The sequence below is a fragment of the Dendrobates tinctorius genome, unplaced genomic scaffold (genome assembly GCF_039654945.1).
Source record: "Dendrobates tinctorius isolate UK_male_01 unplaced genomic scaffold, ASM3965494v1 ptg000107l, whole genome shotgun sequence".
NCBI lineage: Eukaryota > Metazoa > Chordata > Amphibia > Anura > Dendrobatidae > Dendrobates > Dendrobates tinctorius.
In genome coordinates, this window is record NW_027361775.1 from 19263492 (window position 1) to 19335580 (window position 72089).

The 72089-nt window shown below is 43.7% G+C and overlaps 1 protein-coding gene across 1 annotated transcript; it reads left to right on the forward strand.

Moving 5' to 3' along the window:
* The first annotated feature begins 1375 nt into the window (after positions 1-1375).
* On the forward strand, positions 1376-57544 carry EPHB3 (EPH receptor B3). Its single transcript, XM_073589214.1, has 16 exons — positions 1376-1868; positions 32537-32601; positions 32776-33448; positions 33670-33825; positions 34839-35168; positions 35329-35453; positions 35612-35774; positions 36714-36819; positions 37905-37957; positions 50472-50594; positions 50782-51029; positions 52802-53017; positions 55187-55336; positions 55416-55609; positions 55764-55919; positions 56403-57544. Exons 1-16 carry the CDS (start codon positions 1805-1807, stop codon positions 56509-56511), a joined length of 2931 nt encoding a protein of 976 aa, XP_073445315.1. The 5' UTR covers positions 1376-1804; the 3' UTR covers positions 56512-57544.
* The last annotated feature ends 14545 nt before the right edge of the window (positions 57545-72089 follow it).

Consider the following 72089-nt stretch of genomic DNA (forward strand, 5'->3'; position numbering starts at 1 on the left):
ATTAGGCGGCCCGACTGCGCCCCCCTGCTGGCTGCGCCCGGGGCAACTGCCCCGGCTGCCCCCCCCTAGATACGGCCCTGAGTACCATCATTATCATCTGTATATGTCACCAGAACCACCATCAGTACATGAGTGCATCACCAAGCTTAGTACCGCAATCAATTGTAATGTGAAGTGTGGCCCATATACATTTGTATCTCATGAATTGACACCGCCCAGTATGTTCTAAACAATAGTATGGAGATGCCGGGACTTGTCTTCATCACACTGCGGACCATACGGGAACCACAGTAATGGTGAAACATTGTCAGTATCACCAAGTAAACATGGACAGCCAGGTGCCTTATAGGTGACATCTTCTCTGATTAAGTATTTTTGTGGAATCATTGGTCTCCAATACTAATCGGAATCATGGATGAAACTCGCCAACACAAGTGTATGGTTCTCGGGTGATGTTCATGATCTTTGTGCTTCTCACTGTTTCATAGTGGAATCTGGCGAAACCTCCATCATTTTTGACCAAACATTGATCAAAATCTATTTGAAAAATCACTATTCCCTGAATGAGGCCTAAGTGGTAGGAAGGGGATACTGTGTGGTAGTCTCTCCTCCAGGCTCGGACTGGCCCATAGAGGAACAGGGCAATCCCCCGGTGGGCCCCATCCCCAATGTATGGGCAGTATTTGGCATAATTCACTTGATTCATGAGGTACAGAAAGAAGCAGCATCTCATTCATTTACCAAATTACCTAGTCTATTATTTTAAAGAGGTTTGGGTAAATTTGTGAATAAGGATATTATAATATTTGTATGCAGGTGAACAGTGGCCCCCAAAGGCAGTGTTCCCGGGGGGCTCTAGGCACCCCGTCCTCCATTGTCTTTCTGCACCCATAACTGCCATATGCCAGCAGCGTGTATACCACATCACACATGGAGATAGATAGATATTTGTATATGGCTGAGAATGTTTCTCTTCTCATTCGTGCAGTAGAATGTGAACCAGCTCTAATGGTGAGACACTGGGATAACTACACCATGGATTACATCCTGACACAAAGGGCTACAGCTGGAGGCACAAGGAAGCCTGCTGCAGAGGTTGGGCCCGATGCGAGTGATGAGAGATCGCCTTTAATGATCCCACACTTTTCATTATCCGTTTTCCCATTTCCTGCTCTCGTTCTTTATTTCTTCCCTGAAATGACGCTCGTGGCCACAAGAGGTCGCTGTCTCCAACTGGTACTCTGCACTGATTGACATCCTCCAATGTATTACTATGGCAACAGAAAGAACGACCAATAAAAATGAGGGGCGGGGAGATAGAGCATCACGCCCCGCCCAATTCAATTCATCTTTTTTACTAAAGCACACCCACCGAGAGCTGTCCCCCACGTGTGCCGCGAGGAGCTGAGTGAAGCCTGCGCTGGTGGCAGACTAGCAATAGGAGGGGTGACTGCTGACAGGCATGTGGGCGGGGCCAGCGCCGTGATTGACGCGCCCCCTCCCCCAGACTGTGCTGTGGCTGCAGTGCGGGATTCGCCAGTGTGAGGTCGGGAGTTACCCGAGTATACCCGCGGGGGGGCCCACGAGACTGTAAACACCCGCGGGGGGCCAGAGAGGCACGAGTGGACCCCAGGGAAGCTGTAGTTTCCAGCGTACGCCCGCGGAGAGGAGGAACAAAGAGATCCGCGGCTACAACCGGGCGGGGACTGAGGAGCCACTGCACACGCCTGGATCTGCGCGCCGGAGGAGAGTGGGCTCGCGGTCCCCAGTGACTCGGACTGCTGCTGTGAGCGGGTCAGCAGACATGCCGCTGCTGTGCTCCGTGCTGCTGCTGCTGCTGCTGGTGGCGGGCGTCACAGGACTGGAAGGTGAGAAGCGGGGAGGGTGCGTGTCCACTACGTGCTGTGCCTGCCTAATGCGGGCCACGGCTCCCTCACTGTGACCTCACCTGTGGCTCTCTGGTGACCAGGGCGCTGGTGTGTGTGTACTACAAATCCCAGCATGGTAGTGAGTCCTGCCTGGGATTTGGCTGCCACAGGTTGTCCCTCCCCAGCCTGCAGGTCTGACTGAGTCTGTGCTGAGTGATGGGGCGCAGCGGTCCAGAAGTTCCTCACCTCTCCTGCTGCCCCAGGATGGAGGATGGCCGCAGCTGCTGCTGTCTCCACATCTCCGAGGCCGATATCTCTTTGTTCATGTGGAACCAGATCTTTCTTCCATATGTGAAGCCTTCCCAGATGCCAGCGCCTTGGCCGGAGGAGCCCATCATGCTCTAAACCTGCCAACTGGCCATATTGTCTGTCATGAAGACTAGGGTGGGCACACCCCAGGGGATGGAGAACTTTATGGTGGTTTGTGGTCATCCAGTGGTCTCCTGGGGTATGCAGTGTTATCCCATTAGGGTGGGCACACCCCAGGGGAAGGAGAACTTTATGGTGGTTTCTGATCATCCAGTGGTCTCCTGGGGTATGCAGTGTTATCCCATTAGGGTGGGCACACCCCAGGGGATGGAGAACTTTATGGTGGTTTGTGGTCATCCAGTGGTCTCCTGGGGTATGCAGTGTTATCCCATTAAGGTGGGCACACCCCAGGAGATGGAGAAATTCATGGTGGTTTCTGATCATCCAGTGGTCTTCTGGGGTATGCAGTGTTATCCCATTAGGGTGGGCACACCCCAGGAGATGGAGAACTTCATGGTGGTTTCTGATCATCCAGTGGTCTCCTGGGGTATGCAGTGTTATCCCATTAGGGTGGGCACACCCCAGGGGAAGGAGAACTTTATGGTGGTTTGTGGTCTCCTGGGGTATGCAGTGTTATCCCATTAGGGTGGGCACACCCCAGGGGATGGAGAACTTTATGGTGGTTTGTGGTCATCCAGTGGTCTCCTGGGGTATGCAGTGTTATCCCATTAGGGTGGGCACACCCCAGGGGATGGAGAACGTTTTGGTTTCTGATCCTCCATTGGTCTCCCGGGGTATGCAGTGCTATCCCATTAGGTTGGGCAGATCCCTAGTATTCTGCTCCTTCTCCTACAGTTGGGGTCACGCATGGCCTGGAAGGTGTTGAAGGCCTCTGGCTGACATGATTGATCAGTGTTTTCTTTGAAGGACTCCTCCATTGCTGGTTGAAGTTTGGTTTTCTTCTGGCTATTCTGTCTTTTGTGTTGCTTTTTTGGCAGCAGCCCCTGGCTCGTCAATCTTTCTCGCCTTATCCTTTTGGATACCTGATAAGAACAGGGTGTGGTTGAAGTTAAGAAAACAGTTGGTGACCATTTCCACTTTAGACACCTCTGATGGACCTTGTGATACTAGACAATTGGCCATTTGGAGGACTGGTTTGCGTAAGTTGATTACTTTGGTTGTAAATGAGGGAATAATGGGGTGTCGTTTCCTCCTTATTAACTCTTTTGTATGGGTTACTGCACAATGGGACCCTTGTGTGTTCTGGATTACGCTCTCATTCTTGCTGCTCTTTCTAATTAGTCTCCCACCATCCCTGGGTTTCCCCCAGGTGAAGAGCCCCCTCTTGTGACCTCACATTCCTGTCTTAGGCTGGTTAGGAGACGTTGTCCTGTCATTCTCGTCACTCCTTGTGAAGCTATGAATAGATGAGAAAATGCTCTGCCGGGACATGACAAAGCAAGTCAACGATGAAATGACGACTGCATGTTGGATTTCACTAAATAAACCTGCGCTGCATTGTACAAATATTGTCACGCTTTGATTGATGCCGGATTTATTTTTAGTTTTGTGGACTTTCAGGTTTATACCCACATCTGCTCTCACGCTGTGTAACGTAAGGAACAGTCTGTATCCGCAACTCAGGTCCGACCAAATATCCCAAAATGTATAACATAATGCCCACTCGCGTGAACCCCTTCGTCTGCGTGTACCACGAAGGCAGCAGCTATTATTTTACCTGGTGTAGCAAGCACTAGTGTAGTGAATCAGGTCGGCCCACCAATATGGCCGCCGTGTTATGGCAACAGGTAGCGAACAATACAATTCGTGAATGTTCTATAAATGCAGAAGTAAAACAAAGGAAGAGCAGATTCAATTGTGTCCACATAATTCAGAAATCCTCCCCGTGGTGTAACCGTGTCGATTAATCTTACATACCGCACCTTTGTCTGCTGCCGGCTCCATGTGACTAATCATTCACACGGATTTGGTAACCCAAGGACCATTTTTCTGCGATATTCACAGTTATTGGTAATTTTTTTTTTTGTAATGAAAGTGAAACGCGTTAAAAAAAAAAACACCTTTTGCTGCATCTCAAAATTTTAGCAGTTCTCACCCGTAACACGAGTTTCCCCTCCAGGTAAAGGGTACAAAAAGGACGGATCATAACTATTTAAGGCCATGTGCACACGATGCAGATTTGCAGCGTTTCCGCAGCGGATTTTACCGCGCAGAAACGTTGCATATCCGCATTGTGATGTACAGTACCTTTAAAATGAATGAAAAAAAAAACCGCTGTGCAGACGCTGCAGATTTTTCCGCGCGGTTTTCCTGCGGTACAAAATCCGCAGCATGTTGCTTCTTTTGTGCGGTTTTCTATCTCCCCTGTTACCAAATCCGCAGGGGGAAAACCGCAATGGAAAACCGCACAAAAACCGCATGAAAACCGCGTGAAAAATGGAAGAAATCCGCAGGAAAAATGCAGGTCATTTGACCTGCGGTTTTCTTCCATTCTGCACGGAAAAATCCGCAGGGCTCAAAACTCCGTCTGCACTCAGCCTAATTATCTACCATGGCCTTAAAGTGCAGATGTGTAGGAAACTTCTCTCTATTTATCTTACACAAAAAAGAAACAGTATTGGCTTTGCTGACTTTCACAACAGACACCAAAAGGCTGCGTTCCCATTATGAGCTTTTGGTGAGTCCTTGATGTTCCAGGATTTCTGCACTTATTATATCTGTGTGAGCTTCTTTAGCATGCAGATTTATCACGTTTTTGACGCGTTTGAGTCTCATTTTTGTTTATACTTTAAATAAAGTTGCTTTGTTTTTGATATTTCGGTTTTTTCTTTTTTGCTTTAACAACTTTTTTTTTTTTTTTTTTGCTATGGATTTTTTGCATCTATTGTAAGTCTATGGGGAAAATCCGCACAGAAAACTCAGTCTACCCACAAGAGATATTGACTTGCTTCGGATTTGAAACCCGCAGCGCTAAAGAGACGCATGGTGGGCAGGAGATTTGTATAAATCACATCCACTTTGCTAGAGCCGTAAGACGCTGCATGTTTGATGCAGCAAAAACCCACAGTGTCAAAAGACGCACCGAAAGCTGATCTTGGGAGCGTAGCCGAAAGAACCCTTGTGGATCCTATCATGGTGACTGTGAATACTTGGCTCATTTGCTCAACAGGTTTCCCAGAATCTGTGACCAGAGGCTTCAAAACAGCTAAATGACATTTTTAGGACCGTGTCTTCTACTTTTGTTCAGATACATGTGATATAAGGGTAAAGGTGGCTGTGTTTAAGCGCATGTTATGGCCACAATTCACGGGCTCCACACGACTAGCGTGAATTTAGGTTACCGTAGCTTAGAAGTTTGGCTCTCTAGACTGTGGCTCGCTAGTTCTGGGTCTTACATCCATAGAGCAATCACTTAAAAGTGACCAAGTTACAGCTATTTGATGGCAGAAGTTCCTTGCAGTACAATCCACAAGGAAAAGCCTCCACACACAATTATATGGACTCTCCATGGGAGTGTGAGGTGCCAGATTACACCCTACAACTCTTTACATTGGTATGGAGCTGTAATGTGACCATGTCCATAAAAGATCATTAACTGTTATGGGAAGGAGTTGTAAGGGTATGTGCACATAACGTTTCTGGCAGAAGCCCGCCTGAGAAAGTGTTAAAAACAAAAAATGCTAAAAAGAACGAATATACGCACAGTAATGTCAAAATGCCTCGTAGTGAATGTGTTCCATCTTTTATAACCTCCTGTAACCTCAGAAGTGACTGATCCATTCTTCTGGTGGCTTCTGGCTGAAGGCCACTACTATGGCCTTGAAGTATATGGAGTTGAAGAGAAAAAAAAAACTTTGCAAGAGGCGTGCTAGAAGATATCCAAGAAGACACTTGAGGGTACACAGTCGTTTTTTTCCCAAAGTGTTTTCTGCTTCTGAGACTATGACGATACGTTGGCTTCTAAAAGATGTCGTATGCACATTCCTTTAGTTGCATCAGAGCAGGTTTCCAATTCAAATTTTTTTTTTTTTTTTGTTTTGTTTATGGTGGACCATGGGTGAAACAAGAACCACTTAGTTAATCTCCATTAATGTATTTCTGCCCTTAGCAAGATACCCAAAAAGTGGCGTCCATGGCATGTGCCAGATATATTGTTTCCGACACTTTATTAACCCTCCGCTTTTTCAATTTAAAATTAAAAAATACACAAAAAGGTGGATTGTGAAGCCTCGCCTTATCTTGGTGTTGACTTGGGCACAGATTTTGCACTACATCTTGTGGCCAATGTCCCAAGGATAATCGCAATTGGGGTACGTTCACACAGCCATATACAGTGGGGCAAAAAAGTATTTAGTCAGTCAGCAATAGTGCAAGTTCCACCACTTAAAAAGATGAGAGGCGTCTGTAATTTACATCATAGGTAGACCTCAACTATGGGAGACAAACTGAGAAAAAAAAATCCAGAAAATCACATTGTCTGTTTTTTTTCATTTTATTTGCATATTATGGTGGAAAATAAGTATTTGGTCAGAAACAAAATTTCATCTCAATACTTTGTGATATATCCTTTGTTGGCAATGACAGAGGTCAAACGTTTTCTGTAAGTCTTCACAAGGTTGCCACACACTGTTGTTGGTATGTTGGCCCATTCCTCCATGCAGATCACCTCTAGAGCAGTGATGTTTTTGGCTTTTCGCTTGGCAACACGGACTTTCAACTCCCTCCAAAGGTTTTCTATAGGGTTGAGATCTGGAGACTGGCTAGGCCACTCCAGGACCTTGAAATGCTTCTTACGAAGCCACTCCTTCGTTGCCCTGGTGGTGTGCTTTGGATCATTGTCATGTTGAAAGACCCAGCCACATTTCATCTTCAATGCCCTTGCTGATGGAAGGAGGTTTGCACTCAAAATCTCGCGATACATGGCCCCATTCATTCTTTCATGTACCCGGATCAGTCGTCCTGGCCCCTTTGCAGAGAAACAGCCCCAAAGCATGATGTTTCCACCACCATGCTTTACAGTAGGTATGGTGTTTGATGGATGCAACTCAGTATTCTTTTTCCTCCAAACACGACAAGTTGTGTTTCTACCAAACAGTTCCAGTTTGGTTTCATCAGACCATAGGACATTCTCCCAAAACTCCTCTGGATCATCCAAATGCTCTCTAGCAAACTTCAGACGGGCCCGGACATGTACAGGCTTAAGCAGTGGGACACGTCTGGCACTGCAGGATCTGAGTCCATGGTGGCGTAGTGTGTTACTTATGGTAGGCCTTGTTACATTGGTCCCAGCTCTCTGCAGTTCATTCACTAGGTCCCCCCACGTGGTTCTGGGATTTTTGCTCACCGTTCTTGTGATCATTCTGACCCCACGGGGTGGGATTTTGCGTGGAGCACCAGATCGAGGGAGATTATCAGTGGTCTTGTATGTCTTCCATTTTCTAATTATTGCTCCCACAGTTGATTTCTTCACTCCAAGCTGGTTGGCTATTGCAGATTCAGTCTTCCCAGCCTGGTGCAGGGCTACAATTTTGTTTCTGGTGTCCTTTGATAGCTCTTTGGTCTTCACCATAGTGGAGTTTGGAGTCAGACTGTTTGAGGGTGTGCACAGGTGTCTTTTTATACTGATAACAAGTTTAAACAGGTGCCATTACTACAGGTAATGAGTGGAGGAAAGAGGAGACTCTTAAAGAAGAAGTTACAGGTCTGTGAGAGCCAGAAATCTTGATTGCTTCTTTCTGACCAAATACTTATTTTCCACCATAATATGCAAATAAAATGAAAAAAAAACAGACAATGTGATTTTCTGGATTTTTTTTTTCTCAGTTTGTCTCCCATAGTTGAGGTCTACCTATGATGTAAATTACAGACGCCTCTCATCTTTTTAAGTGGTGGAACTTGCACTATTGCTGACTGACTAAATACTTTTTTTCCCCACTGTATCTGGTCCGAGCGCTGTCCATGAAAGACACTGACATCCCACAGGCAGCCCACGGACCAACGTCATTGAGTTGGGCTGTTCAGATGAATTGTTCCATACGGACTGGATATCCACGTGAAAAAAAATCGCAGGCGACAAAAATGTCTCCCATGTTTCGGGTGAGATTCACTTTTGTGTATGCGGCCATATGAATTTGGCCTTAATGATGGTAAATTTGCTTGTACTGAAATCCTGTCAAATCCAAGTCTGTGATCACAATGCAATCCTGTTTGCAGTCATCAATTACAATTTACCAGCGTGACATTGCTAACGAAATGTCAAGAAGCCAAAGTCTCAAGAAGCCAAAGTCTCAGTATAGTCCTAGACTAACATGCACAGTATGGTGCCATAGGTTATGTGCGACAATTCAATATATTTGTTGAAATTGTCATCATTCCACCAGTGCCCAAGAGGTGGTGCAAGGAGATATCTAATATGTCTAGCAAATTTCACCAAAATAGTCACCACTTTGAAAAATTTGTTGCAGTTTTTGCTATGATGTGGAGTCCTAAATTCTGGCATCTTAGCTGTTAGTGTTCACACTGATTTTCTTTCAGAAATTTAGAGAAGAAACTCACCGACTCTCCAATCAAAAGTTGTGGTTTTTGATCTAATGGATTTAAGAGAGTGCTCCCGAAACGCCCAAATGCAGTTTCAGTTTGTGAAGTCAAATGCCATTAGGTATTAGGATATGTTCAGAAAGTTGGGTCTTTTTCTTTTGTTTTTTTTTTTTTTTTTTTGTTTGCATCTTTTTCACCTGATATGTTACATTTTAAAGCATAATTCCATGTGGAATCCATCTAAAAGAAGTAATATACATTTTTTCCCTGCTATTCTTTTAGATGGATTCCACATGGAATATGCTTTAAAATGTAACATCGGGTCAAAAAGATACAAAAAAAATCTCTTGACATCTGCTTTAAAACCAATTAAAAAAAAAAATGCTTCAGAAAAAACCTCCCACCCCCCCAAAAAAGATAAGTGCACAGTGTGTCTTTTTTAAGGTCAAGTGTGTACACATTCAGTATTTGGTGAATTTTTACCTCAGTATTTGTAAGCGAAAACCAGGAGAGGAACAATCAGAGGAAAAGAGTAATAGAAACACGTCACCACTTCTGGATTTATCACCCACTCCTGGTTTTGGCTTACTGAGGTAAAATACTGACCAAACACTGAATGTGTGTGGGGGGGGGGGAAATAAGGAAAATCCCCGACTCTTTGAGACAAAGACCGCCAGCATTTTCCTGAAGCGTCTTTCTCTGGCAAAACTCAACGGGTACACCGGCATCTGTATAACTGTGTGCACCTACCCAGATTCAGGGAGGGTTTCCTGGAGTGGCTTCTGATAAGAAACAAAGCTTTTAAAACTCTTAAAAAAAAAAAAAAAAAAAAAAAAAAAAACCCTCCATCTGAACATAGCCTTAAAGTGTTGTGTGAACCCAATATAGCCTTGTATTGTAGAAATAAATTGGCCCACATGGGTGATAAGTGCTAACCCTACAAGTCAGTGTGTCCACATCTTCTGGACCTCTGCCCCCTGATCTAGATGAAGCTCTCCAGGATTTGTTATATCTGCCCTTCTGGCTCTGTGGACAAGTGAGAAGGGTAGAGAAACACGTGGGTCGTAAGTTTTTACACCCCTAGATTCCTGAGTTCACATCTCCACGGCCAGTTTATTATTATTAGTGAAGTGTGAGACTTTTGGTTCCTTCTCCCACAGATGGTGGGGACGCGGAGCGTCGCTCTTGTTGGGCCGTTGCCTCATCCCGCTAATGTCTCTGCGCTACATGTGCCTTGGGATGTTTTCACATTCCTGCGGTGTTGGTTTGCAGTTTCTGTTGGAGGAGGGTGTAAGGGCTTTGCCCATTCTTTGATGGTTGGGGAGATGCTGCGCCTTTTTTTTTCCCCCTGTGTTTTATGTGAAGTATTTGGTCCTTTATTGCAATGTTCTCCTTTTAGCCGTTTTTAATAAAGTAATTCCATTGCTATGTACGTTCCTGAGGTTTTCGGGTTGTTTGATGTATGGGTATTGTTTTATTGCATGAGCCGACATACATATTCATGTATTCAGACCTCCTCGGCTTCCTCGCTTTTAACCATTTCCACTCAGGTTGTTTATTGGAAAACATGTTTGTGGCGTTCTGCGATGTTCTCCACATTATATCCCGGTGTATCATAAAGGGTATTTTATTTCCCACTGATCCGAAGTGCTCTCCTATCCACATCGCAGACATTATGAAAGATTGGGGCGAGCTTCTGGTATTCATCGTCCGACAAATATAGCCAATCAATCCTGGATATCATTTTGGAATCAGCTGGCCAGAAATGCATGGTGATGTCTTGGACTTAAAAACCTGGATTCCTGAATTTCCCCCCCCCCCCCTTCATTAACCCTTCCATTTCCTGTGTACACAGGATCAATGTCAATGATACCTCTTGAAACCAGAAACCCATTGTGCGTGTCTAGACTTACAGATGGTCCTGTGTGTTTGCTTTCGGGGCAGCTTGCACAGGCTGACTTTCCTATGTTTTTACTGCATGGGGACCATGAAGTTTTGTGTGCCGCTCACACCCTCTTTCTCTCTTCTGGTTTGGACAGTTTGAGGTTTACCTCATTGGAATTTGTGAATAATCTGTTTTCTCATATATAGAGTTAAACCACTTTAGTTCTAGGAGGAATGCTGGGTCAAATAAGTGTTTTGTTTACTTACTGGTTTGTTTTTCGTGTTTTTTTTTTTTTTTTCTTTGCAATTTTTATGTGACTTGTTTTTTACTTTAATGTGACATGATTATTCACCACTACTCTTCAAACTTAGTCATATGTATGTGCGTAGAGTAGACCCATAAATGTATGGTTCTGTTGTCCAGGATTCCTTCAGCATTTGTCTTTACTTATCTTGCCATTTCCTAGCATGGGGCGAGTGTAATTTACATATAAAATACTCCCAACACTGGCCAGGTGTTACATGTTATCATTAGTTGTGCCTGTATATTCGCCAGTGTGGTCACCCATTGTCTACAGGCTTTATCTCCCTAGCTGAGCACTAATATTTTTTATAGGGTGTTTGTATTGTATGTATGTCCAAGTCACTTTGTGTTTTATTTTTTTTTTAATCAAAAACAGTGTTTACGAAGTACCCTACTTTAATTATTTAATGCACTTGCATTTACTTATTTATTTTCATTGGGGTATATGCACATTCTTTTCTTTTGGTTTTGTTTGTTTCCATGGCCAGTGTGAACATGCTCTTACATCATGCATGTTGTTCAAGTTATACTTCGGCTCAGTTTTCTGTTTTTCTTCAACATAATGTAGCTTTATCTGTGCGGGAAGGCTCAGGGTTGGTTCACTGTCACTGCAGTATCAAACATTGCGTCAAGGTTTTTTGTTTTCATGAGTGAAATCACTTTAAGGCCGGGGTCACACTTGCGAGAAACTGGAACGAGTCTCGCGTCTCAATACTCCCAGCTGCATAGAAATACATGCAGCCACACACTCCACTCCAGTCCCGAGTGCCGGCGGCAGTGCCAGGTTTTGAGACGCGAGACTCGTGCCAGTTTCTCGCAAGTGTAACCCCGGCCTTGGACCTTATTCTGACATCCATTTTTTTATTTATTTTTTTTATTTTGCACTCCAGAAAAATTAGTGTTTTCTTGGTACTTGTGTCCATTTGAATGCTGTCGTGTTTTTCGACCCATGCCATCACTTTAATGGGAATGTTTGACCCTGTGCTTCTTCCCATGTCAGTGATTTTTCTTGTATCCAAAAACGGTCCAAGATTCATCGGTGTTTTTAATCATTGTGTTATCGGTGGTTGGTTAGTGTCCATTTTTACCATCCTTTTGTTGTTTTGTTTTTTTTTGTTTTGTTTTTGAAGATACTCAAGCTTCTCTTTTCAGTCTTTGAAAAATAGACAGAACATGGAGTTCTTCCCCATTTTCTCACTGACCTTATAGATTTCCATTGGCAATTTTGATCTGACACTCTGATCAATACTGGCAAATCTGTGCTTTGGTACAGACCACTCGATCCGAGGAAAAAAAGCGGTCGTATGAACTACCTCATAGAATATCATAGGTACAAGGGTTCTCTGTGAAAGACACTGATAGCGCTTACATGGACCCCAGTGCAATGTGCATCACTAACATGTTACTTTCAATCAAAACTGTGCTATCATCTCCAAATAGCACTTTGTAGAGTTATATAGCACCTTCTTTCAGTCATTGAGGTGGTGCCTCATCGCTTTCGGTCACGGGCTCATCATATTTTCAACCCCACATACTCTGATGATCCGGGGTGCGCTGACGTCCTGGGAATCTGCTGTAAAATCCTGCACTTGCGCAGTGTTGAGCGTGGTCACAGCCAGTGACTTGTGCCTGTGCATATGCACGCAGTCAATCAAACTGGGTACATAGACTAGGCTTCAGTGAGCATGCACGGGAAGGCGCTCGTCAGTGCGCATACGCAGGATTTTAGAGCAGATTCCCGTGACATTGGGGGACCCCGACAAATCAGTCAGTGCGTGGGCTTCTACGATATGACGAGCTTGTGTCTGAAAGAAAATGAGACACTACCACTACGACTATCAGAGAAGGTAATGACCTACTAACAGCTAAATCAAATGGTCATTACTCCATGCTAATTCTCTTGGATTTCTGCAGCATTTGACACTGTGGATCATCAGCTCCTCCTCACTATGCTCCGTTCCATTGGCCTCAAGGACACCGTTCTCCTGGTTCTCCTCCTATCTCTGACCGCTCCTTTACTGTATCTTTTGATGGTTCCTCCTCCTCTCATCTTCCCCTTACTGTTGGGGTTCCTCAAGGATCAGTCCTAACCCCCCCTCCTCTTCTTTGTGCTCTGCCCCTATTGGTCAAACAATCAGTAGATTTGGTTTCCAGTACCATCTCTGTGCTGATGATACCCAATTATATGCTTCCTCTCCTGACATCACGCCAGCCTTTCTAGAAAACACCGGCGATTGTCTAAACGCTTTGTCTAACATCATGTCCTCACTATATCTGAAACTGAACCTGTCAAAGACTGAACTCATTGTGTTTCCTCCCTCTACTAATGAACCTATGCCCGACATTGCAATTTCTGTGTGTGGTTCCACTATTGCTCCCCAGCAACATGCCCGCTGTCTTGGGGTCATACTTGACTCCGAACTTTCATTCGCCCCCCACATCCGATCACTGGCTCGCTCTTGTTATCTGCACCTCCAAAAACCTTTCTAGAATTCGACCTTTTCTTACTTTAGACTCCGCAAAAACTCTTACTGTTTCTCATATTCATTCTCGACTATTGTAACTCTCCTAATCGGTCTCCCTCTTACCAAACTCTCCCACCTCCAATATGTCTTGAATGCTGCAGCCAGGATTATATTCCTCACCAATCGTTACACCGACACCTCTACCTTGTGACAGTCATTGCACTGGTTACCCATCCACTCCAGAATCCAGTGCAAACTTATTACCCTCACCCACAAAGCTCTCCATGGCTCAGCACCACCCTACATCCTCCTCCCTTGTGTCAGTCTACCACCCTACCCGCACCCTCTGTTCTGCTGATGACTTGAGGTTAGCATCCTCAATAATCAGAACCTCCCACTCCCATCTCCAAGACTATAAATGTGCTGCGCCAGTTCTTTGGAATGCACTTCCCAGGTTAATACGATTAGTCCCCAATCCCTACAATTTTAAGCGTGCCCTGAAAATGCATTTATTGAGACTGGCCTATTGCCTCAACACATTAACCTAATCTATCCCTGTGTGGCACAGCCAAAAGTTTTACCATAACCAGGTTCCCCGTATCATGTTCCCACATGCTTTATGCATCCATTAGCCCTCTGTGTCTGTACTGTTACACACTTAACATTATGGCTGGTCCATACAATAAGGGCAACTGTTACCATCCACCTTTCGTGTCTCCCCTTTATCCTCATAGATTGTAAGCTTGCGAGCAGGGCCCTCATTCCTCTTGGTATCTGTTATGATCTATGTGATTATTGTTATGCTGTAATGTCTATTGTCTGTACAAGTCCCCTCTGAAATGTAAAGTGCTGCGGAATATGTCGGCGCTATTGAAATAAAATTTATTATAAGGTACTATATAGCTTGGAACAAAGAGAAAGAAAGCAGTATATCTAGATTTGGGAACTCCACTATGTATAAAATGATTACATTTTATTTAATTATTTCATTGAAGACACATATACAACACAGCAAGACATTTAAAAAATGCAAATAGATGCAATCATGTCAAAATCATAGAATAATATGATGACTCTCCCACAACAAAAAACCCCATGAAACAACAATAGATGTAAATAAATAGCAAACAGACCACCTCAAACATATAGAGAATTACATACATGAGACAATATAGTCTTGAATAAATAAATGAGGGGCCCTGCTTGTAACAATAGAAAACGCTATTCACAGCACCATGAGCAAACAAATTGAAATGTATAGGCCTCTGTGCCACAGACCTCCAAATAAGGTATACAGAAGGGAGGCACAGGACGTAGGAGCCTCGGGATCACAAACTTCCAAAATGGATGTGCAGGCACCTAAGATGTAAAATACCTGACCATGAGGATAGGAGGCTGGTAAGTGCATGAAGAGAAAAATGTTCCGCATTGCAGATGGGTAAGGTGCCGCATGAGTGCTGGGGATAGCCTGTGGGGGGAGCAAAACCCCACGCGTATCGACCACGCTCTGTGGCTTCTTCAAGGGAGGATAAAGCGCCCTATTTTTCAAGGTACTAGTTAGCATTACAAAGTGATTTTTCTTTGGAAATGACTACAGCGCAATTTTGATTGAAAATATGTTACCGTAGTTGCACATTGCATCGCTAGCAACACTGGGGACAGTTTAGTCGGTAAAAAGTACGTGACCGGTTCCCTTTAAGCTATGACTTTCAAACTTTATTACTATATATTATATTTTTCTCCACATACGCATTTTTCCCATAGAAAAGTCTGCCTTATTTAAAGAAAAAAAAAAAACGCACCTAGAGGCAGACTTTTTTACACGGGGGAAAATTTTGAGCAACAGGAGAAACAGAATGTGGATTTTTTTTTCATACCGTTTTTGTAAGTTGTTTAATATTTTCCAATTGACTTTTAGGCCAGGTTCATATTGCGTTAAGGCAGCCCGTTCAATGCGTCGCGTTGATGGGTTGCATTAATGCTATAGCATAAGGGGATATGCGTTATGCTATACCGCTAGTGCAGATGCTTCATCTGCGCCAGCGGTGACGGAGCCTCAGACGCTGCAGACCACTTCCGAGGCTCCGTCACTGAATGACGGCACATCGCTAGCGCATGCCGATTCTGGGGGTTAATGGGAGCGTTAACGGACTGTGTTACACCGTGGTGTAACGCAGACCGGTAATGGACTGCCATAACGCAGTGTGACCCCAGCCTTATAGCTATTATCTGACTACAACACTTTTGAAACAAAAAAGCAGGAAAAAAAAATCCACACCTGAAAAAGATGCGTATAGTATGTATTTTTTTTTGTTCACATGCTCTTCTGATAGTGTTGTTTCATTAAACCTTGCATACGAGTGACCTTCCAACTAGCCCCATCTGCCATTGGCAGCGTTTCTGAGTGTATAACTTGTCATTGTGGTATCATATTATCACGAGATGAGCGGACACAATGTAACCCACAAGCGAACAATGCAAGTGACCAGTGTGCAGGATGATACAGTGAAAGGGCTAAAAAGCCTTCTAGAATCGGATTAGAGAGCACGGACAATGCCAGGAAAATCCCGATTCTGACTAGGGCACAAGTAAAGGGCTTCTCTGGCACATTTATTGTGTTGCGCACACTATGACATCTCCTATACGTAGATCCATATGTCCGTACGTCTTCCTTGTCTTTGGACGTGCTCCATGTAAACAAGCAAGGGAGCGCCTGTAGTGTCTGGAGGATCGCATCGCTTTATGGAGCATATTGTGAAGTGTCAGCACTTAGCGGTCTCGCTGCTATAAACCTTATTTGTTATTCCCAGAGAGACCCTTCGGTATAAATATGATCGCCACTTTAATATGTCTGAATCGTTTCCTTTTGCTACATCTTTATAATGCTTTTTGAATTGAGTGATTTTAAAAAATAAATAGAAATCAGAAACCTTTACACTGTGTGGCATACACTGGCAAAATATTTGACGGTGTATTAATTTTTTTTTTCGTTCCCTACTAGTTGTGAGTGATCGTGCTGGGATAAGGTTGTACGTCTTGCGGCTGTTAGACAGGCGCAGCACATGCCGGGATTGCCTGTTAGGCGCAGCACATGCCGGGATTGCCTGTTAGGCGCAGCACATGCCGGGATTGCCTGTTAGGCGCAGCACGTGCCGGGATTGCCTGTTAGGCGCAGCACGTGCCGGGATTGCCTGTTAGGCGCAGCACGTGCCGGGGATTGCCTGTTAGGCGCAGCACGTGCCGGGGATTGCCTGTTAGGCGCAGCACGTGCCGGGGATTGCCTGTTAGGCGCAGCACGTGCCGGGGATTGCCTGTTAGGCGCAGCACGTGCCGGGGATTGCCTGTTAGGCGCAGCACGTGCCGGGGATTGCCTGTTAGGCGCAGCACGTGCCGGGGATTGCCTGTTAGGCGCAGCACGTGCCGGGGATTGCCTGTTAGGCGCAGCACGTGCCGGGGATTGCCTGTTAGGCGCAGCACGTGCCGGGGATTGCCTGTTAGGCGCAGCACGTGCCGGGGATTGCCTGTTAGGCGCAGCACGTGCCGGGGATTGCCTGTTAGGCGCAGCACGTGCCGGGGATTGCCTGTTAGGCGCAGCACGTGCCGGGGATTGCCTGTTAGGCGCAGCACGTGCCGGGGATTGCCTGTTAGGCGCAGCACGTGCCGGGGATTGCCTGTTAGGCGCAGCACGTGCCGGGGATTGCCTGTTAGGCGCAGCACGTGCCGGGGATTGCCTGTTAGGCGCAGCACGTGCCGGGGATTGCCTGTTAGGCGCAGCACGTGCCGGGGATTGCCTGTTAGGCGCAGCACGTGCCGGGGATTGCCTGTTAGGCGCAGCACGTGCCGGGGATTGCCTGTTAGGCGCAGCACGTGCCGGGGATTGCCTGTTAGGCGCAGCACGTGCCGGGGATTGCCTGTTAGGCGCAGCACGTGCCGGGGATTGCCTGTTAGGCGCAGCACGTGCCGGGGATTGCCTGCTAGGTAATCCCTGCATGTGTTGCCGCTGTCGAACTGCCGTGAGACATGCAGCTGCGGGGATTCGAGCACTCCCAAGTCACTCGGTCAGCACCCGAGCATGCTCAGATAACACCTTATGCTAGCACGCTCGCTGATCACTAATGCCTACCCATTTCATACAGTCGCATGAAGACAGTGTGACAATTGTATATAGATGCAGTGACTTTTTTTTTTTTTTTTTTTTTCTCCAGTTTTGCCAGTCATAGACTAGTAGATGACATCGATCTTCTGTCTGTCATTCTATGTCCTGGCCCTTTGCCCAGAATAATGTATCAACAATATGATACAACAAGTATCAAAGTTCGTCTTGGCACAATTCCCAGATAGTTACCATGGCAACTCTGCAGAGGATTTATAATGACCAATGTAATATAACTGCAAAAAAACTTTGGGAAAAAAAATTGCTATGGGTTGAATACATACGTAAAGTTGTACTGTTGAACTCTTTCCTATCTAAAATGTAAGACTAAACTAATACTGCTTGGAAACGCAAAGTTTTAATTTAATTGCTATTTTTTTTTTTGGGGGGGGGGGGGATGTAAGTGGAGTCGTAGATTTTAAGTTTTGTTTTTTCCAGCGATTAGTTGAAGACTTCAGCTAGTGGCCGTTGATTTGCTATTTTTACATCCTAGGATTTGCACGTAAAGAAATCACTGACATAATAAAATGTGTTGGTCAAGGCCGAAACATTAATCTGTCCCCAAATCTTAATATTAAATATCATTAAGCTTCACCCCCTGGAGCCATTTTAGCATGGCAAAGGGCAGCCAAAAAAGTCCTCCATTTTCTAATCTAGGCCTGGAAAATCTTGTCCATGTGTGCTTACACCTCCCCCTCGACAGGGGCCCTTTTCTAAGCCGAGCTGTCCTGTAGGGAGGGGGGCATCCCCTGGGACTGTCTGATGGAGGGGGTTGTGTTAGGATTAGCTTTCCCTGTTTTACACAGCAATCTGCACCAAATCCAGGCCTTTCTTTTTACTTTTTTTTTTTTTCTTTTTAATGAGAAAAATGTGTCCGACTTGAAACGTTGCCAGGGTTAGAAATTACACTGAAACCTTATGTTGTAAAAAGAAATATTTCTCAGGGCAGAGCGTTGTGCGTATGTGTGTATGTTGTATATAGCTCTATCTATACGGTGCCCACCATGTGGTTCATGTCTTCCAGATATCCATCCAGACTTTTTTTTTTGGGGGGGGGGATTTCGCTGCATACCTGTGTACCAAAATTACTGGGAATATGACAAGCAGTTCTGCAAATTTTGGAGTCATTATTCCAAATGACTTAAAGATTAGTAAGTAACCTCCTGACAATAGTAAATGAGCCAGAAAAAGACCTTGGCATTCAAAGAATACGATTTAAAGAGACTACTCCTTAGATTTTTTTTTTTTTTCATTAAGATTTTGTTTTGCATGAGTCGCTTTTATCCTTATGGTTTATTGCTTAAATTCATATTCCGCGTTCTTAAGGAGCTCTTGAGTCTGGAGATAATGTCGTTGTGACACCTGGTAAGACTTGCGAGCAACTTGGATTGTGTCAAACTTGTAAAAGTTGGAAAGTATGTAAAATCCTAGTCGACTAAACCCACCGGATAAACCTAGTAGCTAAAGAACATGCGGGAGAACACAAATCTATCCCGGCGTATACATCCAACGAGCGGAGGAAACCAGAAGAGTCTTGTCACGCACCAAAGGCATCGACAAACAGTCGAATAATACCGGATCTTGGCCACCACCTCGAATATGTTGTTGGCACGCCTAGTTTGAAGCCTTCATAAGAGTGAAAGTGTGCATTGTGACATCAGGGGCATAAAGGCAGAGGCGCACTTCCGTCTGTATTGTAAAATCTCAGTGCTAAGGGGAGTGCACGGCCTCTGAACCCATGCAAGTCATAAAAATCCCTTCCCACCACATTGTACCTAGGAAAACTAGGTTTACTGCCTGGGAAAGAGTGAGGGAAGCTGTAGAATTAGCAGCAAGATCTGCCACAATTCCAGAAATAAGATATGAGACTGTTCTACGTTCCCCCTTCCCCCACCACCTTCTGTTCCCTACCAAAACCTTTGTAAATCCTCTCATTGTAGTTTGGCAACACATGTGTAATGTAATGCTATTAAAGAATCCTTGTACAGAACTGTCCTAATACATTGGTGCTTTCCGGTCCTTGCCTGAAGAGACTAGTTGCGGCTCTCCCATGCTCCTGTGGTGCACAACTTTATTAGAAACGTTTAGATGTTGGCTTTCTGCTGTCTACCAGATTATTATACTGTATGAGCTCAGTGTTATTACTATATTACAGTCCTCCAGTCTTAATGATCTGGGTGTTGCCCTAATAACCGCTCGCCCATGTGAGAGTGGTTATCTACTGTAACATGTGTTGATCATCACTACTTTTGTTGATGACCCCAAAGTTAGCGAAGCGTTACAGATACGAAACGTTTCTACATGGGCGTTCCCTCTTCTGCATGGAGTAGAGAATATAATACGAGATTCCTAAGGGAAAGTATGGAACTGTATTGATGTGTAAATGGAGGAGACACTTATTGAAAGTGAAGGGGTAAGTTTCTAGCAGACGGGAGTCGTATGAATAATTCAGTATCGAGGTGGCTCTGTAACATCCTACGTTCTGCTGTGCCTCCTCACCCAGGTGAAGCTGGAAATGTACCGATATAGCAACTTCTGTGTTTTATGACCAACTTCACTGGTGTCACAGCAGGTTATTGCGAAGTCTATCTATTTCTATCCCCAAGTACAGATAATCTTTTATTGATACCAACTTTTGGCCTCCTCCTCTTGGTTCCTTAGGGTTTGTCTGTAGGTATGCTTACTGGCTCAGTTCCATAGATTGTGGTTCAAGGAGTATACACAGATGAGCACGGCAGCGTATGGATGGAGAAGTTGCCTTCAGCATGATATCTTCCATGATTTGACTACCACTTTTCAGTTTGGCTAGGTTGAAATGATCGTCTTTTTGGTACCTATAAACGAATTGGTTCGCTAAGACGAGCATTTTCTACAAGCAATGAGATTTGATATGAAAAACCAAAAAGCAGACCTTGTGCTTAAAAACAAATGCATGCCACATTGACACCAGCCATATGGCATAGCATTTAACAGATTGATTGCAAAGATTATAATTGGATTCTGCGTTAAATCTTTAAAAAATTTTGCCGATTGGGAAAAAAAAATTGTTATTCAGACATAAAGAAGGGACATACCGTATAATCAACTCCTTTAAGCGCTTGTCTGAGCCCAGCCATGTTCTAATAGTCTGTGATAGAATTCAAGGTTTATTTTTTTTTTTCCTTTCTTGTTTTTGGGAGACCAGTAGAAATCTCTTTAATGAATCCAAAAATGTATACTTTTTTTTTTTTTTTTTTTTTTTTATATTAGACTTTTTGTCTACATCCAACTTCCACAGTGTTCGTATGCCTAAACAACCCTAGCCATGTACTGTATGCTGTAGAGTCTGCCTCAATTAGCGATGCTGAAAGTGAGATGAGGACTTTATCTCTACCAGCTTTGGCAGCTGCTCATTTGGAAGGGGGGGGTCCTTGTAGTGTGATACAATCCCTCACAATATGTCCATTGCTGGCAGATAGGTATGGGTTCTCAGTGGCTAATGTTTACATCTAGGGCTACCTATGCTGTCCTTTCTTCAAACTTGTGGCTGATTTGATTTTAAGTAACTGAATAGTGAAATCTACTTTCTTGGTTGATACGTTTGGGTCCATCTAGGAAAAATCTCAAAATAATCTAAATATACTATATGTGCTAAATTTTCACTTTGTCCAAAATATGAAGTGATGAGCGCCTAAATAAAAGGTTAAAGGGGATATCCGAGACTTTACAAAAAAAGTGCCTAAGCATTTATGGGTATTTGGTCGCTAACAGAAGCAACTACCTGCCTGTTGTACCAGGCTACGGTCATTGACCGCTCCTGCCGGAAATTCAGCTGCTCCATGTCAGCAGAGCAGCCGTTTCTCTTCCTGTTGACAGGACTATTGGCGTAATGCTGATTGACAGCCGGCTTCCCCCATTTAAGCAGCGGAGAGCCGGCTGTCAATCAGCAGGACACCAATTGTCCTGTCATGTCAACAGTAAAGTCTGAGAATGGAGAATGGCACAACAGGCAGGTAGGTAACAACTACCTGCCTGTTGGTGCTTAGGGAAATATTTTTCATTTTTTAAGTCCCAGATATCCCTTTTAATTCTCCCTTTTTAATATTTCAGCTGTATGCCGATACAGATAATAAGATACACTGGCCATCCATTGTCTGGAAGTAGTCTTATAACTGTTGTGATAAATTGCCAAGTTTGTGCTAAGCAGAATTGGTCATTTTGGGAAGAATAATGGAAATTTTTCTTTTGCCAGGTTCCATATGTCAGGGCTATAAAATAAGGTATTTTTCAATGTGCTACTGAAGAAAATACAAAATGGTGGAGCAGTTTGACAGATGCCCCATTTTTTCTTTAAGCTGCTCTGTAAAGCGTGCTTTTCGGGCTGGCCTGTATTTTTGAAAGGGAGTGTGACTAGTCAGCCTTGACAATTAGCTTGATCCACTCTTGATCCTGCTAGAAGATTGTCGGCTTTCTTGAGACGCTAATGCACGGATGATCTGCTGGAAAAATCCTTGATCAATCAAATGTGCAGTTTACTGCTTTTTCACCAGCGAACGATGCTAATGTTGTGCACTGTTTTCTAGGTCCCTCCGCAGATAAATAGACTGTCATTTGCATATGTTTATAGTGATAAATGTTCCAATTATATTTAAATACAAACAATTGGATTCTTGACAACCCTGCAATTTTCCGTACGTATGTATTACATACAGATGTCTGGCGCGACTGTTCCGCACAGCATGCAGTAAATTACTGGGAAGTCCATATTTCATGAAGCATCTAAAAGCCGACGCTGAGAAAAAGGGTCAGTGACTTGCCAGAGTTTCTAGTCGAGAGGCCGGTAAATATTTTTAGATGCTGTGGCGATCCACTTACACCTCCAGGCCCTGTACTACAAACCCATCGGAAAGTGCTTGAAATTATCTCATTTGGCGTCTCCTGCCGTACTTAGGAGTCTCCATATTTTACAGCTGATGTCATTGCTGCCAGTGGGTAGGAGATACAGATGCATACAATGAATGTCCATGTAGAGGCAATACACTTCAGCGAGAAGAACTAGCAAAAGTGATTCAGGCACTGCCAACAGGAAATGTTTCCGCATGTACATCACATATGATAAACAAAATAAAATTAAATCGCCTATTTCCTGCAATTGCGCAACTTAAACAGTCTATATGATTTTTAGATTGCACAGTATGTCTCCTAGATGATGAGCTTGTGAGCAGGGCCCTCACACCTCTTGGTATCGGAGTTATTCTGTAATGTCTTTGTCTGTATAAATCCCCTAGAAAATACAAAGTGCTGCTGAATATGTTGGCGCTATAGAAAAAAATTACTGGACATGACGACAATCTAAATGCTTCATCAAGGGGTTTTTTTTTTTTTTTGTTCCACGAACAAGGTACACTATAATCAGTAGATCTTGGCATAAAAATAAGTTCCGCAATTGCATGTGTAACTTATTTCTGTGAGCCAAAATATTTCTTTCTGTGAGGTAAAATATTTCCCTGCCTGTGACATGTTTTACCTCACAGAATTGGCTGCAGTCCCTTGTCATCCTGTCTGTATAATTTTTGTATCCTCCCCTGCCCAGGAGCTGTGGTATGATCAGACCTTGTTCCTGTACGGTCAGACACAGCCATTACACAGCAGGGGCACATTTATAAGATTATCTCAGTGCAGGAACTTTTTTTTTTTTTTTTAAACACATCCAATTATGGAAGTTATTATTCCAAGCGTTATTGATTCAAATGTACTTTGTTCATGGGACATCCCTTTTAATTCGCTATGGCGCTGCCAGAGATGGCAGAGGGCTGTCCTCTATCCCATAGAGAATGAATGGAGTGGTTGGGCTTCCACTAATCTGAATGTTTTCACCTCTCCTTTGGTTAGACAAAAACTTTAATGATTGGGATTCCCATCTCAAAGATCCTATATGTAGAAGGTATAATAATGATATTAGCAAATCCCTCCAATTAGAAATGTAGTATAGTTTTTCGGATTGGCTATGTGCAGGACCTTAGGTATCCATGGTTACGTCCACTGATGAAGTGAATTGGCTAGTTGCTAGTGGTCGTAACCATGGGTACCTAAGGTCCTGCAGTGCCTGCACATGAGGAAATGGACATAGCGAATCAGAAAAACTGTACTACGTTTCTAATTGGAGGCATTTGCTAATATTACACCTACTACATATTGGGGTAAGATGTTGAGCTTGGAATACCTCTTTAATTCTTGCTACAGACAAGGCTTGCCAACTATCTGTAAATTTATGGCTAATGTTGGACTTGGGGTGAGTACCTGTCATGTATGTCAGACATTAAGGGCCCTAATCTATTGAAAAGAGCTGCCCAGGTGCCCCGTGGTAACCTTATCTTCTGGTTTGCTTAATGGAATTTGCTGCTAATACATAACATGACTGTACGGTGCCAGTTTTCTCTCCGACTTATATTTTACAATGCTTGTTTTTAGGGGAAAAAAATGGAAAATGAATGACAAAGGGCATCTGTGCCAATTGCTGTGCTGCGATTTATCAAATGTGCAAATATTATTTTTATGATAATTTCCCCTTTTAAAGTCGGTTTCCTTTTTGGATGGGGTTAAAGGTTAACTTTCCTTGCTTCATTTTCACAAGCGAGTAAGTCGCCGGGGAGGAAAAGCAACTTTCCGTTTTCATCAGACCTATCGGGGTTATTGGATGGGTCATTCTGCATTTAATCAGGGCTGGGTGAATAACCCTTTCCATGATGGTTGTTTCAAGCTTTGTTTTTGAAAGAGCGCTTTAGTTTTGACGAGCCAAAGCTAATAGAAATGTTAATTAAAGTCAAGGGGCGCAATGTTCATATCAGCTTTGCGGCAAAGTGACGGTGACATTGGAGCTGTGTGGACTTGGCAGCTGTTTAAGCATTCTCTGAAATGACACTCTGGGGACTAAAATGGTGATATGACATACCATTGATGTGCTGGTTTTGGGAGGAGGGCACCATTATTATCATCCGTGTGAGACTCTGTTCATCTGTGTTTGTTCGGTTCCATAAAACTTTCAAGACCAATTATCTTCTAGCAGATTCCATTGTTCTCCAAGAGATTTGATAGCCTCACTATTTACCCGTGACAATGGATGTTCTTATAACAAAGTTACTGCAACATGTGAATTCGCTCCAAGATCCTAAAAAAAATGATAATATAAATATATATTTTCCAATTAGATGTAATCATTTTTATATAGGAAGTTTGTACAACTTTGATTCTATTTTTTTTCTTTCCCTGCTTTTTGTTGGAGACGTGTTGTAACTTTCTGTAACTGGAAGTAGAACTACATCTGTGCTGATTGGATCAAATTAGGGCTCCCCAGCAATTCTTTGGACACAGTTCATTATATGCAACATTACATCTGCATTTGTTCCGCTGACTTGTATATAAAGATCGGAAAATCGGCGCTCGGCAGCTGCTCCAATTTGTGGCACCCAGATGCTTTTATGCTATTTTTTTTTTTTTTTTCCTTTATATTTTCTTTTACATAGAATTTATTTTCGCTGTCCTGACGTAAACTTCTAGGTGATAACCTGGGCTTGTTGTGTACTTCTGTAAACTCTTCTCACATTGGAAAGCAAAGCTGTCCTGTTATGAAGTCTCTAAGGTTTATGAACGTATCTGACATCAATGTGAATATTCTCCCTAAAACCTTTCTGGAACACAGTATATCTGTTTTCAAGAACACATCCTGACTTGACCCGTAGAAAAAGCATTTTGACTTTTTGCCTCTTTTTTTTTTTTTTCTTGCTACTTAAAGAAGTTTCTAAAACTTGGCGATGAATAGGGAGTGTTCTAAAATAAATAACCATTACATGCCTATTAGATCTCCTGCTGTTGCAGTGATGAGGTCCCACCTATCATTCGTATGACCACTGTTAATAATCGCCGGCCTCAACAGTCGCATGATGTACATAAAGGGTCTCTCGTAGCGATGATGAGCAAACATGCTCGGATGAGTGTTATCTGAGCAGGCTCATGTGCTCACTGAGTGTCTACGCCGTGCTAAAAAAATATGTTCAAGTCCCCGTGGCTGTTAGACATCAGCAACACCCACATGGATCGCCCATTTGTTAGGCAATCCAGTCATTGCATGTGTCGCTGCTGTGTAACTGCCGCAAGACATGCAACATTGGGATTCAAAAATATTTTTAAAGCGCGCCGAAGATACTTGGTTAACTCACTTGGTGACCATGCTCTGATGATCCTTATCCGAGCACGTTCGCTCATCACTCATTTCTGCTGAAGTCAGGGATTGCCTGCAGCGGTCAAGTAAATAACGTATGGCACATGATTCCCGTCTGGAACCAATGGAATTTCATTGTTAGAGCGAAAGGGATTTTGGCAGTAAGTACCGTAATGGTTCCTTATTTTCTTTTTGTTTCTTTTTGCTAGGAATAGCCCTTTTACACCTATTTGTATTTACTATTTTTGCGCCATCTTGTAAAATAGTGCATAATCCGTTGTAATATGGATTTTCATACAGATCTGCAGCAAAGTTTACTAAAGAGCGGGGTGAAAACTACTACAAAATCCAGTACAAATATCCGTCATGGTAAAGTTATCCGGCATCAGCTTGTTTTTTTCCTTCAAAAAGGGCTGCGTGGCACTTCAATGGTTAGGGGTGCACGGAATAGGATACTACTCCAAAATTTTGTAAAAAGAATAGATTCGGCACAACCAAATCAGATGCAAGAAAAATAGAAGTAATTTTTTTTTTTTATATAGGTACATCCACCGTGTGAAAACATTGACGTTTTGGCCAAAACTAGGCCTTCATCAGAAATTATCTTTAGCTTCTGAGGACGACACAAAAAGGTCCGGTGCACCTGAGCAAAGGAATCTTTTGTAATGCTAGATAGACCGATGTAGACATGCACCACTGTGCAGGGGATAAGGCCCTATCCCCTGTACAGTGGTCTCCAGCGCTCTATCCAGCATTCCAAAGACTCCTTTGCTCAGGTGTAGCGGACCTTTTTGTGTTGTCCTCAGAAGCTAACTTCTAATGAAGGCCTATTTTTAGCCGAAACGTCAACGTTTCCATATGGTGGATGTACCCAGAAATAATTTTATTGATCTATTTTTCTTGTATCTGAATTGGGTGTGCTGAATCTATTTTTTACATTATTTCTTTCTGCAGCATTGATATAGAGGGGGGGAGCCAACATGGTTATGAGTGTTTCTAGAGAGATGGCTGTTGTCTCGACAAGCATTTGGCAGACAGCTGTCTTGTGTATGGCCAGCAGTTATGCGACCTGAATTGTTGAGACATTCATGATTCAAGTTGGCCAGCTTTTCTATGTGTATAGATGGATAGGATATTGGATATCTATCTTTTTGTAGAACTACAGGAATTTGGCAATCGCTCATTATGGAGAAGTGCTGGATCATTCATCAGTAGCCCAATAGGGCATAAATACGGCACGGTTTACAACCTACTTGCACTACTTCTAGTCTGTAACACCACAAAGGGTGTGTGCACACGCAGCGGTTTTGGCCTTGCGGATCCACGGCAGTTTCTGCTGCGGTGTACAGTACCATAATATCCTATAGATATCAAAAACCGCAGTGCAGACGGTGTGGGTTTTTCTGCGCGGATTTGCTGCGGTTTCTAAACCGCAGAAAGAATTGACGTCATTCTGCGGATTCCGCTGCGGTTTACCATCTCCTCCATTGTAGATAAACTGCAGGCTAATCCGCAGGTAAAACCGCAGGTCTTTTGACCTGCTGATTTACCTGCGGATTTTACAAAATTCGCACCGCCAAATCCGCACTGCAATCCGCAGAGCATTCCGAAGCGTGTGCACGTACCCAAAGTCTGCTTTTGGGTAACAGAAATGCTTGCAGAAATGGAAATTATGCCAGAGCATTTTTTTTTGTTACTTGAGTGTCGATTTCCCCTGATTACCATGCCTTTAAAATGCATGGAAACCAGCTGAAAACCACACAAGTGTAAATGAGCCACTAATCCAGCAGTAGAAACGTGACTCTTTATGCAGCATTTGTTACTTACTTTGATGCAGCCTTTACCAACCTCATGTTAACAGAAAACATGACTATTACATTCACAAACTAATTCCTCCTTATAAGATAACGCCGGCGTTCGCTGCCTTTCCCCGTCTCGTTCCCTTTTCCTTTGTCTGAGCTGTAAGTTGTAGATGAGTATAATTCAGGGGTTAAGCGCGCTGTTATTGCTCATCGCTTCTTCACTAGACCCGTAATTCCAGCGCTGGCACTTCATATTGCAGGCAACTTTCCAGAGAAAATATTACGAAACTCCAAGATCCATACTGTCTATAAATACGGAGAACGGAGATGGAGTGACTGAACGTCTCGTTTGTGTATTTATTTTGTTCCGTTGTTGAAGCGATGTATTTATGTGCGAAATGTAGGTAAATGTAATATAAAAGTTATTGTACAATAAATATACACTCATCGCACTGTCCCCTTTCCCAGCGATGAGTCACCCACATAAAGCCGCCATAATTTTTCCCGTCGCCTCGTGTAATTTTATAGGAATGGGTGGTTATAAACATAGAACCAGTCTGAAGACAGCTTTTCAATAACAGTTGGAGGGAAAAGTGGCGTAAAATATGCTTTTAATATTTGCCTCCTAATGTCAACATTGCAATGTCTTTAGGCCAGACCCACAGTGGGTGATGAAAATAACATTTGCCTCTGGTGTCCGGATCTTCCCATCACTGTAGATGGGGGGGCCCAGGATCCAGGCGTCAGTGCGTGACACGCAGAGACCATTCATATCAATAGGCACTGTACAATATACTATAATTTCCCAATCTAGGAACCAGGGCACCTGCGTTATCCTTTAGTAACTTTTATGATTTTTTTTTTTTTCTGTACCAATAAAGATACAGAAGGAGGACGTCTGGTCAGGGCTGTGGACTCTATGTAAGCCAAACCTCCGATTATTCAATTTCCATGACTCCAACGCCACCAAAATGGGCTCTGACTCTGACTCCACGACTCCGACTCCACTGCCCTGCGTCTGGTGCCTGGATCTCCCTGTATTGCTACACCAAGTGTGCAAGGACAGAGTGGGGCACGGGACTCGTCTATTAAAAGGATAGTTTCCCGAATGGTGGTGCTTGAGGGAAATTAGACACTTGGGCTCCGATTTCATCATTTGCAGTTTCCTTTTTCTTTTTTTTGCCTTGTGGAATTAATTGCCATTTTTGTGCCAAGTTCATCAAAGTGGCGCTCAAGGTTCAGGAATTTGGAGCAAAGTCAAAAATGAGCTTTCTTCCTAACACAAAATTGCACAAAAATGTGAGATACTCAAGGCGATAACTGTAGTAAAAGTTGTTCTAAATTTTGCCACTTTTTATAAAGTTGGGCTAAAACTTCTAGAATTGCTACATTCTGCCCACAAAGTGGAAAACAAAAAAAAACAAAACAGGCAATCACATATTAAATAGACTAAGGCTTTGTTCACATGTTGGATTTTTGCAGTTCTGCATTATTTATGCAAATTTTAAGCTGCATTTTACAACACCAGGAAAGTCTAAGAATTCGGTAATCTCATGCACACACACTGTTCTTTTTCCTGACATGGAAAATTGCTGCGTTTTGCAAACTGCAGCATGTCACTTTCAGCGTTTTGTTTTTTTTCAGCATATTTCCCATATTTTTTTCACTCCTAGAAAGCAATGCGTAAGTTCAATAACGCAGGGATCAATTTTTTGGTGCCAAAACCTATGGAAATGAAATCATGCTTTTTTCGAGGCACTAAACTTTATCAACATGCACCAGAGGCAACAAAAATGCAGCAAAACTTCTTTTTGTCAGCAACTTCTGCCTGCGGGGAAAATGCACGGTGTGAACATAGCCTTAAAAATTTCAGAACTAGAATCATGAATTTTGATGCAATTAAAAAATGGTTCAAATCGAGAAACTTTTGCAGAGGCGATGATGAATTGGGCCAGATTTCTGCCTTCTGACCCCCAGCAATCAGCTGGTCACTGAGGGGTCTTGCAGTGCAAAGGGTCCTTACATATGGCCATATGGTCCTGGCCATATTTCACAGTTTTCTGCAAAGTAGTTATCAATGCTGTAAAACAGATTTGCTTGGATTCTGCCATTTTCCCGTGGCATCACTGGCAACTAACTCTGCCTTGAAACAAAAAGTATTGGTATGTTGCCTCCTGCGCACTGATACGGCCACATTCACACAACTGTATAAAAAAAGGTATGATTTTCATTCTCAAAGAAAAAAAACGCACAATTTTTCATCTTTATTGCTATCCGTTTTACTTATCAGTAGGGCATAAAAGGCCAAAAAACATTTTCATGTCAATGTATTCGTAAAAATCAGATGTTATACGGTTTCTCCATATGGAGTCTTTTTTTTTTTTTTTTTTTTTTTTCTCCCCCCCCCCCCCCCCATTTAAAAAAAAAAAAAAAAAGTGTGCATAATAATCTTTATAATAACAATCTTTATTGCATTGTTGCAATGTGATCAGAGCAGCCCAATTGAATAACATTGGTCCTTCTGTGTGAGGTAGTTTTTTTCACTGATAGCACTCAGCCAAATATCCTGTCATGTGAATGTAGCTTTTAAAGTATTCTAGTGCCTTTTGGTTATGGCCCTGTTCACATCATGCTGTGTGATGTTGGCTTGGCATGTCACATACCGTATTTTTCGGACTAGAAGGCGCACTTTTTTCCTCCAATAATGGGGGAGGGGGCGTGTCTTATAGTCCGGAAGTACCGGCTGAGGTGGGGGTCGGCCGAGGCTGGAACTGGCGGCTGCGGGTAACTTCTGTTCCTGCTGCTATGCATGCTAGTATATGGATGAGGGATCCATGCATACCAGGATAGGGATGAGGGGCCATGTGTTTCAGGATGGGGATGAGGGGACCATATATACCAGGATAGGGAATATTAAGTACAGAATTGACCACATTTTTTGTTTTAGTTTTTTTTTTTTTCCTAATTTCCTCCTCTAAAACCTACATGCGTCTTATGGTCTGAAAAATACGGTACATGGGGCTCTGTTGGCCTAGCTGAGGCTGAACAGTATCCTGGTAAACATATTCCATGTGGGATATCCTTTTGAACATGAGTATGGATGATGGATGCCGCAGTATGGCATCTTTCACAGGCTTCCGTTTAATGTATGTCAGGACCTATTCCTGTGATTTGATGTGAACGAGGTTTAAGACAGTAATTTGCAGTCTAAAAAAACCTGTACGGTATCGTCTCCCGTGATTATAGACATTTCCTGTCTGACTAAGCTAGTTCTATTTTGACGTATGACATTGGGGGGGAAAAAGGAAGAAATCGCAGGGAGCGCAATTACATTTTAATTCTTGTATGGGTAGACTCTTTATTCAATAAGGTGCAGGACTCCCGTTTCTGAGCAAAAAAAAATGGTTTTATTTTATATATTTTTTTAATTTTTTCTTTATTCTTCTTATTCATAATGCCAGAATGTGAACAAATGGTATAAATAACAATTCGGACTATACAGCAATTGAACCTTTTGTGCTTCACAAAGGGCTCTAGGGCTCACTACTCATGTAACCCAAAATGTAGCGATTTTACACTATTTGTGCACACCGAAACTTTATGAATAAAAGGAAAATCACATTTTGCATCAGAAACTTTAATGCTGACCTTTACGGATAGCGTGTGTCCATAAAAGGCTGCATAGGGACTAGGGATGCGCACCAAAGCATACCCGCTGGTTGTGCTGTTCTCGTTGAACATACATCTCCTGTATCAGCAGTGTGACATTCAGAACTAGTGAAAAATGTTATGTTCTGCACACGCATGTACTATTTTGCCACAAGCACAATTTTATTTTTTAATATGGATTAAGTTCTGCAAAAATGATGGCATTGTGATGGTATAACATATCCTTATCCTAAGGCAGGGGTCATCAACCTGTGGCTCTCGGACCCATGATATGTGGCTTGCGACTGCCTGCCAGCTTGGTGCATTACCATCAGGTCTAGCAAACTATGAAGAGCAGTTTTCCAGATGGTAAATTTTGTGAGTAGCCCAGTACAGTAGAGTAGATCTGAATGTGCATATTCTGGCCTTGGGGTTTGGAAATAATTTAAGTATGGTAAGGTGGAGACCGGATGATGTGAAGTGTCAAGAGGAGATGCTTAAAGCTGGATGTGACAGTGTGGGGGGGTTGGTTGAAGCGAAAATACTGAGTGGGGGTGATGTGGAAACCTCTGGCTCTTGGCACACTGCCTTTGTGTAATTTCCATCAAAAAACTTTGGCTTTCGTTATATCAGTAATGGGGGCAATGTGTCTCGTTATTGTGAGGTGGGCGGGAGCTGGATGTGGCTCGTGACTCTCTTGGACCTAAATGTGGCTAGCGACCCTCTCTCTCAAAGCTTAATGTGGCTCTCAAGGCAGAAAGTTGGGGATCACTGTCCTAAGGTATCATTTTTCTTAGCACTTTTAGTGGCCTCGATATTAACGTGCACCTGACAGCTTTATACATGCTGTTCGATCCACGGGCAGCTTTTATCAGACACTGGCAGTATGACTTCCGCCAGGTATATATGACTCTGAAATGCTGTGTGTATAGGCAGAGACCTGTTACTCCTGGGCGGGGAGAAACCACAGGGAACCACTGGCCTGACTAGACTCCATCTCGGCTCGGTTCCTGGTGGTTTTGAAAGCGTTTCATATAGTCTGACATACCTGGCTGCGATCATACAGCCAGTGCCTGATGCATGCTGCCTGTGGATCGTACACCATGTATCAAATCTCCGATAATATTAACCATGTTGCATTGATTCAGTGATTACAGTAAAGCTCTAGGTGCATTGGCTTGCAGGCTTCTGGTCATTGTCCTGCCCTGCTCTTACCATGTCTACATACTGGATGCATGTAGTATTTTAGCAACATATGGAAAGTGTACGTTGTGTTTTATTAATAAAATTAAATTATTATGAGAGATTGACTTCAGTAATATCATGAGATGTTCTTTTGTTTGTGTAGAAACTCTCTTGGACACTCGATGGACTACATCGGAGCTAGCATGGGTTACATATCCTGAATCTGGAGTAAGTAACATCTTCATCTTCCCTTTTTTTTTTCCCCCCCTTTACCAGTTATTCTTTAAACCTCTTATGTGTTTATTTTTTTTCTTTAACTTTTTAATATCCTCTTGGTTTGTCTTAGTGAATATAAGGAGGAAGTGCATAAAGATAATGTATATACTTTTTTTTTTTTTGTAGTGGGAGGAAGTAAGTGGCTACGACGATGCATCAAATCCAATTCGGACTTATCAAGTGTGTAATGTGCAGATGTTAAATCAAAATAACTGGCTTCGGACACAGTTCATTCATCGACAGGATGTACAGCGTGTCTACGTTGAGCTGAAATTCACTGTGCGAGATTGTAACAGCCTGCCAAATATTCCAGGATCCTGCAAAGAGACTTTTAATCTATTTTATTACGAGTCTGACACCGACTCTGCCTCAGAGAATAGTCCCTTATGGATGGAAACTCCATACATTAAGGTGGACACCATTGCGCCTGATGAGAGCTTCTCGCGACGTGACTCTGGCCGTGTTAACACTAAAGTTCGGAGCTTTGGACCTCTTTCCCGTGCTGGTTTTTACTTGGCTTTTCAAGACTTGGGTGCCTGTGTTTCTTTAATTTCAGTGCGTGTTTTCTTCAAGAAGTGTCCGCAAACCATAGCAGGATTTGCTACCTTTCCCGAGACTTTGACTGGTGCTGAAACCACCTCGTTAGTTATTGCCCCTGGTGCCTGTGTGCCCAACGCCTTGGAAGTTTCTGTCCCACTCAAGCTTTATTGCAATGGAGATGGCGAGTGGATGGTACCGGTGGGGTCCTGTACATGTTCAGCAGGATATGAAGCGGCTGCAAAGGACACACAGTGCATAGGTAATCTGAGCATGAATCTTTGTTGCCTCTTTCATGATACTTTCCCTTCCTTTGCAAAAACAATTCGAAAGATAGAGAAAATGTATTTTATTTCTTCCCATAAAAAATATTTTCTAGGCTCTAACCAGGGTTGTGGAGTCGGTAAGCCAAACCTCCGACTCCTCAATTTCTATGACTCCGACTCCACAGCCCTGGATCTAACATCAAATTTTATTTTCCAGCTTGCAACCGTGCCACATACAAGTCAAAGCAGGGAGAAGGGCCCTGCATTCCATGCCCTGCTAATAGCCGCGCCACTTCTGCTGCAGCCACCATTTGTACTTGCCAGATGGGCTATTACAGAGCTGATAGCGAGACTGCAGAAAAACCATGCACATGTAAGTGATGAAGAAACTGTTTGAAATTAAAACTTTAACAGGGGTACTAAGTCTCTTTCAAGGTGTATGTTATGATTGATGGAAAAAATACTTGGATGGCATGAAACCCAACAGATCCCATTGTAAGTCATTGACATTCGACAGGCATCTCTACTAAACCAAGGACACAACGCCGCTGTGGATAGAGCTTACATTGACAAAATCTCTGTGCATTTTTTTTTTTTTTTATTATCTGCATCTTTAAATTGGATTCAATGACTCCTTTATCAAAAATGCCTTTATTTTATCAGACATTTAAGTTAGTCGGGCTGATTTATTGGAATGTTGCAAGATATATATGAACACGTGTTCTGTTTGATAAATCTGTCATACTATAAGTTACTGCCTTCAACTTGAACAATAACTATAAAACTTTTTTCCAATTTGTGACTTTTGGGGGGCTTGACCACATTTCATAATTGTTCTTTACTCATGGCCATGCAGTAAACCACGCCAAAAACTTCTCCAGTTTTACAGACTAAATACAAACTTGCACAGAATGGATTTCTAAAAGTACTGTTCAGTGGACTATGGATTTTTACTAAAATTGATCATTTGACCCCTGAGAAGTGTGGCTATGGCCACAGATTGCGTTCATAATGTGCATATTTGGAGCCAAAAAGCACTTTTTTTTTTTTTTCTTGTCTGTTAAAAAGCACCAATTTTTCACTTTACAAATACATGGGGGGATTTATGAAAAGGGTAACCTTCAGATTAATTTATTCAGAGGACTTTGGAAGAAGAAAAAGCCCCCTTAATGGCTAGGGGGAAGTACTCCACTTTCTTACCAGTTTGGAAAAAACTTCCCATTGTCTTTAGACTGATAAGTCCTTTTTTCCATCAATTGATCCATCTGAAAAGTAGCATGCTGTAGATATAAAGGCAGAATGACTTGTTGTAGTTATGTCAGAGAATCCTAAATATCAGAAGTGTATTGGGCTGGGTTCTCACCTGTGCATTCTTCTTGCTTTCAGCTGTGCCTTCAGCACCACAACATGTGATTTCCAATGTCAATGAGACCTCTGTGGTGCTAGAGTGGGGAGAACCTGCCAATTTAGGGGGCCGGGAGGACACCTCTTATAATGTGATCTGTAAGAAGTGCTCAGAACGCATGTGCTCTCGTTGTGATGATAACGTTCAGTTTTGGCCCCGCCAACTTGGAGTTATCGATCGGCATGTCTCAGTCAGTCATCTCCAGGCTCACACGAAATACAGTTTTGAAATCCAGGCGGTTAATGGAGTGTCACACAGGAGCCCCCACCCTCCAAATTATTATTCTGTGAATATAACGACCAACCAAGCTGGTAAGTGTGCATTTGATGGATTGCGAGTGTTGTGAAGTGAAACGGAGACCACTTAATAAATAGCTGGGTGATTAGTACTGGTAATGAGATGATGGGGTGTGCGCAAGGATTATATGGGGAGAATGGATTGAATAACTGAAACTGTGCACTTTCCTTTCAGCCCCTTCAGCGGTTCCTATTGTACAATCTCATGGCAGTGCTTCAAATTCTCTCATGTTGTCCTGGGCTCCCCCCGAGAGTCCCAACGGCATCATTTTGGATTATGAGATAAGATATTATGCGAAGGTGAGTATCCTGAACAGCTGCAATATTTTTGGTTCTATTTCCTCTACAGACTAGTGCCAACTTGATACAATGCTAGTGATCATAGATATGTGTTCTTGTTATTCACAGAACCTTTTCTTTAATCTTATGCTCTACTCTTCCTTTTCTATTATCGTCAGAGTCACAGCGGTGCAGGAAACACAGTGACCAGTCAGCGCACAAGTGTCCATGTGGAGGGGCTGTTCCCAGACAGTATATATGTGGTACAAGTCCGTGCTCGTACAGTAGCTGGATATGGTGCATACAGTGATCCACGAGAGTTCCCGACAGTAGCTGAAGATGGTGCGTAAATCCTTATTCTTAAACCTTTCATTCTCTTAAACACTAGTGAATCATTCTTAACCCCATTAACAAATCTTCTTGAGCCACAGATTCACCCCCACACCTTGTCTTGTGTTGTTTTCTTATGTCACACCGCTAACACTGTAAGTTACAATTATATTCACGTTTTCCCCCCTCTTAACATCTACTATTACATTCTCACTTGTCAACATCTTCTCCATCTTGAAGTTTTATATTCTAGCTGGCAGACTTGATGTTGACTATGCAGGTACGCCTGCAAAGTAATCCACCAGACGTAAATCACCGGGGGCATGTACATGTCAGCATGTTGTGCTTATGGCAACATTTAGGCTGCTGCCAGTTGTAACAAGCCCAGGGAAAGTTAGTAGACAGGTTACTATGCAGGCTCCTTAGCATTGTGCTATCAACAAATGAGAAAAGACAACTAAATAACACATCTCCTGCGTAGACTTTCTTTGTGGAAATGTATAGTCTTTTGATGCTTATTTTACATCTGGCCATTAACTAAATCTGTCCATGTCAAGTCTAGTTGATCATAGCAAAGAACATTGACATGATTTTACACAGCTATCTGCCATGGTCCAGCTGAGATGTCTTTTGCCCCTAATTTGCTGCCCTTACTCAGATCCTCACCTCCCTTCACTGATTCCCTAATCCTTTGCTATTACTTTTCCTTCCCTTTTGATAGTCTTCACTCTGAGTTCTTCCTTGGTCCACAGAATCTGCACTGTCCATGTGACTCGTCACTTCCATGTTATTCCTTTGCCCACTGATCCCTCCCTCAGAGTCTTCACTCTGAGTTCTTCCTTGGTCCACAGAATCTGCACTGTCCATGTGACTCGTCACTTCCATGTTATTCCTTTGCCCACTGATCCCTCACTCCCCTCCTCCTTTTTTCCTTCCATGTTTCCCCCACAGGGGATCGAAGCAGTCTTCAGGAGCAGGTCCCGATGGTTGTTGGTTCTGTGACAGCTGGGCTCATTTTTATAATTGCAGTGGTCGTTATTGTAATAGTTTGTTTCAGGTGAGTTATGCACTGGGGTAGAAAGTTGGTGGGAGGTCAAAAAAAAATGATTTTTTTTTTTTTTTTTTTTTTCAATACAAAGTGTTTGAAGTATTAGGCTGCATTCATATGTCAGATTTTCTTTAGGTTTCTGTCTGTTTCTCTATCTTGGATAGAACAGTTAGCCATTTTAACCCATGGGCATTTCCTTTGCACCAGTGGTAAAAAAAAAAAAAGCATAGTTAAGTTTGGTCCACTATGAAGACCAAACTTGCCAATTCTAATAAGAGTCAACGTTTGTCAGTTGTGTGGATTTCACCTTAAGTTAACTGAACGTAATGGATTAAGTCTTGTTCATGTTTTTCGTTTGCATTCCTTTCATTCTTAAAGGGGTTGTCCACTTTCGGAAGAACAGAGCCCAAACTCTGTAAGATATCTAAAAACAAGCACGGTAGTTACCCACCCTTCTTTGATGCTGCTCCAGTCTGTGTTTGGCTACAGCGGCTCATGTCGTCTTCCTCGACGCAGACTTTAAGCTCAATTACTAGCTACTGCAAAGATGATGTGACGTCTTTGCTACAGCCAAAACACTTAAAACCAGAGCAGCGGCGGGGACTTAGGCACTGGACCCATGTGGAGTACCTGTTTGTGTTTTAGGTATTGTACAATGTTTGGGGTCCACTTTCCCGAGAGTGGACCACCCTCTTAGGCCGGGGTCAGACTTGCAAGAAACTTGCACGAGTCTTGCACCTCAATGCCTGGGACTGGTGCGTGAGGCTGCATGTATTTCTATGCAGCCGCACACTCCGGTCCTGAGTGCCGGCGGCAGTGCTGGGCACTGAGGTGTGAGACTCGTGCGAGTCGTTCTCCGCAAGGAGAAATGATACTTCTTGGATATCTCTCACAAGTCTGACCCCTGGCCTTAAGGATGGGCTCATTCAGATGATTAGGTGCATACAGGCAAAAACCACTTCTCCGCTAGATAGATAGAGAGAGATTATATATATATATATATATATATACACACACACACATTTAATCAGTCTTTAACGGCATTATGTTTGTCATTAGGGTAAATTAGCGGTAATAATTCTAATTTTTTTTAGAAAACAGAGGAATGACCCTGAATCTGAGTACACGGAGAAACTGCAGCAATATAGTGAGTATGGTTTAGAGTTGGCATGGCTTACTGATGGTCTGCGATTGTTCTTCAGTAATGATTTTCTGCGGTGAATTGCCCACGGCCGTTCAGTGTTAATTTTCTTAGTTTGGAAGTCTCGTTGTTGAAGATGAATTTCCTCTGGTGCCCTCTTATTAACCTGTGATTTTAATGTCATCTCCCTCCTGTTTGTGCCATTTATGAGCCTCCCGGTTTCTCTGACTGGTTACAACATCTGATGACCTTTCTTTTGGTAGTTACAGCTGACTTGCTTGTTCTGGGTGGCTGCACATTATGCCTCTTCTCGCTGTGCATTGCTTAGCAATTTGTAATTAATGTCCTGTGGTGTTGAGCACTAATTGGCAGTTGTTAACACTATTTCTTGTTAGCCGTGTTTCTCCATGGCTGTTGAAAATTTTGAATCTGTTCTTTTATTTGTGTGGATGGTAAATTGACAAATGTCACTGTATGAGTTTATTTTTATTGCTATAGTGCTTTCTATACAACATACCATATTCCTGCTTTAAATTGTCAAAAACCTGTTTTTTTTTCTTTGTAAAAGTGTCTCCTGTCATGTGGCCACCAACTGGATGCATACTTGTCATCTTGCCTAATGGCCACCATTTGTTGCGGCTGTGTCCTATACCATTGTGTTTACATTTGTCACGCAGCTGAAGACAATTTGTTATCGTCTGTCCACAATTTCAGTGAAATTTAGACTTCTAGTGTACTTAAGTAGACGTAGAGACTGCCGTACCGTACTTAAGTGGAAAAATCTGATACGTTGTAGCTTTTTTATTGGGCTATTTCTATGTTAAGGTTTGTGGTCCATTATATTGTGTTTGTCTTGCTTGTAGTAATAGCCCACCCCTCATTGCAATAATTAGAAGTTGTGAATGGCTTCTGGCTCCCACAGTTGCTGAATTGGTAATTTTGGTATTTGCTAAATGGCACCATGTCTTCTGATCTATTGTCAGTACCTACCACTCCTCCCCTTGAATGGTGAGATCCCTCCCTTCCCTCTAAGTGTCTCATCTCTTGTATAAGGTCTTTTCTTTTTAGGGGTTGTAAATTAAGCTTTGTTAAGCCTGTGTTATTTATGCATTATCATGCTTTTATCCTAAGTCATGTAACAAGGCTCGTTAAAGGGTCGACATTGACTTTTAAGATTGCTACTTCCAATAGGTGGCACTAGTGTTCTAGTCCTCTTCCTCTCTGAAGAGACAATTTGCATAATTATGCATTATCAGTAATGTTCCTTGTTTTTTGTATTCTTTATGCTCAAACTGAAGCCCCAATTAACTCTACACCTGCAACTTTAGCCATACTGAATTTTATTTTTGTTGTGCTTTCAACTTGTCTTAACCCCTTCCCGACTTGTGACACAGCGTATGCGTCATGAAAGTCTGTGCCAATCGACCCATGACGCATATGCTGTGTCATGACTTCAAAGCCCCCCTGCGGGTTGGGTGATCGGAGTCAATGAAAGGTCACCCGACCCGCAGATACAGGGGGCTTTGTACTTCACCACAGGGACGTGGCTTCGCCCCCACGTGGCTACGATCACTCTGATTGGCTGTTTCACTTTTAACAGCCAATCGGAGAGATAGTAATATTTCATCAATGAAATTTGATGAAATATTACAAACCAGTCATGGCCGATGCTGCAGTAGCATCGGACATGGCTGGAGACACCGATCTGACCCCCCCCCCCCCCCACCACCACCACTGAATGATAGCGGCAATCTGCCGCCGCTGTCATCTGCTCCCCCTCCCCTTCCCTCCGCTCCCCGCCAGATTCCGATCCCCCCCACCACAACCCGGTACCTTCCGAGTGCCGCTGTTGCTCCCGGCGTCCCGGATCATGGGCGCCTCCATTTTGGAAAATGGCGGGCGCATGCGCAGTGCGCCCGCTCGAATCTGCGGCTGCAGATTCCATTCATTCATTTTGATCACTCTCGCAGTGCTCAAAATGAAATAAAAAGTAATTAAACCCCCCCCCCCCTGTTTATCACCCCCCATAGGTAGGCACAACTAATAAAATAAAGAAAATATTTTTATTTTTCCGTTGGGGTGAGGGTTGGAATTGGGGTTAGGGGTGTGTTAGGGTTGGAGATAGAATTGAGGGGTTTCCACTGTTTAGGCACATCAGGGGGTCTCCAAACACGACATGGTGCCACCATTGATTCCAGCCAATTTTGCGTTAGTCAAGCGGTGCTCCCTCCCTTCCAATCCTCGACATGTGCCCAAACAGTGGTTTACCCCATCATATGGGGTATCAGCGTACTCAAAAAAAAAAAAAATAAAAAAAAAAAAATAAATTGCACAACAACTTTTGGGGACTAATTTCTCCTGTTACCCTTGGGAAAATAAAAAATTGGGGGCTAAAAAATTATTTTTGTGGAAAAAAAAGATGGATTTTTGGTTTGTACCGTAAAATCTTTCTTGGAGCCTTCATTGGGGGACACAGTTTACCATGGGTGTATGCTGCTGACACTATGCAAAAAACAAGAAAATTGGCTCCTCCCCAGCAGTATACACCCACCGACAGACACCAAGTACCTCAGTTGGTGAGAAAGCAGTAGGAGAAGCAACGAAAAACTCTAAACATATGTACCAACCCAAGAAGGGACTCAAAGACCCTACACAGTACAACTTAAACAGGAGGGCTCCAAGAAAGATTTTACGGTAAGAACCAAAAATCCATCTTTCTTTATCGCCTTATTGGGGGACACAGATTACCATGGGACGTTCCAAAGCAGTCCCAAGGGCGGGAACAGCAATAAAGGAACGAAAGAACAGGAAGGTTGGCCGGTGCGCCACCGCCGCCTGCAGGACCTTCCTACCAACAACTGCATCAGACGAGGCCTGGGTATAAACCCTGTAGAACCTCGCAAAAGTGTGCAAAGACGACCAGGTCGCGGCCCTGCAAATTTGTAAAGCCGATGCCCGGTGTCGAACGGCCCACGAAGATGCCACAGCCCGGCTGGAGTGGGCTCTCACTCCCGGAGGGGGCCGTTTTTCCTGAAGTCGGTACGCTTCCAGAATGGTAGAACGAATTCAGCGAGCAATCGTGGATTTGGATGCCGGAAGCCCTTTCCGGCGACCTTCAGAGATGACAAGCAAGGAAATCGGACTGACGAAGTGAAGCGGTCCAGGCGAGATACACGCAAGGCTCTAACTACATCCATTTTGTGGAGTGACTTCTCAAGAGGGTGAGAAGGAGCAGGGCGAAAGGATGGGAGAACGATATCCTCATTAATGTGTAAAGAGGATACCACCTTTGGAAGAAAAGAAGGAACGGGCCTGAGGACAACCTTATCCTGATGGAGGATCAGGTAAGGGGAACGACATGATAATGCCGCCAACTCAAACTCTTCTGATGGATGTAATGGCAATCAAAAGGGTTACCTTCCATGAGAGAAGAGATAAAGGAACGTCCTGGATAGGCTCGAAAGGTGGCTTTTGGAGAGCGCTAAGAACGAGATTGAGGTCCCACCGGTCTATCGGCGAATGATGAGGAGGAGCCACATGGGCGACCCCTTGGAGAAAGGTCTTAACCTGCGGTAAGTACGCGAGCTCTCTTTGGAAAAGGATAGACAGTGCGGAGACCTGGCCCTTGAGGGTATTGAGGGACAGACCCGCATTTAAGCCAGACTGGAGAAAACCAAGTATAGATGGAATGGAAAATGACATTGGAAAAACTTTTTTTATCGTCGCACCAACGGAAAAAAGCCTTCCAGTACCTATGATAAATGCGGGAAGAAGCTGGTTTTCTGGCTCTGATCATAGTCTGAATCACCTGGTTGGACAAACCTGATTCTTTCAAGATCGCGGCCTCAACGGCCATGCCGTTAAACTCAGAGACTGAGAATTCTCGTGGTAAAGGGTGCCTTGCGAGAGAAGATCTGGACAGTCTGGAAGCCTCCAGGGGACGTCCGTGAGCATGTTCACCAGCTCCGCGTACCAAGGCCGTCTTGGCCTGTCTGGAGCCACTAGAATCACTGGGATGCCTTCCGATTTTATCTTCTTGACCACTCTTGGGATCAAGGCAAGAGGCGGAAACAGATAAGGAAGTTGGAACTGAGACCACGGAATTACTAGGGCATCGCAAGCGACGGCTAGAGGGTCCCTGGACCTGGCTACGAAGCGCAGAACCTTGTGGTTCATCAGGGATGCCATGAGATCGACATCCGGTGATCCTCAGCGCTGGCATATCTGATTGAAGACTGAGGGATGAAGAACCCATTTGCCTGATGCTAGGCCTTGACGACTCGGGAAGTCGGCTGCCCAATTTTCCACCCCTGGAATGTGAATGGCAGAGATTGCCGGAGCGTAACGTTCTGCCCAGCGCAATATCTTTGCCACTTCTGACTTTACTTGCCTGCTGCGCGTGCCCCCCTGGTGGTTTATGTACGCCACAGCCGTGGCGTTGTCCGATTGAATGCGGACTGGCTTGCCTACGAGGAGAGGCTGCCAGCAGAGAAGGGCAAGGAAGATTGCTCTGATCTCCAGAAGATTGATGGGAAGGAGAGCTTCCAGTGTCCTTGGGCCGTTTTCTGATGGAAAACTGCTCCCCATCCTAGAAGGCTGCAGTCGGTGGTGATGACTTGCCACTGAAGTGGAAGAAAGGACCTCCCTTGTAGAACTGACGCTGGCATTGCCCACCAAGTCAGGGATTGCCTCACTCTGAGAGGGAGGAGAATGGGGCGGTCCAGAGACAACGTGGTCTTGTCCCAGGCTGAAAGAAGGGACAGCTGGAGGGGGTGAAGATGAAATTGTGCTAAGGGCACTGCTTCCATGGAGGCTACCATCTTCCCCAGAACCTTCATGCAGGATCGAAGGGGAATGGGCGTTGGCCGTTTGAGGGTTCGGATTCCCTTGGAAAGAGCCGCAAATTTTTCCCTCGGAAGAAACACCCAGGCTAGATTCGTGTCGAATTCCATACCCAGAAAGGTCAGACGCTGAGTGGGGCTCAGGATGGACTTCTCTTTGACTATCCATCCGAGGCGGTCGAGAGTATCCAGGGTTATCTGAAGACTCTGCAGGCAGTCTTGACGGGACGAGCCCTTGATCAAGAGATCGTCCAGATAAGGGATGATGAGGATCCCCCTGGAGAGAAGGATGGCCATGACTGTCGCCATAACCTTCGTGAAAACATGGGGAGCAGAGGCTAGGCCGAAGGGAAGGGCCGTAAACTGGTAGTGATTTTCCTGAATCGCAAAACGAAGATATTTCTGATGTTGCAAACAAACAGGGATGTGAAGATAGGCATCCCGTATGTCCACAGAGCAGAGAAATTCTCCGGGTTCCATTGAGGCTAACACCGATCGAAGGGACTCCATTTTGAAATGGAGAATCTTCACGTGGCGATTGAGCAATTTGAGGTGCAGGATTGGACGAAGGGAACCACCTTTCTTTGGGACTGCGAAAAGATTTGAGTAGAACCCTGAAAACCGTTCATTTGGAGGAACGGGAACAATCACTCCGGCGGAAAGAAGGGAGGAGACGACCTGAAGGAACCCTGGAATCTGGGACCACTGTCTTGGAGGTCGAGACAGGAAAAACTGTCTGTTTGGGGGGGGGGGGGGAAGCAAATTCGATCTTGTATCCTGATGCGACGATTTCCCTGACCCAAGCGTCGTCGATAACAGACAGCCAAGCGTCCATGAAAAAGGGAAGTCTGCCTCCCACCCTGGAAGAACTTCCAGGTGGGGGTAACCCGTCACTTGGAGGAAAACCTACGGAACGGGCACCTGAAGACCTGGGGTATTGTCCTCTAGATCTCCAGCGTGTAGCGGGTCTGTAAGATGTTTTTTTTCTGCTCCCGCTCCCTAGAGGCGTAAGGCCAATCTTGCTGGGTAGATCTCTGTCGAAGAGAAGGGACGAAAAGGCCTAAACGGCCGAAAACCTTTTTTGTTAAAAAAGCGTTTAGGTCGAGACTGGGGAAGAGAAGTGCTTTTACCACCAGTGGCATTGGAAATTATCTGATCCAGCTTGGCTCCAAAGAGCCTAGAACCATGGAATGGCAGGTTGGTAAGCGACTTTTTAGAAGTGGTATCCGCATTCCATGACTTTAGCCAAAGGACTCGGCGTATGGCTACTACGTTGCTGTTAGCCCTTGCTACGCACTCGGCCGCATCCACGGAGGCGGCCAAAAAGTATTTTACCCGCATGATTAATTTGATCTGCCAGATCTGCCAACTCGTCCTGAGGAGCTGCCGCTAAGATGCCCCTGCGAAGAATCTTAGCCCAAGCATAAATGACTTTCGCCACCCAGGCGGATGCGAAAATAGGACAGAGGGAGGCGCCGGATGCCTCAAAGATTGATTTTGCCAGAGATTCTATCTGCCTGTCTGTTGGATCTTTAAGCGATGCCCCGTCTGGGAGGGATAGAACCGTCTTAGAGGCTATGCGAGAAACAGGAGGATCCACTTCGGGAGCTTTGGTCCATTTTGTGAGCAAATCCATATCAATGGGGTACAGCACATCTAAGTACCTGCGGCTTGAGAAGTGTGCTCCCAATGTTTGGATAGTGTAGTATCAAACTCTTTGTGGTTTGGAAAGGTTCGGGATGGAGGCCTTGCTCGTTGAAATGGGACAGAAGATTACTGAGGAGGGGCCTTGTCTTGCTTAATTTCAAAAGTTTGGAAAATAGCCGAAAGGAGACTATCGACCATGTTCAGTGTTTTAGATCTGTTATCTGCTTCTGAACTAGATCCCGATTAGGAACCGTTGTCTGACCTAAGGTCGTCCTCTGAAGAAGGAGCAGGAAACCTGGATGAAGCAGAAGAGCCCTGCGAGCTGGAGGACGAGCCAGACAGAGCCTGCTTCCTAGAACTCCCACCTGGTCTGTCCCTCTTAAGGTCAGGTGCGGGCGACTCACCGTGAGAGGCGGTCGGCACACCGGTGGCTGTAGATAGTTGAGGTAAACGCTCTAGGACCTGGACCGGGGACTGAGAGACTTTAGTCAGATCAGAGACCGACTGAGACATTGCAACGGCCCACTCTGGGGGGGGTGGGGGGGTGGAGTGGCCTCCTGCCAGGAATCGGTGTGTTCCTGAGAGGCCGACATAGCTGAAGGGGCTGCAGGACGGGCAGAAGGGAGACGACTGACCTGATGCCCACTTCTTTTTACAGCGTGCACAGGCGTAGTGAGTAGCGGTGGGTCTAAGGCTGTGTTCACACACAGCGGTTTTTACCGCGTTTTTCGCTATAAAACCGCTAAAAATAAGCTGCACAGTCATTTCTATGCATTTTGCACTTTTTGTGCACATTGATGCGTTTTTTACCACGAAAAAAACGCATCGCGGTAAACGCAGCATGCTCATTAATTTTGCGGATTTTCCCCGTTTTAGGCCTCTTCCATGCGGTTTTAAACCACTGCGGAAAAAAAAACGCATCAAAACCACGCAAAAAACGCAAGCGGAAAAATAGGTGCGGTTTCTGGGAAGGGATTCAGGTTTTTGAGCAGAACATTTCTGCAACGTGTGCACTTAGCCTTATACTGAGAGCCCTTGAAGGGTTGATCATAGGTAGGCTACGCCGTATGGCCGCACGAAATAGAGCCTTTGAAAGTGAAAGTAACTCGGTCTCCCCGGCTGAGTTTCTATACTGAGAAGATAAGATGCCCGCGGCGCCGATTAAATAAAGGTGATCTTGCGCTTACACCGCTCTGAAAGACCCCCCCGAGTGTGAAATACCGCTGATGTGTCCCCCTGCATAGAAAGGTGCACGGCTGAGAATGAGGCGCGTGGCTGAGAATGAGGCGCGTGGCTGGCCGGGGTGGGAGATTCAAAAAGGGGAATGAACTGAAGGTGCTCCGTGAGACATGCGGGGCTGGAGGGATCGTTCAGAGTCTTGCCTGATGTCCCTGAAGAAGATGACCACAGGGGCCCATGCATAGGAGGCAGGCCGCTGGGAAAGGTCCTCTTACCCGCATCATGCAGAAGACTGCGTTAACATCTTGCTAGCAGAGAAGGTGACCCCAGACGACCGCCGTCTTCCTCTCAGCCCTGTCCCGGGAGAGGTGTGAGGAGGTGTTTTGGCAAGGACCGGCCACCTGTCATCAGCCCATAGCACCCGAGAGTGATAGGGAAAAAGTCCTGCCTGCGGTACTGAGAGTTGCGATGTGGGTGCGCCACACTGCTCGCTCAGCCGCCTGATATGGGAAATCAGGATGTACTTGCACCCTGTTTCCCGATGGTGAACCTGAAAAATAAATGAGAAAAGATTTAGGGTATGTGCGCACATAGTTTTTTTTGTCTCTGCGGATTTTGTAGAGAAAACTGCAGGAAATCCGCAGGACAAAGTGCTGCGGTTTATCTGCGGTTTTGCCCTGCGGTTTTACACCTCATAATGGATGAGGTGTAAAACTGCAGCGTTTCTGCACCAAACAATTGATATGCTGCATTTTGAAAACCGCAGCAAAACCGCGCGGAAAAAAACGCAGCATGTGCACAGCTTTTTTTTATTTCCATAGGAAATAAAGGTACTGTACAACGCAGCAGAATCTGCTGCGTTTCTGCAGAGCCAAAAACGCTGCGGAAACGCAGCAGAAACCGCAAAGTGTGCACATACCCTAAAAAGTTCGACTAAAAACCCTAAAGGGAAAAAGAAATCATAACTGCGGATCTGGGAAGATCCCGGTTCGCCTCCTACAGACACTAAGCACAAACTGAGGTACTTGGTGTCTGTCGGTGGGTGTATACTGCCAGGGAGGAGCCAATTTTCTTGTTTTTGCATAGTGTCAGCCTCCTAGCAGCATACACCCATGGTAAACTATGTCCCCCAATAGGGCGATAAAGAAATTTATTTTTTCATTTTCACTTCTCTGCATTATAAACTTCTGTGAAGCACTTGGGGGTTCAAAGTGCCCACCAGACATCTAGATAAGTTCCTTGGGGGGTCTAGTTTCCAAAATGAGGTCACATGTGGGGGGTTTCTGCTGTTTAGGCACATCAGAGGCTCTGCAAATGTATCCTGACGCCCGCAGACCATTCCATCAAAGTCAGCATTTCAAAATGTCACTACTTCCCTTCTGAGCCCCGACGTGTGCCCATACAGTGGTTCCCCCCCCCCCCACATATGGGGTACCAGCGCACTCAGGACAAACTGGACAACAACTTTTAGGGTACAATTTCTCCTGTTACCATTGTGAAAATAAAAAATTGCAGACTAAAAAATTTTTTTTTTTTTTAGGAAAAAAATATATTTTATTTTCACGGCTCTGCGTTATAAACTTCTGTGAAGCACCTGGGGGTTCAAAGTGCTCATTATGCATCTAGATAAGTTCCTTAGGGGGGTCTAGTTTCCATAATGGGGTCATTTGTGGGGGAGCTCCAAAGTTTATGCACACAGGGGCTCTCCAAACACGACATGGTGTCCGCTAACGATTGGAGTTAATTTTCATTTCAAAAAGTCAAATGGCGCTCCTTCCCTTCTTAGTCCTGCCGTGTGCCCAAACAGTGGTTCCCCCCCACAAATGGGGTACCAGCGTACTCAGGACAAACTGGACAACAACTTTTGTGGTCCAATTTCTCCTGTTAGCCATGTGAAAATAAAAAATAGCGTGCTAAAAAGTAATTTTTGAGGAAAAAAAATAATTTTTTATCTTCAGTGCTCTGCGTTATAAACTTTTGTAAAGCACTGGGGGGTTCAAAGTGCTCACTACATATCTAGACAAGTTCTTTAAGGGGTCTAGTTTCCAAAATGGTGTCACTTGTAGAGGGTTTTCACTGTTTAGGCACACGGGCTCTCCAAACGCGACATGGTGTCCGATAACGATTGGAGCTAATTTTTCTTTCAAAAAGTCAAATGGTGCTCCTTCCCTTCCGGGCCCCGCCGTGCGCCCAAACAGTGGTTTATGACCACATATGAGGTATCGGTGTACTCGGGAGAAATTGCCCAACAAATTTTAGGATCCATTTTAGCCTGTTGCCCATGTGAAAATGAAAAAAATGATGCTAAAACAAAACTTTTGTTGGAAAAATTAATGTCCATTTTTTCCTTCCACGTTGCTATAGTTCCTGTGAAGCACCTGAAGGGTTGTTAATCTTCTAGAATGTAGTTTTGAGTAGCTTGAGGGGTGCAGTTTTTAGAATGGTGTCACTTTTGGGTATTTTCTGCGATATAGACCCCTCAAAGTGACTTCAAATGTGAGGTGGTCCCTAAAAAAAAAAAAAAAAAAAATGGTTTGTAAATTTTGCTGTAAAAATGAGAAATCACTGGTCAACTTTTAGGCTGTGTGCACACGCTGCGGATTTTGCTGCGGTTCCGCAGCGGTTTTGGCCGCTGCGGACCCGCAGCAGTTTCTGCTGCGGTGTACAGTACAATGATTCCCTATGGGAATCAAAAACCGCAGTGTAGACGGTGCGGAATTTTCCGCGCGGATTATCTGCGGTTTTCAATCCGCAGAAAGAATTGACATGTCAATTCTTTCTGCGGATTCTCCTGCGGTTTGCCATCTCCTCCATTGAGGAGATGAAAAACTGCAGGGCAAAACCGCAGAGCAATCCGCAGGTAAAACCGCAGGTCTTTTGACCTGCGGTTTTACCTGCGGATTGTACAAAATCCGTGCGGATGAATCCGCACCTTTTCCGCAGAGTGTGCACACAGCCTTAACCCTTATAACTTTCTAACAAAAAAAACATTTGTTTCCAAAATTGTGCTAATGTAAAGTAGACATGTGGGAAATGTTATTTAGTAACTTTTTTGTGTCACATAACTCTCTGGTTTAACAGAATAAAAATTCAAAATTTGACATTTTTAAAATTTTCGCCAATTTTCTGATTTTTTTTTTTTTTTTTTTTTTTTTCACAAATAAACGTAAAAATTATCGACCTAAATTTACCACTAACATGAAGTCCAATATGTCACGAAAAAACAATCTCAGAATCGCTAGGATGCGTTGAAGCATTCCAGAGTTATTACCCTCATAAGGGACACTGGTCAGAATTGCAAAAAAAGGCCAGGTCATGAAGGGGTTAAAGGGGTCTTCCTCACAAGCCAAGTTAAATTTATTCAATGCTTTATTCATTATATCTTTAAAAAATAATTTCCACAATTGGAATGTGTTTAAAAAAAATGTCCCTGTGCGGAGATAATCTTATAAATGTGCCCCTGCTGTGTAATGGCTGTGTCTGACTTTGTGGAAACATGGTCTGATCATACCACAGCTTCTGGGCAGGGGAGGATGTAGAAGACTATACAGACATTACAGCAAGGGATCACAGCTGACTCTTTTAAGGAAAACATTGTTAAAAACAGGTAGTTATGTTTTGCGTCTTAAAAAGAATTTGCTGCGATTCCGTGCGGTAGTGTGTGTATACTCTTTTCCTTCCTCCCCTGCCCAGGAGCTGTAGTATGATCAGACCATGTCCCTGCACAGTCACACAGCCATTACACAGTACACAGCAGGGGCACATTTAGAGATTATCTCAGCACAGGAACACTTTTTTTTTTTTTTTTTTTTTCCATCCAATTGTGGAAATTATTATTCCAAGATCTATTTATTAAATTGTACTTTTGTTCGTGGGACAACCCCTTTAACTTAATAGGAATTATTAAATATCTATCTCTTTAGTGAGAATATTAATGTTGCTGTACTAATAGATATTGCATGATTGGTGCCTAATTCAACCTACTGACACCATGCTATGGCTATAGCAAGTTAAATGGTCTGCTCTTCCCCAACCTGTAGTCTGAGCACTGTTAGTGAACTGTTGAGTGACAGCAGTAGTCCACAAGATTGGATGCAATATAATGTATTCCATTGCACTGCAGCAGTCCCAAGTCAATCCAGGGTGCTACACAAAGGGCCTGATTCATTGGGGTGTCTAAGCCACAGTTCTGGTGTAAAATACCCTGAAATGTTGCAAAAATGAGGCAACTTTTTGGTGTGTTTTTACACCAGTCTCGGCCAGCTTCACCAAACTTGACGGAAGGTGGCAAAACCCTCCCCCTGGCAAATTCACCAAAATTTATACCATCCCAGTGGTGAAAATTTATGCCAGAAATGTTCTTAAAGTCCTTGTCTAGAGTAACTTTTTCTGGCGGAGGTACATGGCACTTGTAAAATGCGTCTAATCCTCGTAATGAATTAGGTGCATCTAGATCTAGCAATTCCGTCTTTAAGACTGCGTGGAGAATGCCAGTCTTAATGAATCAGGCTCTTAGTCTCTTTATAGCCCTAGACTTAGTCCTTGTTTTTTAATGTAGTGGAAAACCATGTTAAACTTGTATGACATGCTTTTATTTTCCTCTTGGGCTGGCTCTTTATATCAGTTTATTGCATGGGTGTAGTCACACTATTGATTAACCTATTTCAGTATTATGCAACCCACTGAGATTATAGTCTATACATATCTGGCTCATTCTTCATGCCTTACACAATTTGTCTTTAGAATAACTCCATAGACTATCTTAAGTTTGTCTTTTTGTATGAGTGACTTTGTAGATGCGATTGCCAAACAGCTCTGTTAATCGAGGTACTTGATACTTCTTGTTCTCATAGTGGTTCCTGGCATGAAGCTTTATATTGATCCATTCACTTATGAGGATCCTAATGAAGCCGTTCGAGAGTTTGCTAAAGAAATTGACATTTCGTGTGTGAAGATTGAAGAAGTGATTGGCGCAGGTCTGTCTCATAAACACATTCACTTTATCTGTTAAGTCAAATGCTTCTCATTTTTCACTCAATGAACCAATTGGGGATTTCAAAGTGTATGGTGCAGATATGAGGTTATCATGAATATATTAAGTGAAATGTGATCTATACAACAAAGAAAAGAATTGGCGGATTGATTTCTTGCCTTATGTGCTAGGTGAGTTTGGAGAGGTCTGCCGTGGAAGACTGAAACAGGCAGGACGCAGAGAACAGCTGGTGGCAATCAAGACCCTAAAAGCAGGTTATACGGATCAGCAAAGACGTGACTTTTTGGGTGAAGCAAGTATTATGGGACAGTTCGATCATCCAAATATCATACGTTTGGAAGGAGTTGTGACCAGAAGTCGGCCGGTGATGATTCTTACGGAGTTTATGGAGAATGGGGCACTTGATTCTTTCCTGAGGGTAAGTTTTGGTAATTCGTAAGGATCAGTTGTTTGTTAGATCTGGTGGTGCACTCTAACACTTTGGTTCTTCTTGGTCAAAACTAGTTATATTTTATAAATGTGTGAAAACCAGTAAGTTTTGTGTTTCATGTTCTGCGTTTGTCATAGCATGTCTGAATTCAATTCTTTAAACTTTGGGCAGGTTTTAATCTGCCCATTTAGTCTGCGAGTTCAGTGACATCGTCTGGAATCATTTAAGCAAACAATGATCTAACTTCCAGTCTGCTGCCTTAAACTCCAATCTGACGTAGATATTTCATTTGTTTTGTACATTTGTTCTTAAAGTAAAGGTAAACAAGGAAATATATTAAGTAATAATCACACAACATTAATGTGCCTACCACAGAAATACCAACACCTACTACATAGCGAGGTTCAGTATCCGGTGGACATGTGTAAGCAAGCGCTTATTAGATGGTTGGCAGTATGGCCTCCTACTTTCAGGTGCTCTTTTGATATGCTTTCATGTGTGCAGAAGGGTATCTGTCCTGTTGGGTGCATTAACAACATAAATGTGTATGCTCTGCCGGATACCATGCAGTCAGGGCTGGCGTTAGCGGCAGGCAGACTAGCTAATAGTGGCACACCACACGGCTGCTATGGGGCCCGTGAGCCGGGGCCCGCCTGGCGCTAGCGCCGATTTCCCCCCCCCCCCCCCCCCCCCCCGCCCCACATTCAACTATATCAGCGTCATTATGCGATACAGTTAAAAAGCTATGAGCTAGTACCCTCCTTCGATCTTCACCTCTGACACTGCGGGTGTGCGATGACGTCACTTTGTCGCACACCCACTGTGTGCCAGGCAGTGCAGCAGCTGAAACCAGAGCTGAGCCGGGAGCAGCGTGGGGAACGAGGAGGAGAGGTGTGAGGATTTTGTGTGTGTTTTTCACAAACAAGCTGGGAAATAACACTTGATTTAGGAGACCATATAATCCCTAGATCTAAGCTCATAATTCCTCCAAACAATGAATTGTTTCTCATCTATGCATCACACTTATTTGACTCTTGGATTACATGTTATGCCTTCGATGTTCTCCTCCATCTTTCATACACTTTGTATATAGGTTGCATTTTTTTTTTTTAGCACACTTGCCTGTAACAAAAAATTGCTACGAAACTACCCATACAAATCATAGCCATCGGCCAAACAATGCTTCGGCCGATCATTCAGTCGAAAGACCTCTCAGCCAACTTGTGTTTTCTACGTGAATGCCGCCCACTGACATGTTGACCAGTGACTCCTTTCTAGGAGAAGAATACAATCTGAAATCGGACATACACAATAGACTTCTTCCTTGATCGTCAGTTGGTCGGCGCCCCTGTACACGATAGACCTTTTGGCGAACGTGTCTCGCTCTCTCTCTCTCTGTTCAGCTGACATTAGTCTATTGTTTATAGAAACCTTTAGTACTAGAAACCTTTTCACTACCTTTATATGGATGTATGTTTACAATTGTTGATAGAAATACAAGTTGCCGCTGCAGCTGGTAATTCCCATTTGAAGTCCTTGCCTTTATTTGCAATGTACCTGAATGGTAACTATTGTTCTTCGAAAGAGAAAAAAAAAAACTTCCTTTCATTCAAAACTTTATCTTCTGTTGATAAGTTTCTGAATAGTTACATTTATGAGCAGTATCTGTAGAGCACTTACTTATCTATTAGCCATATTTAATGTGTATATTTATATTGGGTGTGTTTTTAATTTTTTTGTTTTTTTTAAATTCTCTTCAGATGAATGATGGACAGTTCACGGTAATTCAGCTAGTGGGAATACTACGTGGTATCGCGTCTGGCATGAAGTATTTATCAGAAATGAATTACGTTCACCGTGATCTTGCTGCTCGCAACATCTTGGTGAACAGCAACCTCGTCTGTAAGGTCTCTGACTTTGGTCTCTCAAGATTCCTGGAGAATAGCCGATCTGACCCAACTTATACCAGTTCTGTGGTAAGCGATTTCCAACAATTACATGCTGCAGCCCTTATGGGTTTTATGAAATTGGATTGCCACCGGTCAGGCATTGAAGACATGCCTAAACAAAATGCTGTCACAAACTTGCAGGCAAATCCTTTTCTTAAATGTTTATTCTTAAGTGAAAAACTGCATTTGTTTGTGGGTGTTAGTGAATGAGAAATGCAGTGTATAATGCAATTCCCATCCTAATATTTCTTATAGCATGTACAGTGGGGCAAAAAAGTATTTAGTCAGTCAGCAATAGTGCAAGTTCCACCACTTAAAAAGATGAGAGGCGTCTGTAATTTACATCATAGGTAGACCTCAACTATGGGAGATAAACTGAGAGAAAAAAAAAAACAGAAAATCACATTGTCTGTTTTTTTTTTTCATTTTATTTGCATATTATGGTGGAAAATAAGTATTTGGTCAGAAACAAGCAATCAAGATTTCTGGCTCTCACAGACCTGTAACTTCTTCTTTAAGAGTCTCCTCTTTCCTCCACTCATTACCTGTAGTAATGGCACCTGTTTAAACTTGTTATCAGTATAAAAAGACACCTGTGCACACCCTCAAACAGTCTGACTTCAAACTCCACTATGGTGAAGACCAAAGAGCTGTCAAAGGACACCAGAAACAAAATTGTAGCCCTGCACCAGGCTGGGAAGACTGAATCTGCAATAGCCAACCAGCTTGGAGTGAAGAAATCAACTGTGGGAGCAATAATTAGAAAATGGAAGACATACAAGACCACTGATAATCTCCCTCGATCTGGTGCTCCACGCAAAATCCCACCCCGTGGGGTCAGAATGATCACAAGAACGGTGAGCAAAAATCCCAGAACCACGCGGGGAGACCTAGTGAATGAACTGCAGAGAGCTGGGACCAATGTAACAAGGCCTACCATAAGTAACACACTACGCCACCATGGACTCAGATCCTGCAGTGCCAGACGTGTCCCACTGCTTAAGCCTGTACATGTCCGGGCCCGTCTGAAGTTTGCTAGAGAGCATTTGGATGATCCAGAGGAGTTTTGGGAGAACGTCCTATGGTCTGACGAAACCAATCTGGAACTGTTTGGTAGAAACACAACTTGTCGTGTTTGGAGGAAAAAGAATACTGAGTTGCATCCATCAAACACCATACCTACTGTAAAGCATGGTGGTGGAAACATCATGCTTTGGGGCTGTTTCTCTGCAAAGGGGCCAGGACGACTGATCCGGGTACATGAAAGAATGAATGGGGCCATGTATCGTGAGATTTTGAGTGCAAACCTCCTTCCATCAGCAAGGGCATTGAAGATGAAACGTGGCTGGGACTTTCAACATGACAATGATCCAAAGCACACCGCCAGGGCAATGAAGGAGTGGCTTCGTAAGAAGCATTTCAAGGTCCTGTAGTGGCCTAGCCAGTCTCCAGATCTCAACCCTATAGAAAACCTTTGGAGGGAGTTGAAAGTCCGTGTTGCCAAGCGAAAAGCCAAAAACATCACTGCTCTAGAGGAGATCTGCATGGAGGAATGGGCCAACATACCAACAACAGTGTGTGGCAACCTTGTGAAGACTTACAGAAAACGTTTGACCTCTGTCATTGCCAACAAAGGATATATCACAAAGTATTGAGATGAAATTTTGTTTCTGACCAAATACTTATTTTCCACCATAATATGCAAATAAAATGAAAAAAAAACAGACAATGTGATTTTCTGGATTTTTTTTTTCTCAGTTTGTCTCCCATAGTTGAGGTCTACCTATGATGTAAATTACAGACGCCTCTCATCTTTTTAAGTGGTGGAACTTGCACTATTGCTGACTGACTAAATACTTTTTTGCCCCACTGTATATACATTTTTGCCATGACCTAATAGATGCATTTTTAGGAATCTTGCTAATGGAGACCCAATAGAAGTCCTTCTGTGCAATATGATTTAGTTTCTCTGAACTGCATATTAGTTTGACTGTCTTACAGTAGTAGTGACTTAAACAAATTACTATAAGCTTCACAGATGCATGAAAAGAAGGGCATTGGAAATCTGGGTTAATGGAAGCCCTAGAATAGCAGCTAGCTTTGTACAGAACTTTACATACTGACAATGTTCTATTTTGTGGTCATCAAAGTCATTGAAAAGTATATAACTGGGTTTTATTTGGTTTATCTACTTAGGGAGGAAAAATACCTATTCGATGGACTGCTCCAGAAGCAATCTCTTATCGAAAGTTCACATCTGCAAGTGATGTGTGGAGTTATGGCATTGTCATGTGGGAAGTCATGTCCTATGGAGAGCGACCATACTGGGACATGTCAAATCAAGATGTAAGTATAGTGGAGTATTAAGAAATATTGAAGATTTGGATTTGTTGGTGCATTAACAGGAATATTCCTGTTTTTGTAGGTAATAAATGCTGTGGAACAGGATTATCGTCTACCACCTCCAATGGATTGTCCATCTGCTCTACATCAGCTCATGCTTGACTGCTGGCTCCGTGATCGTAATTTGAGGCCTAAATTTACACAGATAGTCAGTTCTTTGGACAAGTTAATACGCAATGCAGCCAGTCTGAAAGTGACCAGTCCAGCGCAAGCAAGGTTAATGTCCATGTAGTATTGATGGTGAAGTTGTGATATTCAGTTCTGTGGTTTTGGTTTTATTTCTTTGCATTTAAAACTTTTGACTCTCTTCTAGAGTCGTCTTTACTGTTTTCTTTTATTTCCCATTCTTACATTCTTCTCTTTACAATAGTGTGTCCCAGCAGTTACTAGACCGTACAGTTCCAGATTATACAACATTTCCCACTGTGGGTGATTGGTTGGAGGCAATCAAGATGGGCCAGTATCAGGAGAACTTCATGAGTGCTGGTTTCACCTCTTTCCATTTGGTGGCTCAGATGACAGCTGAGTAAGTAATTAAACTGGGATTCTGGAGATTCTAGAAATAGTTATATAAGCTGTCCAATCACAAGATTTTAATGACCGATCCATAGAATAGGTGATCAATATCAGCTTGGTGTGGTTCAAACATAATACCCTTACCAATCGGCTCATATTTGCTCTTGTGGCCTCCAGATGTAAATACGGTACTTTGATCAGACATACAAAGGGCAGCCCCATTCAATGTGTAGCGACCACTGCTGTGTACTCTTTAATAGAAGCTGTTGTAACAGTACCTAGCAGTGGCCACTCACATCCGACATGTTCTGAAGCAAATAACAGCTAATTGGTGGAGATGTTTGGTGTTGGACTCTATCAATCTGATATTGATGATCTTTCCAAAACATGGGTCATCAGTATGTTGTGACCGGGCAACCCTTATAATGGGTTTGGGCTCAGCAAACTAAATGGTTATTAATTTGTGAAAGTCTCCGAATTTTTTTTTTTTCAGGGATTTGCTCCGTATCGGGGTGACGTTAGCTGGTCATCAAAAGAAGCTTCTCAATAGTGTCCAAGACATGAGGCTGCAGATGAGCCAAACTCTTCCCGTCCAGGTGTGACATGAATACACTAAGACAAAGCTCTTCATATTGAAGAAATTATATGGACTTGATAGGGCTCTACGGAAGCTCAAGGGTGCACAAGAGAGATCATGGACAGTGGTGGGGTTTTGAGTGGAATCACAGTTCCTTTTGCACAAAAGAACTCTCAGCCCTCTTCTTACAGATAATTTACACTTCATTGTGATCTGCTGCTGTATGTCGGACAGATTGTGTTGTAGTTAATGCTTACAACATGAATACATTGGTGTGAGTGGCTATGTATGAATGTGCAGTGTGAATGAGAATAGGTGTATAGCGTGGTATATGTATGATTGTGAGCAGTCTAAAGGTAAGCAGAGGGTCATCTAAGAGTACAAGAAAGGCAATATATTTTAGTGTCTTCCACTTGCATCAAAACCTCTTGGACCATGATAAAGGTGCAGGGTTGCAGAGCTAGCTATTTGTTTTATTCTGTATGTATCTATGACAGATAATCCCCAAGTCTCCCACTCTTTAGTTTATGCCTGCATGAAGAAGTATACAGTGCTTGTGCACATCTACAGAAGTGAGGGTGTACGGAAACGTTTGTGTGGGCTCCTGTTTTGATGGTTAACCTGTCCAATCAGTTATTACTTTTGTTAATTACCTGATATACTCCCTGGTACCATTTTGTCTGGAAACGCCTGCCTATGCCTCGTATAGGAAGTAGTACCGTACAGCTCACTCACTTCTATTTTATGCCATGTTATCCTGCTTATTAACACACCCCTTCTTTCTCTGGCCTTGCCTTCACAGCCCCATGCCTTCCCATAGCTCTCAGTTTTTCTTGTTATTTTTCAGCCACTGCTTACTGTTCTGTATCCTAGGGAGTTATTTTTTTTTCGTTTCCACCCCTTCCTGCAACCATATTATGCTCTCTTATTTTGTGAGTATACTCACCTTTTCAGTGATATGGGGATGTGTTCAGAATGGAAAATGTCATCATAACTACATTTTATAATTTTTTTTTTTTTTTAAGAAACTTTTTTCAATTAAATTATTTTAAGAAAAATACATTGTGTTTCATTTCAACAAACTGTAAGCAACTGGCTACACCAGTAGAAAACCGATTTCTCTGGTAAGTATTTGTACTGTCAAGGGGATTTCTATGGATAACTTGTCCTTGTCTCTACATGTTTGTCAAGGTTAAAAATTTGACAAAATGATCACAACTTATTCTGTGCAATGTCTTTTGCTGTGAAATGCTGACCTCTCGACTACATCATGTGACCGCTGCTGCCAAACACTAGGTTCTGTGGTGATGCCACTGTAGATAACCTAGTTACTGGCTGCAGAGGTGTCAAGCTATTGTCTTAATGTTATTGCCTCTCTCTGTCAAAAAAGCAGAGGAGGAATCAATGGAGGATAGCTGAATGATTTAGGACTGTATTACACTGCCATGAAAGGGCCATTTCACACATCGGAAAATGGACACCTTTACCCTCCTGAACTTGTTCCGGTTCGTCATTATCCACTATGCGGAGAGAGTAGGAGTGGACAGCAGAGAGTAAAACATCCTGCAGAGCTCTGTAACAATTTTTACGTCAGAATATAGCTGATTTAGATGGACGGCTGAGCTCTGATCTGTAATGTCCTCCATTGTGCTGCAGCTTGTCTTTTGTGAGCTAAAAAGTGAATGAACCGCAGACATTCCCCCTGTCTGTGCTGTGCGGTCTATAGGAGAAATCACTGCGGCTCATCTGCTCCCACCAGCAAGCAGTGGACTACAAATTACAGACAGACCATGCAGAGGGGAAAACTGTCGAAAATGCAGACTAGAAGTCACTTAATGGGCAGAAATTGTTATTCTTCATGTCCACACTGGAAACCTTATTCTGAAAGCACAGTTGCCCTTTAACCTCATTTTGTTATTTTTAACCCACTTTAAAAGGGTTTTCTCAAGTTTGGAAGCTATATTCTATCCTTTAATGGGACCGCAAGAGATGGTCAGGCGGTGTGCTGTTTGTTTTCGGAACTCCCATAAGAATGGATGCTCGTGAACAACCACTGCTCCATCAGAGCCCCTGTACTCAGGATCAGTAGGATTGCCTTCGGTCAAACCCACAGAGGTCGAGAAGTTATCACCCATCTTTGAAATTTGAGAATAACACTTTAATATTCACTTAGTTCTAACACATTTAGGCTACAATTTTTGTTTTGAACCATTTTATCTGTCTCTAAGAAGAGAGAAAAGATAAGGAAGAAAAGCATATGAAAAGAGATTGAGTGCGGGATCGATGCAGTGCCAATGTGAGCCAATAAACACTGCCTTACTCTGGATATACACAGAGTTTACCTCCAGCCTATATTACCGAGAGAGACACTCCCACTAGAGAAAAATCTGAAACTTGGATAAAGCTGCAAACTGCAGATCATGGGGGCTGAATATGAATGGAGGAATGATGACTGCAGACTTAAAATTAGTGCAGTTTTTTTTTTTTTTTCGATGGTCCATAACCTTTGTATTTCTTCTAAAGGTGGCATACACATTTGATAAAAGGAGGTAGATCTGGTACATGTTCGTTATACAGGGCAGCCGTGCACATTTTAATGCATGGTGCCCGTTACGGTACTTCAAACTAGCCATTAAAAATAATGTCGTTGGGCAAATTATTGTAGATGAATTTCCAAGAACCGAAACATTGGGGCACCAAGGTAAAGCTATTCTGTAGTAGAAATAATAGAGATGAAGATGTAGCTGCAGCAAGTGACACAATGGCAATGTATATGGAACTTGACTGAATCGGTATCCATAACCCGGGTGAAGGTGGCCAACAGTTTCTGTGCCAAGCCAACTGTATTACAGCTACGACTTATCTGATTACTTGGAAAGAGTGACCTCATTGAAATACGTCATAACTAATATTCTTAAGCCGACTAGTCCAAGTGAATTTGATAGGCCGTGTTGTCATGAATATTGGATTTGCTTAGAAAAATGTCTCCCTTCATAGTGTCCGAGACAGGTGCTTTGTAACGTAGACACATTCTCTATCGCTTTCTGCTTATAACTAGAAGCCTTCAGCAGCTCTGACAGATTTCACTGCTCACTGTGTGAGGTCAGAAAAGGTTGAGTTTAATGCATACAGTACATTCGCTCAAATCTGGATGAAATTCAATGAACAAGACAAGTGGATTCTGGATTTTGCTTGCTGGGAAACATGCACCCTTTATAAAAAAAAAAAAAAAAAAACCCTGTTCTATTCAATTATTCTTGTCAAGAGAAGGTTTGAAACTTGCACGGTTGACATGTTTGTCTAAAAAAGGTGAATGTTTCTTGGTTCCGCAGCCAAAAAGGTAAAGCAGTCTGGTGACTGTGAAGGACTAAAGCTGGGAGACTGGCCAAAATGCTATGATGTTAAATGGAGAGTAGGCAAGTGGGACGATAAACAGAATAGTAGGGTCTGCACAAGATATATGAAAACTACAGACGGTATGCAGCCTCTCCCTATTCTGCCCTTCATTTTGCTTTACTGAACGTACTTCACTTTGATTTATTAACAAAGTAAAATTACTTTTACACAGAAAAATTCAGGTGTTCTGTTGAAATTGCATTGCCTTGAATTAGTAATGGCTGCGTATATTTTGGACACATAAATGTCTGGTATCACAGCTCGCCTCTGCAAAAGTGAATGAGCTGCAACACCTTGACAAGTGTGACACTGTTTTTGAGGGAAAACAGCCATGTATTTCTAATCCCATGCAATCCCTTATTTATTCATTAAATTAATAAGTGTCCTCTTCATTTGTAGATTTTTATTTTATTTTTTTTCTTCACCAAGCCATGGAAATAATTTTAGCAAAGAGGCTCACTGGAGTGTGTACGCATTTTGGTTCCTGTCTTACTGAGAAGCTTTTGTTGACTGGCACACATGGTTTACCAAGGTTGTAGGGAAGTGACACTGGGAGTTGGTACAGACGCCCTAATCGGTGTCCCGGTGTTATTTTCTTTTCTCATCTTTTCATTCTTTTCTTTTTAAACTGTAGTCACATAGAATCACTGAGCCAAATCCTCTTTCTAAAGTATCTCTTGATTAATGTCCTTTGATAGACTTCCCCGAGAAAGCTGTTGGGACAGGTTCCATATTGTGACTGAAAAATAGTCTGCTTGATTTCAGCCCTGCAGGACACCTGTTGTCCCTGTATTTGGGACATTCATAATGGTCTGTGATGTAGAACATTCTTTATTGGCGTGGTCTTATTTAAAACTGCGTCTTCAGCAAAAAATCAGTCTTTACAGATAATGTGTTTTCATTAGTTTATCTAGTTCCCTGTCTGCTGTTGAGATATCATCAATTTACATTTGTGAGATTGTAGAACTGGTCGTCCTGTCACCATTACATTTTGATGATATTCAGTTTGCTTCGTTAAGATCATTTTGTCTTGGAATGTAGCATCTTCTTTAATTTTCTAGATCCAAATAATTTTCAGTAGCGCCATATCTTTGAGGAAGATGAGGATATGCTAAATTTTGGGCTTCAAATGTCTAGTTAGTCATAATTTTGTGCCTTTTTAAAGTGGCCCATTTGCAAAACTTTTTCCATATTTCCCATTAGGATATTTTTATATTTCCGATTAGATGTTAAGGCTCACACAAACGTCCATAAAAGTGGTCCGAGCATTGTCTGTCTGCTGGTCTCCTGACCTGAGCTTGACAGCCTCATAAGGCATAAATGAGGCTCTGGTATGGTTGGGAGACCCTTGGACGCTCAATCCTTTGCGGTCTGTTTCACGGACCTTAAAAGGGAGTATTCCATTCAGAGCCTTTTGTTGTCAATGTAGAAAACGACTAAAAAGAGCAGTACAGTTCTAGAGAACACTAAGAAAAGTTCAAATGGCCGTATTTTTGCATACATATTATGAAGCAGGTCCTGGCCTGAACACTGGTCTCATCATATCTGCTGTTCCTTTAGGGCCAGTAATTGTGGCATGATGAAATTTTGACTGCCAGATTACAAAGATTTAGGCAATCATTTGAAGACCCTTTCTTTACAATAGGCGCTGCTCTGATGTGGTGTTGGTCACTCACGTAGAAATCGGGGAAAGATATTGCTTCAAAACAACCCTCATGCCCAATATTGAAGCTAGGGTCAGGTGCAGCAAGGTTGAAAATTGCAAGAATTGCAACCTTTGACTAGTACATTTTTCATAGAACAATTAAGGAGTTGTGTCCCATTAGATTTCTTCTAATTGGTAGTTGTAGGATATAACCTCAAAAATTGGGGTATAAGAAAAGTGTTTAGCAGACTGCATACAATTTGAGCCAAATTTGATAGTGTTTGCAGTGCATGTTTTCTAAAACGCTGGTCTGTGTAAATCTGGGTAAATGTAGTATGCTGATATTGAGGTTAATTATGTGGATTCTAAATGTTTTTTTGCCACTTTTTACTCTGCATTGTGCACAAGTACTTTTAATCCTTTTTGGTTTGCCGTATATCTTAAGTTGATATGCCTACTGCGCTTGTTGTCAGGATGACACATTTTGCTCATTATATAGGCAAACAGAAATACCAAAGTGTTACCGCTTCATGTATTCGCACACATATTGCAAAATGTTTGCTTGTATTATCTGTCTGCATTGTTAGTGCAAAGACTGTGTACAGTCGGCTGCTCTCTACATCTCCCCGACATCTTTTTTATGCCAGCTGTTTTCGGCATTGGGTCGTTCCCCATACTTTTCTATGTGGAACAAATACTGTTTTGTGTTTTTGTTTTTTTGCTTTTTTTTTTTTTTTTTTTCTGTCTTCAGACAAAATAAGAGAATTCAAATTCCACACTCCTAATTATCTATTCATTAGATGAAAAAGATGGAATCCCACTGAAAAGAGTGACCCGAATTGTGTCATTCTCCACCTGGCATTGCTGAACTTGCGATTGCATTGTAGAAGCTCGTTTCCAGCTGAGCCTTCAACTTTCTATGCCGTATTTGTGTGAATACACAAAGGGGAGTGAGGGGACGGATATGAACAACCTCTTTATCAATATAATGTTTCTTTGCTATTGATGTTGAACACAACTTTGGCTGCTGTAGCTATATGGTTAGGCAGCATTCAATTAAAAAAAAAAGTTACACTACTTTATTAGCAAATACTAATCTATAGCTGTTGATGAGAAACTAAGCAGCGAGTATCCTTTAGAAATAAAATTGCTAAGTAACTTATTTTTATTGGGCAACATGATTTTTTTTTTTTTAACAAATTCTGTGAGCAATTGTCTCTTGAGATTGTTCAGCTGTTGGCTTGGTTGAATTTAAACTCTTCAATGGGGCCACATAGCCCAATCTTAAGTAAAGTTGACGAAATGTAAGTTTCCAACAAATACGTTCAGACAAGCAGAAGTGCTTATAAGGCCAGGGTCAGACTTGCGAGAAACTCGGACGAGTCTTGCACGTCAGTACACTGCACTGGCACTCAGATCGGAGCGTTCATTTCTATGCAGCTGAACGTGCCGGTTATTGACGTGCGAGACTTGTCCAAGTTTCTCACTAATCTGACCCCGGCCTGAGAGTGTTTATGTTCATAGAAATTGGAGTTAAAGAAGGCATGTGATATAAAGAAATAGAAAACGTCCAAGTTGTGAAGGGTGGCCCTAGCAGTCTGGGCCACAGCGAAGCAACACCCAGGCGGAGCTACCGGAGGAGGCGCGGCAAGGGGCGGGGCTTAGCGGCGGCCGTGCACAGGCCGTCGCTGCTCCCTGACACTCAAATGTGAAACTAGCCTCACTGAGTAAGGGCTGTAGAAATCTACACCATTAGCAAATATATTTACAATTGGGTCCAGAAATATTTGGACTGTGACACAAGTTTTGGTGTCCTAGCTGATTATATAACTATCTTGAATACGTTTTGGTAATCAATATGGGCTTAGAGTGCAGACTCTCACATTTAATTTGAGGATATTCACATCCTAATTGGAGTAATGGTTTAGAAACTACAGCTTTGCTTTTAAAAAAAAAAAAAAAAAAAAAAAAAAAAAGTTAAATCTCTTTATAGAGGAACAATAGGAAAGCCAGAATATAAGGGAATCAACATGATCGCCAACAGAGAAGTGACACTGTGCTTTACAGGTATGTCACATAACAGGCAATACATAAAAGAAATAAAGGTCCTACGAGATCAAAACAGGCAACCACATTGCGCATTTTTTTTGTTTACTCAAAGTTTTTCACTTTCTGAATAGGAGGAGAAAAATTTGAGGGAAGAGTGAAACAAAAAGACGTGGATAGAGGAGATAAGCTGGTCTGGTTCAAATCGAGAAGTCTGCAATCACTCGTGAGTGACTGCAGACTTATGAATCCCCCAGTGCACGCGCTGTACCCTGCATGGATTCACCGGTTTCTGATTCTGGACCGCAGGGTATGTACGAGTTATACATATTCCCGGCCAGGGCCTGTATAATGGGTGTGGCCTCGCTCCATACACTTGTATTGGGAAAGGCTGCGCCTCATCTAGTGATGCGGGTGACCAGTGGGTATGGCCTCCATACAAGTGTATGGAATGGAGGCTACGCCCACTGGCCAGGAGCAATACCCTCTGGTCCAGAGACAGAAACCACAATGCATGGGCTGGGGGGGGATTCATAAGTCTGCAGCCACACAAAGTGACTGCAGACTTATCGATTTGGACCGGAAAATACTTTTAAAACCTGTGAACTGGTGAAGGTATAGTTAAGCTGGTGCGTTTCTGGCACCAGGGCCCCCAGCCAATAGCGGCACTTCACGCAGCTGCTATGGGGCCCGTGAGTCGGGGCCTGCCTGGCGCCAGCATCTACCCCCCCCCCCGCACTCAACTATATCGGCGTCTATGACGCCAATACAGTTGAAAGCAATGATGGAGGAGAGTGCTAGCTGACGCTCCCTCTCCCATCATTCCCCTCTGACACTGCTGGAGCGCAATGACATCACTTCATCGCGCACCCACTGTGGGCCAGGCAGTGCAGCTGCTGGGAATGGAGCACAGCATGGATCAGCGTAGGGAACGAGGAGGAGGTGAGGATTGTGTGTTTTAAATAGATCAGTGAGTACTCGACTGTGGGCCTGAATTCTCTGGGAGAGCTACATTATACTCTATGGGGAAGGGCTGCATTATACTCTTTGAGAGGACTACATTACATTCCATGAGGAGGTGGGCTACGTTATATTCTATGGGAGGCTGTATTATATTCTATGAGGGGGGTTACATCATTCTCTGAGGGGGCTACATTGTATTCTATGGGGGAGTTACATTATGTTGTATGGGAGGCTTCATTATACTCTGCATAATATGAGGGAGCTGCATTGTATTCTATGGGGGTTCATTATACTATATGGGGGGCTGCATTATACTATAAGGAGGCTGCATTATCTATGGGAGGTTACATTATATTCTGTGGGTTGGCTGCATTATATTGTATTGAGTACTATGGGGAATACACTGTACTATATGAAGAACTATGGTGTGCATTATACTATGGGAAGTGAATTGTACTACATGGATGACTATGAAGCACTATAAGGAGTGTATTATACTATGTGTAGGACTGAGTAGTGTATTACACTCTATGGAGGACTGAGGAGTGTATTTTAATATATGAAGGACTGAGGAATGTATTACACTCCTCAGTCCAGCATATAGTGTAGTCCTCCATATAGTATATTATGACTATAAGGAAGAGTGAGTGTATTAATGTATGGAGGACTGTGAAGGAGAGTATTATACTATGGGGAGTGTATTATACTATATGGAGGAGTATAGAGAGTGTATTATACTATATGGAGGACTATTGGGTGTGCATTTTACAATATAGAGGACTGTGGTGCACATTATAATATATGGAAGACTATGGGGTGTATTATTCTAAACAAGCAAAATGCAGCATATTCGAGTGATTGGATTGTTTATGCCGGAACAAAAATTATTTTTCTCAGCAGCACATCGCCGGTGTAAACTGCAGATGTGCTGCTGATAACATGATGCTGTATGGGGATCTATTAGTGATTGTTCTGTCCCCATCATTATTCATCAGCCAGTGGAAAGAGGCCGGGAAATGAGCGTCGAATAACTTTAAAATTGTTAATCACACTCTTTTAGCTGCCTGAACTCAGCGCATGTAAACAGCAGAAATGCTTGTGTGTGATGTGCAATATGTTAGCATTTGGGGCCCTATTTTAATCTTTTGCCTAGGGCCCCTTTTTGCCTAAAACCGGCCCTTTCTGGCAAACAATGTGCCCTTAGAGTACGTATTTTTCCTTGAGACTCAAGGTGTCATCAAGTAAAAGTCAGAGAGCAAAAGTCTTCAGTATTTAATAGAGTGCTGTAACACCATCCAATAGTGCCAAGTTTTGTAAAAGGCCTCATATCTGCTGTGTAGAGAAGCAGTCAAATCCTCCTTGTACAATAAATCCTTGACCTTAGAAATACAGAGGGACAAGCAAGGGTGTCCTTCCAAAGCAGAGAGATGCAAGCACTGGCAGCCATCACCAAAAATCTTAGGAGTAAACATTTATAAGAGGAAACAGATGTCTCATAGAGCTGTAGGAGAAACAGTTCTGGTCCAAATTCAGATGAAATGCCTGTAACTGACTTGATAATGCTCTTCACTTTGGTCCAGAATGGTTGTAATACCAAACAGGACCAAAAAATGTTAAGGTAATCACTCAAGTGATCCACATTTCCAACACTTGGCGTCAATGGAGGGTTACATTTTGTTTAACTTAACGGGAACTCTATATCATCTTGATACAAGAGTTTGTAGTTCGATTCCTGCTGGTGTGAACTTAGAGGATTTATACATCAGGGACAACACCCTATCCCTCTCCTCCATGGACAGGGTGATGTCCAAGTTCTGTATTGTGTAAAAAATCTAGAGGCAGACTGATCTGATGGGTTGACTTGCAGAGCGTGTATGGATAAAAGTGTATGCCAAATCACACCCATTTTCAAATGGAGATGGAACTACGTGTGTAAAGGGAGTAATTTGGGAGGGAGCAAAGAAAATGGCAGTGTCGGGAGAGAATGCCATACACCCAGTGGCAAGGGGTAGACAACATCTTGTATGGCCTCTAATGAAGGCAAATTTGTGCCTGTGACAATATGATTTGCTCTGAACTTTGCCCCAAGAGATCCAAAGCGGTAAAATGATCTGATAAACCAGGAGGAAAGTCTGGGTAACCAATAATGGGGAATAGTGGAAACAGAATGGGAAGGAGAAGTTTGCATATCTCTGAGCTAGAGCAGCAAGAGCGTGAAATGCTAATTGTGGGATGAGTTTTCAACGAGGGATGAAGAATATTATGTAGAGAAGGAAGATAATGAAAGCTTTTTCAATTTGTACCCATGGCTTCACTTTGGAATGTCTGCACCAATGTAAAATTCCAGACATATGAGCAGAAAGTTAGTAAGTCTTTAAATCTGGAAGGTCCAAACCACCCCACTTTTTGGTCTTGACAGGAAGGACCATGGAAGTCTAGCGAGTTTGTTTGTCCATAGAAAACTTATCTATAAGGACATCATAGATGTGAAAAAAGAAACGGAAATGTTAATGGGCAGAGTTTGAAGAAGATATAATTTGAGGGGAAGAACATTTATTTTAAGGATTTTGCTTCTACAGTATGAGACCCAGTTAAAAAATGTTTAGACCTTTTTGTGCAATCATCTTTAATACCCTGGAGTAAAGACAGGAAGTTGAGTTTGAAGATGGAATTTATATCAGCTGAAAGGAGGATGCCCAAATATTTCAGGGATTGAAGACCAGCGAAATTTAAATGAATTTTGTAGAAACAATCTTTTGAGAGATTAATATTTGAAGCCTCAGATTTTAAATTAGTAAAGTTAGATAAAGCTGCATAGCTTTTAAATTCCAACATTAAACTGGGGAGAGAGATAATTGGATTAGTGATGAAAAAGAGGAGGCCATCCACATAGGCTGCAATCTTATAAGAAATGTTATAAATCTTAGGGTCCATTGGATCTGATACAATTAAGGATGGGTTCAAGAAAAATACAGATTAAAAAAAGAGGGGGCTGCCCTGGCGAGTGCCATTTGCAATAGAAAATCTCTCGGAGAGTACACCCATTTACTTGAACACTGGAGGAAGGAAAGCTGTGGAGAGAGCCAATCCACTTTCACATGGAGCTCTGCAACCCAATTGATTTCAACACCTCCTCCATGAACACACAGTTGACGTCAAAGGATTTTTCAGTGTCTATGGATAGGAGTGTCAATCACTTTTGGCTCTATGGCTAAGATTCAAGGCCTTAGGGCTCATACTTACTTGCGAGAGACTCGCACGATTCTAGTGCGAGTCTCTCGCATGAAAACCTGACACTGCCACCCGCACTCGAACCGGAGTGTGCGGCTGCATAGAGATACATGTAGCCGCACGCTCCGGTCTGAGTGTCGGCGGCAGTGCCAGGTTTTCATGCGAGAAAACTATCATGTCTCTGACAAGTGAGTATGAGCCCTTTTTGATGTTTTCTCACATCTGCCAGCTTAAAACCTGATGAAACCAGCGTGAATTATGTCTCCAAGTAAAGATGCTAATCTAGTTGCCATAATCTTGATAGTTTCAAATCTACATTAAGTAAAGAAATTAGGGTATAACTTTGCACTGGGCAGGATCTTTGCCTTCTTTTAGTATAACCTTATGTTAGCGATTATTGCATCTTTAGGAAGCAGAGTGACGAGACAAACGGGTATATTATTAATGGCAGAAAGAAAGGGAGAAAATAAATGGGAACATATTTTTTCCTCTTCGCCACGACAGCACCCACTGAGAGAGGGGATCCGCCCCAGGAACAGGAAACCTACAGAGAGATAAATGGGGCGGTCCCCCTCGCTCCCTCAGTTTGGTTTCCTGTTCCTAGGAAGGAACCCGCAGAAGAGGATACCTGGTCTGGTAGCCGCCTGCCTGCATAATATGAGCAGCAGGGGCCCCAGGTCCGGAGGCAGCGTCGGGCGGAGAGGGGTATCCCCCCCCCCCCAGAGCTGGCGTAATGCAGGTGAGGCTGGAGGCGAAAGTGGTGCCAAAGCTCACTGGGGTGATGGCTATACCCCCCCTCCCCCCCCCGGGGTTGGACGCATTACGAACGCCATCGGGCGTACTGAGGCCGGCGCCCCCCCCCCTGTGGCAGAAGGGCTTGTGCGGCGTGTGCTGAGCGGCGCTGCTGGAGTCATACCTGGACAGGAGAGGAGTCCGTGCGTGGAGAGGGGGCGCAGACGCGCGATGCGCCGGCCGCATCACTATTTGCGGTGACCCAGTGCAGGAGAGGCAACCCGGAAGTGAAGGAGGACTTCCGGGTTCAGGCTGAAGGCAGAGACCGCGGGACAACGCCCGCGCATGCGCAGTAGGGGCTGAAAAAAAAAAGAAAAAAAAAAAGAGGAGCAGCTATAGCAAAGGCTTTAAAAGGAAGCCACAGACACAGCGCCAGTGCGCAGTCATGTCGTCCTTAGATGACTCAGCTTCGCTCCCATTAGGTCAGCCAGTGGTATCCCCACTTGGTAGTCGACAGCAGTGCTACGAGAAGATCCAATAGCACCAGAAGAAGTGGCAGCTCTAGGAAGGAATCCATTGGGCCTTCCAGACAAGATGAGCCGGTAGAGAAGAAACGTAAGGAAAGGAAGTCGTCCCATGCCTCGCCTCAGCCTGGGTCCCGGACACCGCAGCCGGCTAAAAGAACAGAGAAGGCGAAACATAGAGAGTGTGCCTTATGTTCGCAGCCCCTCCCGGATGGCCACCCAAAGAGATTATGCCAATCATGCGTTGAGGAGGCCTTGCAGGAGGAATCCTCACGAAAGAAGGAGGATATCCGGGCAATGATAAGAGAGGAACTACGGGCCTTAGGCGGTTCCAGTAGTCTAGGGGGTCACTCCTCCATGAGAGAAATATGTTCACCTAAAGGAGGAGTCTCGCTGGCGTCCAGGTCACCGTCAGATACCGGAGAACTAGATTCCGATAAGTCCCAGGAATACCTTTCCTCAGAGGACGAGGATCAGACGTGTTTCCCCACGGACAGTGTCAGTAATCTTGTAAAGTCTATCCGAAATACCATGGGGTTGCCGGAGAGTAAGGACCCCAAGACCCCTCAGGACATTATGTTTGCGGGTATTTCTCGTAAAAAGATCCGAGCATTCCCAGTGGTCTCAGCTGTAAAAGACCTAGTTAAGAGGGAATGGGAGAAACAAGGTCAGAGGACCTTCCTCCCCTTAACGTCAAAGCGTAAGTATCCCTTTGACGATGAGGAGTTAACGGCCTGGTCGAGAGCCCCCAAGGTGGATGCGGCAGTGGCCTCTACCTCCCGTAGATCCTCCTTGCCGGTGGAGGATTCGGGAACTTTGGCTGATTCTTCGGATCGTAAGTCCGATACATTCCTCAAAAGATCTTGGGAAGCTTGTACGGCAGCCTTTAAGCCCGCAATAGCAGCCACATGTACGGCAAGATCTATGTTGGTGTGGCTGAACGACTTGGAGGACAATATTAAAAATGGAGTAGCTAGGAGTAGGCTTCTTTCCTCTATGCCCCTCATTAAAGGAGCAGCAGCTTTCCTCTCCGACTCCTCCGCGGATTCTCTCCGGTTGTCGGCTAGAGCGGCAGGACTGACCAATGCAGGCAGGCGGGCCTTATGGTTGAAGGGGTGGAAAGGAGACACACAAACAAAAACTAGATTGTGTGCTATACCCTGCCAGGGTAAGTACCTGTTTGGTACAGAGCTGGATGAGATTTTGACAAAAGCGGGGGAGAGGAAAAAGGGGTTCCCTAACCCGTATGTTCCGTTCAACAGGAGGGCCTACAGGAAGCCGCCGTTCGGTAAAAAGAAAGACTTTAGACCTCAGGACCGCTGGGGAAATAAGGACCCCAAGCAAAGAGGCAACCTATTCGGGAAACGTCCCTTCAGAGGAGACAGATCCCGATAAAACCGTTATACCGGTAGGTGGCAGGCTATTAAGATTCAGCCGCCAATGGATGAAGGTGACATCAAACCCGTGGGCCCTAAGTATTGTATCATCAGGCCTAAAATTAGAATTCGTTCGGTATCCACCGAACTCCTTCTTATTGACTTCTATGAAGTCCCGTTCTCAGCAGGAAGCACTGGAGATGGAGTTTGCGATACTGCTATCTAAACAGGTCCTAGTGGAGGTCCCAGACGACGAAACAGGGATGGGCTTTTATTCTCCTCTATTCTTAGTCCCAAAACCAGATGGTTCTTACAGGACTATAATAAATTTAAAGAAACTTAATACCTTCCTAAGACTGAGGTCGTTTAAAATGGAGTCGATTAAGTCTGCAATAAAGCTTTTGTTTCCCAGGTGTTATATGGCGGTCTTGGACCTAAAGGACGCCTACTACCATCTCCCCATATATCGAGGGCACCAAAGGTTCCTGCGGGTAGCAGTCTGGTTCAGAGGTCGGATTCGGCATTTCCAGTTTGCGGCAATGCCTTTCGGGCTATCCATGGATCCTCGGGTATTTACCAAGTTAATGCTGGAAGTAATGTCATATGTAAGGCTGAATGACACCCTAGTTGTCCCTTATTTAGACGACCTACTCATAGTGGGGAATTCTGTTTCACAGTGTGAAGCAAGAATAGCTAGGATTATTTCATCCCTACAAACACTGGGTTGGCTAATTAACTGGGAGAAATCCAGACTGGAGCCAGTGACCTGTCAAAGGTTTTTGGGCCTGCAGGTAGACTCCGTAACTGAGGAGTGCTTTCTGCCAAACGCCAAAGTAATGGCCATGATTGACAAAGTACAGAATGCTACAGGAAGACCCGTAATATCATTGAGACAGGGCATGTCCTTGCTGGGGTCACTAATATCATGCATTCCAGCGGTGCAATGGGCTCAGTTCCACTCTAGAGGACTACAGTGGGCTATTCTGCAGGAGACAGATAGACTGCAGGGGCGGCTGGAAGGGAAGATATCCCTATCGCCCGAGGTGGTTGAATCCCTAAAATGGTGGTTAATTCCTTCCAATCTATCGAAGGGAGTACAGTGGTGGGTGACTCCCTCCAAGATACTCACCACAGATGCCAGCCCCTTAGGTTGGGGAGCCCACCTAGAGGAGCACATGGTACAAGGCTGGTGGCGGGAGAATGAAATAGAGGCCTCCTCTAATGTAAAGGAGCTAACAGCGATTTTTTTATGCGATATCTCGCTTCCTTCCGCAGTTGAGAGGCGCCCACGTAAGGATCCAGACAGACAATACCACCGCAGTGGCCTATATAAACCGGCAAGGAGGCACGCGGTCAATGCCACTGATGTCTATCGCGGGAAAGATTCTGGAGATGGCCGAGGTCCATCTTCTCTCCTTGTCAGCGCTCCATATAAGAGGAGTGGACAACTCCCGAGCAGACTATCTCAGTCGCCAGGCCCTATACCAGGGAGAGTGGGTCCTCAGCAGAGACGTGTTCGAAATGATAGCGTCAGAATGGGGCAGACCGGAGATAGACCTATTCGCAACCAGAGCCAACAGGCGCGTAAAAAGGTTCGCTTCTCTCTACAGGTCGGACAACCCAGATATTCTAGATGCCCTCCAAACACCCTGGGCATTCCAACTAGCCTATGCCTTTCCTCCGATGGTGC

Coding starts and splice junctions, on each gene's coding strand:
- EPHB3 (XM_073589214.1), top strand. CDS start 1,805: ATGCCGCTGCTGTGCTCCGTGCTGCTGCTGCTGCTGCTGGTGGCGGGC. Junction 36,820..37,904: donor ATTGTAATAGTTTGTTTCAG/GTGAGTTATGCA, acceptor AATTTTTTTTAG/AAAACAGAGGAATGACCCTG. Junction 55,920..56,402: donor GTGGCTCAGATGACAGCTGA/GTAAGTAATTAA, acceptor TTTTTTTTTCAG/GGATTTGCTCCGTATCGGGG.